Consider the following 72089-nt stretch of genomic DNA (forward strand, 5'->3'; position numbering starts at 1 on the left):
AAAAAAGCAAAAGTGATGCTGTGGTGCACAGTGCTCGTGTGATCCTTAAAAATATAAACAGGAGTGTGTTAAATTGATGATTTTACTAGTGGGTGATGCTATCTGTGAGACAGAATCTTTTTCTCTCTCTCAAGTCTGTCTTCTACATTTTCAGAAGGTTGCTGGAAAAAATTCAGAGGAGGGGGAAGGGCACAAAAAGTGATGACTTTAAGCCTATTAAAATTTCTTAAACAAAAGATTGTCTTATGTATAAATGGAAAGAGATAATGCCAGTAATGTTAAGGGGGGAAAAAAAAAAAGGCAAAAAGCTGTTTGAATGTTTGTAGTGCTTTTGGAGCTGAAATAAAATTCCTAAACTAATGTGTATGTGTTTGTGTATATTTATGGTTTTGATTGTAAGATGATGATTGGCAGGTCATTATGTTTGTCACAGGTATCATAGAATCATAGAATGATTTGGGTTGGAAGGGGCCTTAAAGATCATCTAATTCCAACCCCTCTGCCATGGCCGGGGATGCCTTCCACTAGACCAGGTTGCTTAAAGCCCCGTGTAAAAATGTGTTTATTCAACTAATCATAATTGCATGATTCTCAAATAGCTCATTTTGCATGTTGCAAGTAATTTGCAATTTAAATTTAACTTTTACTGAAGGAGCACAAGTTGCTCTGTGGGAATTTTTAAAAAGGAGGGATGCAAATTGATACTAGTTCAGAGTTGAATTGTTCATCTCAAAGTCGCATTTATGGAGTGTATTATAGATTCTTGGTAAACCAATAAAGTACTGTTTAGGGGTTTTCTTTACCTAATAGAGTTTTGAGAAGAAAATGCTATGACCCAGGAGTCATTCATAATTACTTGTAATGTATATCTATGAAGATTAGTGGAGAAATAAACATGTCAATAAGGTAGCAATCTCTTTTTATATTAAAATTGATTAAACCATTGAAGAGACATGTCTCTTCAACTTGTCCTGTAAAACTCTTAAATGATATTCAGAGATAGTTCCAAGCTGACATTTAATATCTTTTTCATCTTTTGAACATTAGATAGCTGAACCACAGCCACACAGTGTAGTTCTGTAGAATAGAGATTGTCTATGGTATTGGTTTTTTTCATTGACATAGAAGAAGAAATTACAGAAAGCAGGTTGTGAAGTAATTTTTCTTGGATTTCAGTATTAAGTAGCCCAAGACAGTATTAGTTGTTTCTCATAATTGCAAATGGATTACTACTTAGCAATTAATAATTATTTTTAGAAAATGAATTTGGTTCTGCTAACTGGAAAAATAAAGCTGCCTCTCAAAATACCTATTACCATAAAAATTACCCTCAAAATCATGTTTCTGCAAGTATATTAAAGAACTTTTTGGTTTTATTCTGAAAATACACTTTTAGAGGGAACTGGGATAGCAAGCCTGTCATCTCTTATGTATAGTTAATCGTATCAGGCAGTGTGTTCCTGCACACCTCATGGTAAAGGAATTCTTCAGGCTGTTTAGTGAGTTGTCTGCCTCTCTGGTGCGTCGCAGTTGTAACCTTCCCACTCTCTATAGCAAGTTGCCTTTGTTTCATGCAAGACCAATTCAGATTAAAATACTTGCCCCTGTGCACACTTTCTGATAGTTTCCTCTTCAGAAAAAACTGGCGAACATGCACGTAAAGTAATTCTGCAGTTACCTGTATGACTTGGAAAATGCATTAGGGCATGATTTGAATGTTTCAATTTCTTCTTGGCATCGCCTTTACTTTGTGTCAGTGATTTCTAAGATGCATTCACACACCTTTGAAGACCATTATTATGCACATGCATCTTTAAGTTGTAATTGAATTGTATTTTTATTTAAGATTTTTACAAAATCTTAAATACTATGAATTAATCTTTGAGAGAATTTTTCATTAATAATACTTGTTAATTTATATGGGTACAAGTGGTGTTCGAGAACTGTATAAAGGACTCTCGAGCTGGGTGTGCCCTAGGGAGCATGTTTTCCAATCAGTGGGAGAGGTGAAGTGAACAATAAGAATTAATGACACATCCTGGCATAGCTGGGTGTGGCTAAAGTTCATTGCTTAGTATCTCTGATCAGAAGACGGGCGATTTCATGATGCCAAAAATATCATAATCTGTAGGAAACTCCTCCTAAGCTCTCATAATATAAACAGAAGAGTTCTTAATGAAATAAAAATTACTTTTTATCTTGTTATACGACTCTTCCCCTTCCCCTCTTTATTTCAAATAAAGAAAGATATAAATTATCAGTTAAACAACCAAAATCTGATTTGTATTATTGCCTGGATCCAGCACCGTGTATTTACAGTTGCTATTCAGTATTTTTTAACTTAAGGAAGAAGCTATTACCTTCGGAAAAAACATAATTTACTGTTCTTAAGTATAAGTACAAACATGTAATGAAGCAAGATTTGGTTTTGCTGCTTTCAGTGCTGCAAGCCACTGTCTTGAGTTGTTGTCATGTGTTAATAATTCATTAATGTTGATTTAAAGCCTAAAATATAAGGAGACCCTAGATTAGAAAGTAGAAGTGAATAGGTTCATTTCAGACTTTTATCTCAAGTTGTGAATTTATCACTAATTAAAGATACTGTTTAAATGCAGGTATGACCTTTGCTTGTCCATGCTTATAAAGCTATTACACAGCGTTCAGAACACTGTGTGATGGAGTTGTACATATGGCAGAAAAAGATTTTTTTTTAGTCCAGCTAAAATAGTAAGGATGAACATGAAAAGGTTACTTTTGTTGAACAAAACCTTTTATTTGCTTGTTTGTTTATTGTTGTCCCAACCAGGCTATCTATTCTGGCAAAACATTTAAGTGTAGTCTGGGCCTTGAGACTTCCTTGAAGGAAGCTCATGTCTGGAACGGCCTGAGTTGAGTTCCAGTGATGAGATGGAGCTGTGCCAGGAACACTGCAATATTTTTCTCTGATCAGAGTTGTTAGTTTCCATATATATGAGCTAAACACTATAATAAATCTATAAATATGGATTTAAGTTTTATAGACCTTCCTTTTGATCCCTAGAAGTTTAGTGGACCATTGTGCATTTTGTAAAATCTGTGCTGCTAAGTATGTAGTTAGTGGCAATCATGACTATTCATTCTTTTGTGTCAGCACCAGGAAGTATTGGTGGGATTTTTTGGTTTTATCAAATATGGAGTAAACACACATGTGATCAGGTGATGTCAAAATTAGAATAATAACTTGGAGAAGGTGAGAAATCTGATTCTATTCAATATTGCTATCCTTGCAACACACTGTTCCTGATACATGATGTACAAAGTACGTGTTCAGCTGTAATGGTTAAAATAAGGACAAAAAACCTTAGAGGTGATATGTTGTGTTAAACTGTCTTATCTATGAATCTACAGCTGCTAATTCCCTCAAAGCTTTTAGGACTACCACTGTCCTTATGTTTTAAATTGTGCTTTTGAAACATCAATATTTAATTGTTCAGCCTGAAAATGATCAAGAATCCTGCTACTTTCCTCCTTGTTCTGTAGTGATTTTTGGCAGGCACCTAATAACATGTGTATGTGACTTTCTTTCTTTCTTTTTCTCTCTCTTTCCAAAGGTGCCATTCTTTCTATTCATAATCTTCACAGTTTATACCATGCTGCCTTTTGGGATGAGAGGTGCTGTCATAATTAGTGTTCTTTCTGCTCTCTCCCATATTATTGTTCTAAGCATTGTGGTAAGCCTGACTTCTCAGCAAAATAAGGTATCCATTCTGTTACAGGTAAGGAAATACTACTTGGTTAAGTAATTAAATATTCTAGTTGTATTACGATTTGATAGTGGCATAACTGTCCTGTTTAAGTTCCCAACGTCCACACAGATGTTCCAAATTCATGGATTTGGAGCTTGGGCCCAATGCGTTCTGCATGCTTTTCATAAAGTTGCAATTCTTTTTGTCTATAATGCATTTTGGTTTTCTGACCTAAGTGGAAGAAGCAGAATTATTATTTTAATTTTTTCATTAAATTACTCAAAATATGACAAACTTTGTCACAATCATTCTTCCAATCTATGCTGGGTCTAACTTCATCTGGCGCTGCCTACAGGGTGGATCAAAAGGGCCATCACTGCCCCGAGGAGTCAGCAGGGCCTGGGAGTGCTACTGGGTGCTTTCAGGGTTCCCAGCACTTACTAATAGGGTGTGTTCAAAGGAGCACCCCAGCTCTTTTGATGCACATGTGTGTCAGACTTCACACAGCATGCTGATGTATGAGTTTGTAGACTGGTTTCTCCCTAAATCAAACACTGGTGCCTGCAAATAAATGTTAAATGGTACAGCAGAATCTTCTGCTTCATTATACTACTGTGTGTTCACACAGGAATGCCCATGACTTGGAAAGTTAGCTTCTGTTTCCCACGTATATCCTGGCTAATTGAAACACTATGATTTGGTGTGTGACAGGGTAAGGGAAAAAGTTGAACGTGGCCCGGGATTGATTGTTTTTAAGGGACTAGTATGTGTATTGGTGAAGTATCAATGACTGTTCTGCAGCACGTAAATATTTTTCTTCTTGTGCAGCTGCTTGCCAATGCTGTCATTTTTCTTTGTGGTAACCTGATGGGTGCATTTCACAAACGCCAAATGCAGGTTGCTTCGTGGGATTTGTATAGATACACGTTAAAGTGCATTCAGGTCCGAATGAAATTGAAGATCGAAAAGAGGCAACAAGTGAGTGAACTAATTCATGTTACGAATTGCTTGTTTTCATTTCTAAAGTCTGTATCATTTTATAAGGTTGGTGACTAATGCATGTTGAAAGGCTTGGTTCAATCTTTCTGATACCCACCTAGGGTAAAAAATAAAAGCCGTGCAACTTGTAACAAAAGAAGGAAGTTAAAGGGAGGAAGCTGTTCTCTATGGCTTGTCTATATGAAAATCACAGTATTTGTAACAGGAATGTAATTGCCAGTTATTTTAGTTACTTTTTTCCTAGTATAAAATGTTACTGGGACTGGCCCCAGGTAACTTAAAAGAACATGCCCTTAATGCCCTGAAAAATACTTGTAAGGTAATTTCGACAGTTAGTTTCTTGCTTCCCTTCATTGCATTTTTTTTGTTTTGAATTCTGAAGTATTATTTGTTCTTGTGTTTTCTTGTGTCTCAAACTATTTTTCTTTTGCTAGAAGGAGAAAATTGGAGCCTGAGGGAGAAAAAAAAATCATAATAGATTACAGTATTTGAGTATGACATCATTTACTTCTGTTAACTTCAGTGGTATTTAAAGAATAAGCAAGGAACATGTATTTATTACTGAGGAAGGATTGTAAAGAAGTATCAAAGCCGAAACTAGGGCACCTTTCCTCTTTTATCCTGGTATAAGTAGGATTAACACCAGCAGCTCCACAAGGCTGATGTGTACTGAGTTCTCTGCCCACAAGTTACTAGATAAAAAGAAGGGGCTGAAAAGTGACTGACTTGATCAAATCGAAAAGAAGCAAATGCCACACTGCTAGTGCAATGTATTCTCTGATACTAATCTTGTGAGATGAGATGACAAATCTGCCTGAAAGTCCTGGCAGAATTTCCCCACACAGCAGCTGGGGAAGCATAGGCAGTGTGCTCCCATTCTTTGGGCGATGTAGTAACTTGCATGGTGGTTTAGGGTTTTTTTCCTTCTTTTTTTTTTCAGTGGTTGCTTGTTTGAAGTGTAGATATGCTTAAGTCTATAGACAGTTTCCTTTTCATCTGTGGTGTAATTTGTCACACAATTTTGAGTCTCTCTTTTGCCATCCATTTTTACCCGTGAAAATGAGAAATGCATTTCAGGGCTCATCATCACTTCCTTGAAAACTGTGTAATATGTCAGCCTCAGATGGCCCTGTTACATTCACTGGGGCTCTGCGGTCAGTTTAAATTGTTCCCCAAGGTTGGCTTTCCTACTATGAAAATGCTAGAGGAGAGGAAGGAGGTATTTCTGTTTCTGGTGACAGTCTCAAACTAAACTGCTGTCTAGGCCTGCTGTAGTCCAGTACTTGATGCTCAAGGATTCTCTCTTCCCACTTGCATCCCAAGGCATTTCTTTTTGATGGCAGGCACTGGTTAAGTAACCCTGGCAGCTTACTGCCATCTGTATACTGCTGCATCAGGAAAAAGGGACAAAGATTTGGTCAAAAGGGACAGCATTTTACTCAGTTACACAATGTGTTGACCTTGTCGGCTATGTCATCTGAAAAAGTTCCAGATACAAGCTGCTCGACACAACATTTCCTCTTCTGTGGTGACTCTGTCTCTGGGGTGGTAGAACCCTTCCTGGTTTAAAAGTGCTCTTTTTTTGTCTTCCTCTTCTGCCCTGTGACTTAGCAGGGTCTTCTTTGAAGAACGTGCTTTTAAGTCAAAGCCAGTGTAAAACAGTGCAGTGAATAGTCAAACAACATAAGTGGTTTTTGAAGAGTCTGTATTCTCACTCAGTTCAAAAGACTTTATTTCAGTGGCATTAGCCTGGTTCATTTCAGCTAAAGCAGCATGTTGTCAACACTGTTGTATCTGTTGCTGCTTTTCCAGCGTTTGAGAATTCACAAGGGTTCTTAATACTGCATAGATTGATTGTTATAGAATGTAAGCTTTTACCAGGAGATCTATCAGATGATGCTAACATAACACTGAGATTGGTGGACAAAATAAGTTTTAATTTATCCAGAAGTTGCAGTACTGAATACTGAATTTTTGTGTGTTTCTTGGTTACAGAGAAATGTCACATCTGGGTCACAAGGAACAAAAGGAAAAATATGCAACACCCTGTCTTAACTGTAAAATTGGTGATTTTGAGAACAGAAACGTAAAAGTCTTTTCTGGAAAGCCTGATGTGCATTACTCAAAAGCTATTCGAATAAAGACTTTTTTTTTTAAATTCCTTCTTGCAGTCACTAAAATCCTGCAGTTTCAAATTTACTGTGTTAAGAATTTTGCATCATTAATTCTTTTTTTTTTTTTCCCCACTCTCCTTTTAGGAAAATTTGCTTTTATCCATACTGCCAGCTCATATCTCTATGGAAATGAAGCTAGCAATCATAGAGCGACTAAAGGAAACTAATGATAACAGGCAAATGCATGACAACAACTTCCACAGTCTATATGTAAAAAGGCACCAGAATGTTAGGTAAGTGGAAATTGTAGAAGTAATTGTATTAATTTAAGCTGCTGATTCTTAACAGTGTATATGGTCCAGTGAAATTAAAATTTGGAGGTAGACTTTCAGGCTGAAGCGAGCTTCTTTTCTGTCGTGGGAAGGTAATGTGTTGTGAACTGATATGCTGCCTTCTAAATCAATTGAGATACTTGAACCCTTTTTTTCTGGAGTTGTTTTCCAAAGAGAGAGATACTTTAGATTAAATGCATTTTAATATTTAAGCTGAATAGACATATCTTCATATTTCAGTTATGTTGGTTTTTCCTTTTGTTCTCTAGCATTCTTTATGCAGACATTGTAGGATTTACTCGCCTTGCCAGCGACTGCTCTCCTAAGGAACTAGTAGTGATGCTGAATGAACTCTTTGGAAAGTTTGATCAAATTGCAAAGGTAAGTCTTGGAGTTTGTTGTGCAGTAGGGATAAAGGCCACCACTGGAAAAACAAGAAGTCTTCTCTGCAAGACAGAAGGCAGTTGGTGTTAGCGCTTCTGAAGTCAGGAAGGGAATACTGCTTTGGCTTGAAAGCTAACGAGCAAAATCACATTAAAACAAAATTTAAAACAAAAATGGGAAATTTAGCAAGTTGTTACTGTAATTCCAATTCTTGAGTCTGGAGGTTTATCTGTATTGTTCAGGGAATTGTCTGATGGCAATAAGTGATTGTAAAAGGGCTGTAAGGAAGTACTGTATATGAGCTCTATTGAGGAGCTTTGCTGTGTTCAGTTAGAAGGATTGTTGGCTTTACAAATGGAGAAATCTCAGGCACACATTTAAATTCATAAATTCAGTCATATTGCATCAGACCAAGGAGTTCTTTAGCTCAGGAGTAATAATTAGTAATGGACAGTTACACAAAAGTGTAAGACTGGGAAGTAGATAAAAATGGTCCCTATTAAGACGCACCCTCACTACTGACCCTTTAGGTTGGTAGTAGTTTTTACCACTTCCAAGTGCTGCTTGAAGTTAATTTCTTTGTAACTGTAATCACAAACTCGGTTTTTGAGTTCTCAGATTACAGGGACTGTATCATATGCATATTTGCAGGATTGATTCTGTGTGATGATTTCTGTTATCCTCTAAAATCGACTCTAATCTTGGATATATGTTCTGTCATATCCACTGATTTTTCTCTTAATATTAAGAAGCAAATATGGCTTTAGGAAAATAAATGCTGCATCTTGTTGAATCTTATGTGACATCAAAAAACCCCAAATACCAACCCAAATTCTGGTTCTAGAAATTTATCGTTTTGGTAAAGCCTAAGTCAAGATTAGTGGCTACCTATCAAAACTTCCCATGGTTTAAAGATGTTGATTTGATTTCATAATTGACTATATTTGGATATACTGAATGCAAATTAGGATATTAATGGACGTGGAAAAATCTTGATTTTGTGAAATTTTAAAAATTCTTCAGAAAAAGTGGGAAAACTAAAATTATTAATAATAGCAGAGGAGTGAAATTGCTTTAATTAAACCTTTGTGGATGTCATTGAAGAAATTCATAAATATATCACTGATTAAAATCTGGCTAAAATCCTAGCTAACCTTTTTGACTAAATGACATTGCTAATCTTTGTATTTATATGAATTCAGTTGCTGTTAAGACTTCAAGTACTGGCAAGTAAGAGAGTCGTCGTATTGTTGCAAAGCAGCTATTAAGAACACACAGAACAAATTATGTCGTCTTAATTCACCCAAGCTTTTTATGCCACAGTAGAAGCTGAGGTTGAAGACATTTGGTCATTTTTTTGCAACTGTTCCTCAGATACAAAAATAGAAAAGATTCCAGATTTTCAGTGATATGCTTTAATTTATCACTCCTGTCTGCAAATTGCACTGTTTAAAAAATGTCTGGATTTAGAGAGTCAAGGTCTTTTGCAACTTTGAACCATAAGAAGAGATTCCTGCTTTTTGTGCTATTTTTGTTCTGCTGGACAGTATACTCGGTGATCTTTTCCATAATGTAGAAAGGTTGTAGGCTCCAATTTACCCAATAAACGTCAATGTCTAACCTGGACGCTGAGCTGGATACTGAAGTCTAACAGCTCTAATTTAGGGCTAGGTTCCCCTGCTGATCTCCTGAAACTGAAGGACAGGGTTATCTAAACTTGCCGCTTGCTACAATGCTCAGAACCTACTGCATGGCTTAAGATGGAGAATGATGGGTGTTCTCTTAAGGCGCTTTGACTGATGAGGGAGAACAGCTTAGTTTGGTAAATTGCCACTAGTTTGGGCTGATTTTGGAGCTGATTGAAGAATTGCTGGGCTGTTCCCACAGAAAGGAAGGTTGGGCAGCAGCAGGTGTCAGCTGGCCCAAATTCGGCCATTTCTGCTCATCAGTCAGACACTTTACAGCCTCGCAGAATTAGCCCTGGCTTGCTTGCTTTGTAGTTAAAATTCTTCAGTAATGTTCTAACAAAAGACAGTATGAGGAGCTCTTTGCTCTTTCCCTTTCCTCTCTCCAGCCAGTAATGGGCAGCAGTTTCCTCTGTCGCACAGTTAGGAAAAAGTTTGCTGCTGCCAGATAGTACTGCATGTTTGTTTTTATTAGCAATAGCAAACTGGAGTGTGTCCCGGCTTCCTTTTCAGTCATATTTGAAACAAACAAAAATTTGCTTCTGCAAAGCTATCAGATTGGGCATCTTAATTCCTAACTTCTCCCAAAATTCCATGCAGGTTTTATGACGCTGCACAATGTTATTCATGAGGCTGCTGTGCAAAAATTGAGGAAAAGGTGAACAAACTGCCTATAATTCAGGTGTTAATAAAGACGAAGATTAAAAGATAGATAAGTAGATTTCATCCTTTAGATGGTAAATTCTGTGACAGTTTTACTTTTATTTATAGTTTCTCAATTACAAACAGTTCCAAGAATAAAGTCAGGAACTAGTAAGATCATTTTATTTCAGAAATGCTCGAAGTGGTCATTTCTGTTACCCTCCAGTGTGCAATGTCCAGACATTTGGATGTGGGAAGAGAAAAGTAAGCTTCGCTTCTACAAGGACTGAATGAAGCCTGATTTTTCTCAAAATGATGTAGACAAGTCCTAGTTTTAGTGTCATTAGCCTACTTGCAGTTCATTTTTTCCTGTTAAATACTTTTGTTGTAATTTCACAGGAGAATGAGTGCATGAGAATAAAAATCCTGGGTGACTGTTACTACTGTGTCTCGGGCTTACCTGTGTCCTTACCAGTTCATGCCAGGAACTGTGTTAAAATGGGACTCGACATGTGTGAAGCAATAAAGTAAGTATAGCACAGAAGACTTTTTAATGTGTTGAGGCTGTGAAGATATTGAATAAAGTCATTCTTAGTTCTCTTGTCAACATTCAAAGTGTATTTATTAGCTGTAGCTGGATAGCTACGCATGTGGTCATGAGTCTCTGTTTTTGCACTAAGTGTATAATGAGACTAAACCTTAACAGATCTCCAGGAGGAGAGAAAATCAGAAGTGTAACTTATGGTCTAATACCCTCCTCCCTCCATAGGCAGGTGAGAGAAGCTACAGGAGTGGATATCAACATGAGGGTTGGTATTCATTCTGGGAATGTGCTGTGCGGTGTGATCGGCCTCCGCAAGTGGCAGTACGACGTCTGGTCGCATGACGTGTCCTTAGCGAACCGCATGGAGTCTGCAGGTGTACCTGGGTGAGGATCTTCCCTGTTGGTGCTGATTTGCTGTGGTATCATGGTTTTAGTAATCCTGGTTTATGAGCCTGGAATTTGTAACTGCGCTGTGACACAAATCCTCATAATGGGATGATGAAAACAGGACAATTGTGTACTTACCAGAGCTGTAAAATGTTAATATTTTCTGATTCTGTTTTCAGTGAAATATAAACTTCTGTTCTTAGGCAAGTGACTGCTGCTTGACCTTCCCTTCGTTGGAGAAACTTGTGTGTCTTCAGCAGTGCATTATGTTGACTTAGTTAATTCATGTTGTGCATGGGGGTAATACTATATTTGTAAGTTTAGCTAAAAAATAGATACGCTACTTAGGTCAACAAGGCAAAGCTGCGTATTTACCTAGTGTTTCTGTTAATGTGTCGATCAGCCCTACTTGATGTATACTAGCTCTATATTCACCACCACCATCCCTCAAGCAAACACACCTCAGAAATTAAAATGCAGCAAGTAAAGTTCGGAGCTGTTGGTTGCTGCATATTCTGTCTGTGTAGTATTTTCACGGGCAGAATGGGAGGGGAAAGTGAGTAGTCCTGTGTGGAAGAGCTGAGGCAAAGCAATAATGTAACTTGCCATGTGCTTGCTCAGCAGTGCAGAGGGTTGGGTCTGAGGTTGATATTCGTGCTGCCTTTTCGAAGATACTCATTGAAAAGGACAAATGTTTTTTAAAAGCACTAGCATTTTGTATTGTCCTCATTTAGGAAAGTATACCTTTTTTCTAAGTTGCACTTGGACATTAGAATTCAGCTAAGAAATTTTTTTTTTGGTATTCTGCACCATATTAAAAGTTTTCCTTTTTCCATCCTCAAATGAGACCATGATTTTGTAATCCGTGCAAATTAGTACTTACTAATTTAATGACATTCATGTGGGTATATGTTTAAGCATTAAAGTATTGGTTTCTCTTGGAAAGTGATTCTAACCAGTGACATTATAGGGTTTCTTACTGTTTCTATGCCTCAGACAGCTTTCAGGTATAGGCTTGTAACTTAAAAATTAATTTCTGCAAAGTGATAAGGGAATATGAATATCAAATTATTTCCTTGCATTGGTGATTGAAACAGCAAGAAAACTAACTGGACCTTGGTTAACAGTTGCAATCCCATCCAGGTTGAGTGTATTAATGTGTTGACTCAGCATGATTAAACAAGCATACAGAGTTATAAAGTTTCTTTTGTTGGTAAAGCAAACAATGTGATTCTGAATATGGCATGAAAACATACTTTTCTTAGTCATGTTTAGGACCATTGCCTAATCTTGAAAACTTTGATTATTCCATTATATTCTTTTGTGCTTGTGTTTGATAATTTGTTAAAGAATAAAGCTGGTTTAGGTTGGCATGCTGATTCTGAAGCATTACACTTAATACTTCCTATATCTATACATGACCAGCACTCGCTCCTCACAGGGAGGGAGGATTTCTATTTGCTATGCAAATACTATGTTAGTTTCCTGCTCTGAGGAAAATGATGTGTCTGGGATTCTCCATTCCAATGTTAGCTTCCTTTGGAAGCAGAAGTTTTGTCATTAGGAGCAGGTTGAAGTTTTTATTTCAAATAGGAAGTATGTATATTTTGGGTTTCGGTAAATGAAGAAATTCTAAAGACTTCTGAAAGGATGCAGGAAAACTTCTAGCTTTATAAATATTTTATTTCCATTGACAGAGTATCCTTGTTCATCTTCTTTCTGATTTTAAAAAAATATTTGCCTTCATAACAATGTAATACACTAGTAAAGCAGAAAGGACTAGCATAAAACCAAAATTAAAAACGCATTTATGACCAATTGTGTCTAATAGGTATATGCCAGAAAGATGTGAATATGTTATTCTCAGGCCTGTTAGCATAGGAAATTGAGTGCAGTACGTTAGGTATTCTGTACTAGCATGGTAAGTGCAATAGTGCGTGTTACAGCTTGCCTTGGAGAGGCAGCTTTAGCGGTAGCAGCTTTTGGTTATGTGCTGATCCTGGAATCCAGTGAGCATTAGCAACTGCTGAGAAATCATCCGCATAGTAATTTAAACGGAAAGAAGTTTGTAGTGAGATCTGAAATGTACTTATGGCAGTGTGTGATTTGGGAAAGAGGGGTGGAAGCATGGTAAAATGGAAAATGGTGGATAGTGAACAAATGTGCTGTCTTTTGAGATAAGTGGAAAACCACAGAAAACTTGCTGCAGTCCATGACTGTTTTTAAGGCTCAGTTAATGCAGACGTCACCCAGTATGCCTCAGTCCCTATGGAAGAAAATTATGCTTTAGAGCAAGCTTTAAAATTTCAGATCTGAAGGTTTGCCTCGATTGCAAAACTGCATAATCAAGGTAGCAATTGGAAAAAAACCAGTCTTTTGAGACAATTACCAGTAAACAAATAAAAACATGCACCCTCTATGTTCCAAAACTCTTACCTTGTGGCTCCAAAAAGATTGAGGAATTTTTTGTTCTTCCTTGTGGGAAAGCAGTGGTCTCCAGGTGTTGGCTTAAGTTATCTTTGGGCAAACCTACATGCAGCATAAGGAAGCAGAGGTGGATGGGACAGTGATCTCCTTACTCCCTGTAGTTAGGCAGGAGTGCTGCACACTGTCAGCTTCCATTTGGAAATGTTCTATTCCAGCTTTGCTGACGGGTTGTAGGACAGCGCAGTGTTTAACCCCTCCGTGCCAAAGGAAAGTGAGAAAAGCTGTGGGAAGATGAACAGTGAGAAAACAGAATACAAGGAGGGGGGAATGCTATATTGTGAACACACTCAAGTCGCTTGTTGAGAAATTCTATAGAAAGATATTACTTGTAATTTATATGGAAATATGTGATTTGGGATATTGAACTAAATGTTCACAGGAAAGGGTGAATGGGTACAGAAAAATACTAGCTGCTCCCCTTAGAAATGTGTTGCTGTGTTATGCTCTGCTCTGATTGTTTCAGTCAGAAAAAAGACTTTCGGAATTGTCCTCCTACTTGGCAAAAACCTTTTCCAGCTTTTTTTTCTAGACATTGTAACTATCTCCTCCCCTCCTCATGCCTTTCTAGCATGAGACAGTCCTCGCTTGTGTTTTGTATGTGAGCTTTCCCTGCTGCTCCTGCCATCTGAAACAACCTGCCTGTGAGTCTGTCTTGTCAGTCATCAGATCTCCTTTGATCACATTGCTTCTTGTTTCTTATATGTATCTGCTTATTTCAATTTAATTTTATGCCGATATTATCTCATTCTGGGAAGTGTTTTTTAGCATACTTGCTATGAAGGATGAAGAACTGCAGTGAAGGATTACAAATATGGTTTTAAGTACTGGAGGATTTGCAGTTGGCTGCCAAAGCACAAGATGGCTGAATAGCAGAAATGTCAGCAGTGGCCATTGAAATGTAAATGAAATGCTTAATGTGACCTTTCTGTAAGTGTTTGGGTTTCTTGTTCTTTCTCCCCTTCTCAGCCGTGTACACATCACTGAAGCAACATTAAATCACCTAGGCAAAGCGTATGAAGTAGAAGAAGGGAATGGACACTTGAGGGATCCTTACCTTGAATCTATGAATATCAAAACCTACTTGGTGGTTGATCCAAGGGTATGTGTATGTTTTTAAAGGTATATTTATTCAAATATATACATACGTTTTACGTACAGAGGTGTCTGTGGTCCATACACCTTTTAATTCAGGAACAGAATTAAAGCATGGTATGAATCATCTGAGTAGCTTGGATTTGGGACTTAAGATCTGAAAGCACATCCTACTGTTTTATGACGTGTCTGTTAGCTTGAAGGTAAGAAGTGTTATGCTGAAACCTCTTACGTGGTCCATATAGAGTAAAAATACATATTTGACTATCTAATTGTGTCTCTCAAATCCAAGTCAAAAGGCGGGATGAAGTCATGAAAGAATAGCTGTACTGTGTAGCCACTTTCAGATAAAATATTCCCTGTAAAATAGCTTCTGACATCTCCCTCACTACCTTGGATGTGAGATTTGCCTTGTTTTCAAGGTGTAAAGTTAGCAACTGTCGGTTGCCCCTTTAGACCCTGGTAACTGCAAGCACCTGGAGTATTGTTTTTTTGAATCAGCTTGTGGTTGATGAGTAAAATACTTCAAAAGAAAAAAGAATGAAAATGACAAACTTCTTTCAAGATCTTTACAGGAAGGAAGGAACAGTATAGAGCCGCTTCTAATTAGCAAGAACTGAACTTTATCTTTGTTGCATGTTTCATGTACACAGCACTGCAACCCCCCTCCATGTACGCAGCACACGTTCTCAGAATGAGGATCTAAGTCATAGAATCATAGAATGGTTTGGGTGGGAAGGGACCTTTAAAGATCATCTAGTTCCAACTCCCCTGCTGTGGGCAGGGACACCCTCCACTAGACCATGTTGCCTAAAGCCCCATCCAACCTGGCCTTAAACACTTCCAGAGATGGGGCATCCACAGCCTCTCTGGGCAACCTGTTCCAGTGCCTCACCACTCTCACAGTAAAGAATTTCTTTCTAACATCTCATCTAAATCGACCCTCCTTCAGCTTAAACCCGTTACCCCTTGTCCTGTCACTACACTCCCTGATAAACAGTCCCTCTATTCTATTAAAATGGTCCCTGCTCACTTCAAGATACCTGTGAAACATTAAAGAATAACCAGTCATTCATGTATTGATTCATTCTGTAGTTTTAGCTTCCTTTTAGACCCACATGGGTATTGCTGTATACCCCATACGTACTGCCTAACTCTTCACCTGTGACGTAGGGATATAACCAAATGTCGAGTCTGTAATTTGTGGGATCTTCTCCTAACCACTGTTGTGATACACCCTAGCTCAGGAGTTAGGAATCTTTCTCCCCTGCCGTTGTGCTGACTGCAAGGAAATTGTATCTGTTCATAAGGACCTGTGATCTCTCCCATCATTGTAAATAAACCAGGAAGTTTGAACCTTGTAGTGTTACAAGCGAAGGCTTGTAAAGGCAGCTGAAGCAAAATCATTATGTCATGATTTGCTTTAGCTCACGTTAATTAAATCAGATAAAGGAATCAAGGTTAGCTGACGCATTGCTGATATGTGTTTAAAGTCTTACTGAATGACTAGATTGTGTAGTCCTAAACTACTCAAGTACGCAGAGCTTCATTTCTTTGTAATTTATATCATTTTCTGTTTTCTAAATGAGCGTTGTTTTTTTTCTGTTAGTCCAAACAATGCGTATCAAATAATCATCTCCCTAAAACAAGAGTTAATGACGGGCTGAAGATGCGAGCATCTGTTCGGATGACACGTTATTTAGAGTCCTGGGGAGCAGCCAGGCCCTTTGCCCACCTCAACCACAGGGAAAGTGTGAGCAGTGACTCTTCAAGTTCACAAGGAAGGCGAAGAAAGGTGAGGTTTGAAGTAATGATTGTCATCCTACATTGCAAACTGCTCCTCATCTCTGTGGTGTGAAACTTGAAATCTGACATGTTTTTTGTGGCTGAATTTCTGCTGTTACTCTTGGTGTTAAATGTGTACACAGAACTAAGAAGGTATCTGTGCAACAACTGTTTCTGTCAGAACTTAACAGTATTCATACTTTGCCAGTCTCTAGTGTGCTATACTCATAGTAAACCTTCAAAGTCAAACTTTGAAACTATCTTTTTTTTTTTCTTTTTCCCGGACATTTTTCCATTTTGGGGTCCTGTTTGCTATGTGTGGTTTTGGAAAAAAGATAATTTATTCCAGCCTCCAGATGCACTCAACATTTACTTAAAATGTATAGAAAATAAACAGTCCCTCCACATGCTTTGCCTGCAACAGGATTTTATCAGTAAAGAATTTTTAATATTAAGAATTCTTGAGAATTCTAGGATTTTGAAATTTAAGAAAATTTGTTTTTCCTTCCATATGCCCTTCCCGACAGCTGAAAGGAGGAGATGTGCGTGCTTTTAGGTGTGCTCCTGGAGGTGCAGCAAGGCTGTACTACTCTCCGTGGACAGATAGTTGTAGTACATTTTAAATTAAGTATCCATCCATTCAGGTTTGTGGAAGTGGTTTCTGGTGTGCTTGCCTCTGCTGATGTTAGTTATTTCAGTGTGTGGAGAAAAATAAGAGGGAAGATCTATTCAATTATTTTCTAACTTTTTTTTTGTCAGAAAATGCTTACTTGTAAAAGCAAAAAACATTGCTGAAAAGGGTTGATTTTGATAAGCTTTTCTATTTGAGAATGGTTCTTGTTTTTTGTTTGTGAATCAAAATGTTTTTGGCAGCTTCCTGAAGTTTATTATCAATAGTAGTTTGCCATTTACTGAGTGTGTAACTTATTCTTAATTCCTTATTTGATTTAGGAAATACCTTTGTGTTCCACTGGGCGCCAGAGAACTTCTGATAGGTTTGTCAAGTACTTTCTTTTTTAAAAATACATGATCCTGTGGTCCTCTTGCCGTTCAGTGTACTGTAAGCATGTGATCTTTTGGTTGATTAATCACTGTGTATATGGTATTTCTGCATTAGAAAGGTTAAGCTAAACTTTTGGCCTTTAAAAGGCTTCTCGGTTCACATTTGTTATTGCTAGCAGACTCTAAAAGGACATTTCCCCCCTTCATCTTCCTGGCCCCTCAGTCATTCAGGTTGCATTTGGCTTTATGGGCTGTAGCAGGATGGAAGGGAGTAGGGAAGTTAGAGACCTAAAGAGCAGTGTAAAACAAATCAAAGCACCTCATATCTTGCATGCATGTATATATTGGAACCGATTATGCTCCCTCAGCTTTTAGTTTTCCTACTTACAGATGCTAGATTTGTTTGTAAATATTATAGTACAAAATAAATACACTTTAACATAATGTTATAAGTAAATCTATATTATATTTTACAAGATATGTCTTTGGTTAGTAGTATTAATGTATGCCATTGTAGTGTAATAAAAAAATTGGCACTATATGTAGAAATACTTACAGTGGTACCTGTACCACTGAGTTAACTAAGTAGATGATTTTCACTTGTGAAACATTCTCTTAGTTTATCAAAACATTGTCTTGAAAAATGTGTGATTTGACTAACTAGAGAAATGTTTAGTAAAGTGTGCTTATGGATGTATATGTTTAGCAGTTTGGAGCATTCTTGTTTAACTTTTCCCTGGTAGCTTACCCCATTTGTGCACTGAGAAAGTATGGTCCTCTGTAGCCATTGTTTCTGAATAGCATTTGTGACATGGACTTCATTTCGTTCTCAGAAATTCATCTCAGAAAGGAAGGATAGAGGAAGATATTTATGATGAAATGATGTCAACCATTGAGGGCCTCAATTCAACTAAGTATGCAGTATATTTTTTTTTCATTGTTTCTTTGAGAATAATCTGCATTCTCAATTTTAAATTATAAAATTTACTTCTCAAAAATGAAAAGTTACCAGGATTTTTGTCTGGCCTTTTTTGGTGTGTGTGGGTTTTTTTTTAATTTATGTTAGTTCCTTTTTGGTTTTAATTTGAATATAATGCAAGTATTACTCTATTATTGTAGCAAGAAGCCAATGGTTAGTCTAGCTGTTCAATGTGGTATACTACTATGAAATAGCAAAATTATTGCTTTGTTTCTCATGACTGTCCAAAGGAATGAGCCGAACAGCAGTGTAGGATGCGATGGGAAGTTAATGTTTGTGTTCTGCTTATTAAAATAAGAAGTGTCAGGAAATGGAGTGCAGTCCTGAACAAAACCTACGTATAAAGTCAAAATGCAGTTTTGGGGGTAATAATAAAATTGCTTTTGTGTCTGGTTTACTGAAGGTAAATGGTCTATCAGTAGCAGGGGGTGCATTTAGCACTATATTTCCATTTAAAAGCAGAGGAACACAGGCACTGTTGTTGGTTGGTATTTTTTTTTAATTTAAAAGACAGTATTTAAATTCCTATCAAATGTAAAACAGTGAATTCTAGAAGAAAACCTCTTTGTTTCATATAAATTATAGCAAGGCTGTTACCACTGTACCTCAGCTATTCCTAATAGGTGTCTGATATTATTTAGGGGAAGTTTTTGGAGGCTGTGAGCCATCTCTAACATCTGCTATTATAGTTTCCTTTTTGTAAACCTTAGGGCAGGTCTGGGGTTACATTTTGCATGTAACTAGCAGACGCTGCTGCTTATGAGAGTGGTCTGGATCTGCCTGTCAGCTACATAAAATGTAACTGCTCAGATGTTACTATGCTATGAAACATAAAGACCTTGCAAAACTGTCAAATGTGTGTAAAACAGTGGCACTCTTACCCTGTATACTATGGAGTCTCAACCACAACGATGCTTTTGTATACTCTCCTTTGCCAGTTGCATACATTTTGTAACGTCTGTTTCTTTGAATGCAGTCCGTGGTGTGGCAAATCAGATGACTTCTTTGGATTTTCACTGATTTTTGCAGAACCTGGTCTTGAAAAAGAGGTTGGTAAGAGCAAAATAATCCTTTTTGGTCTTTGATTTGCGCTTCAGAGCAGCATAAAAATATGTCTGCAACTGACTGTTTTCATTCTGAAACTGGATTCTGGAGGTGACTGCACGTCCAAAGAGGTTTTTGGTAACTAATGGGAAGCAGATCTCGTGAGTTGGTCATTCTTCCTTGAGAATGCTCATTCTGTAGATTAAAGGACTTTGTCTCTAATGCGTGGTTAAACTCTTTAGCAGGAGTTTGGCAACTTTACTATATGAAGAGCTTCTATAAAAACTAATGATAAAAAAAAAAAAGTATTTCTGCATCCATAATGAAAATACTTTGCTTTCTGTGGTTGATTCATTGCAAGTATAATACTGGTATTTGTTAGGTACAGTGTACTTTTTCCTGTTTGAATAAATCATCTTTAATTTACTGTGCTGTGGGGTACTGTATATAGTTACTAGTGGATGTGTATATATATACTTTAGGTTTACTTCTGTGTATATCCTTTTTTTATAAGGATTTTGACTACGTGCATCTGTGAAGTGCTGATTTACATACTTGGCGAATTTCCCTCTAGGTTTGAAATTACCCTTTGGACTGGGCTGTTTTTCTTGACAGATGTCCAAGTGAATTTTATTTGGTGGTTTCTTTTGTTCTCTTCTTGTTTTATGTATATTTTTAATAGTACAGTATAAATTTGCATATATGTGTTATCATAAAAATCTAATAGAATTTTAAAAAACCCTGGAATTATCCTTAAGATTTATTATAATCTGTATTTCAGTATCGCACCATTCCTATTCTAAAAATGAAGAGTTACTTCGCGTGTGCCGGTTTTGTGTTCCTCTGTATATTTCTGATACAGATGTTTATAATGCCAAAGTAAGTGTCAGTATTTTAATAATTTATAATTCAAATTAACCAACAGCTAAAGTGAAACTCACTTGCATGAAACTTTTTAAAGTCTTTTGGAGTTCCTGAGGGTTTACGTTTAAGAAACATACACCTCTTAGGACTAATTTACCCCTTAATACAGGAGTGCATTCATATTGTTGGCATAAGAGCCTAGATATCAGTATGAAAATAAACCAGAACTATTTCTTTAATATTGCGTTAACTGATCATCTTCCTGTGTGTACTAAGCAAAGTGAGAAATGCTATTTTGTAAGAATAGTTGGCTGTAAGTACATGAACGAGCAACAGAAAAATGGGATTAGCTGGTTAAAATGTGCTCAGTGATCATTTTGTCTGTAGAGATACAAGGAGGGAACTTGGAGCTGCTTCTCATACCTCTGAGAAAGCAGATGTTTGGTAATGCTGAAGGTTATGGCATATTTGTTTCTCATGGCTGTTGCAGTGCAATTTCCATGTGGTTTATGCATGGGGTAGTAGTTCAGGCTGCCGGTGAGGAGTTGGAACAGAGCAACAACAACCTCTGCAATGTTATGGTCATCCAGTTCTATTGGAAGAAAAATTCTGTTTAAACGTAGAGAAATGCTGTTAGCAAACATTTAGTCTGAATTGCAGTTTGAAAATTTTTTTTTTCCTCATTTGACACTGGTTTGTTTAATGCTTTCTCTTCTGTTTAGAACTGCAAAATTAGGAATTTCCTTTGGCATTGTTGCAGTCATCATTGTACTTATTTTGTTTGTGTGCTTTGCTGAGAAATGTATGGTAAGTTTATTTAAAAAAAAAAAGTTTCCTGTTTTCAAAAGTGGATGGATGTAATTTGGCACCTTGGTCTATCTTTTAGGATGATGAATTAAGCTGTTAATTACAGTTAGTTACAGGAGCCTCTTGAATCTCAGGTTACTAGAAGATTTCATTGCCTGAACCAGATTTTCATGTCTGAAAATTCTCACTGTAATTCAGAATTATTTGGGTGCCAGAATAGATGTGTAGGAGGGAGGAGGAAGACATTAACACTTGCTGAGGGGGGTTGGGTTTTTAAATTTATTTTTATGCTTGTCCTTAATAGTAATTTTGGTTGTAAATCCTGGTATTTTCTATACTGGAAACAATACTAAAATCAAAATAAGTTTGAATGCAAGATTAGTTCTCATAATAATTTATAAAGCCCCATGAAAATTATAAACATATAAATAATTTATTGGCAACAGTTTCATAGTTGTTAGAATTCCAAATTAACCATTACATCTATTAGGACAATTTGCATTTTTAGTTCCTTTTTCTTTGCATTATTAAATGTATGCAATTACTGTTTAAAAATGTAAAGTGACATAGTGTTCAGCGATAAACCAAACAAAATCGTTCTCCAGTCCAAGAACTGCCTGGAGGCAGGGGTGGGAGAGGGAAGGGATTTTAGAGAGTTCCTTACGCTCATCAAACCTATGTTGTGCTAGCCCAAGGGTGAGAGGGAATTCTGAAGTTCTGTTGAGAACATCCACCATCATCTTACTGCAGAGTGGTGATGGTGGTCTCCCAGGAAAACTGCCACGGAAAGAAAGTCTCTTACAGGGCCAGGTTCAATTTTCAAGATCGCAGTTGCATCAGATGAGTTTTATGCTGGGAGCGTTTTGGTATAGCATCCTTGAATAATGCTTGCAATCATTAAAAGTATATGCTTCACTAGATGTTTTTCACTATAGCAACAAATGGAGCATATTAGGATGGCAAGAAAGGCGACTGTCTATGATTGGTTGCGATTTAGTCATCTGAAAATGTAGTTCCAAATATAACATTATAGCTCTATAACTAAAAAATACAACATAGGTTGTCACTATATTTTTAGCACTATTTCTCTAGAACTTTCAATCAGATCATAGCTTTGTATTTTTAAAGCAGAAATTCAGTAAATTTTAGCACCCAGCCTCTTTGAAATAAGGAAGCATTATCTCCATTGTCAGTTGTGGAAAGGCTTTAAGTATTTAATCTGAATGACTAGATCCAGAGTTCTAAATTAGGATTGCAATGAAGACTCTTGACGCTCTCCTGCAGAGAAAAAGGATTTTATATTTAGAAATATTTCTTCACATGTATTAAAGTGTTATCCATGTTACTGAAACAAACTAATTTTGGTTACAGAAGTGCTGCTCAGAACAGTGGCCCTTCCTGCGCCATCTTTGTGCTATCTCAGAAAAGGTGGAAAGAATGCCTTTACTTAGGCTTCCTTTAGCACTCATCACTATAGGTGCCTTGCTGGTTATAGCCATTTTTAATTTGGTAAGTAATCACATTACCTTTATTCTATGAATTTACTGTAACATCCACAATTTCAGTAACTTCCTGTATTCTTTTCATCAAGTACCTTGCTTTTTGCTGCTTTTGCTAATGTCCGATTCGCAGCATGAGTTGCTTTACGCAAGGATAATGCACGATGCCATGTAAAAAGCATTAAAAGTAAAAATTTTCCAGTTTTTAGAACTAAACGTTCGTGTGGTGGACTTGTTCTATTTTACATCACCTTTTCTTGCTTTCAAGATGGCATTTATAATTGCTATTGATTATAACCATCATCACTAAGATTGTCTTCCATTTTTTTAATGTGGGTTTAAGTGTTTGGCTGCAGTAAGTAGAAGTTTTAAGTTCACTGTGCTATTTGCCCTAGCTAGTAATAATGTAGATGGGAGAGGGAAGAATATAGCTTGACTCTCTTCTAAAACCAAAGACATTATGGGTCTAGACTAAGGTGCAAATGGAGTGCGTCTTTTAACTTTAGTTTGAATATTGTATTGTACCTGGGCTACATACATTTGAAAAACAGCCCTTTGGAGTAACCTCATGCTCAAGACCACTCTGTTGTGGTTTTTTTTTTGAACAAGCTTTATGTGACATCCTATGTTAACAGTGAAACCTATCTGATGGCTAGCTACTAAACATAATGTCCTTCTGATCCCATGTCCTCAGTCTGCCATTCTTTTGATTCCATGGGGAGTTTATTCTGAAAGCTATACTGCAGAAAATGCTTAATTTTCTTTTCTAGGGTTGTTTTTCTGCTGGCTTAGGTCCGTAAATTGACTCAGAGTGGTGTCATGTGAACACCACCAGAGAGCACCTAAAAGAAAACAGGAACAGCAGCTGTGAGACTGTGGGGTGAGACAGCAGAACCATGTTTGTGCCAGTTAGCTGTTAGATTAGCATAGCCATAATGTGAAACTTTACCCAGAATTAAAAAATAAGTAAGTAAATATTTGGCAATTTTAACCTCCTTGCACCTTGTGTGTGCATACATGTTTAATCAAACTATATGGGATATTATATTTCAACATTTATATTGCAGTAGCGCTGAATGGGCAACCAGATCAGGACTCGTATAATATATGGAGAAAAAACCTTAAAATTAGTAACTACCTGCTAACAAGTTTGGTGGTTTTGTTGATATTTTTTTCCTTTTTTTTCACCTTAATAAATGAAGGGAGATGCTGCAAACAAAGCTGCAAACGTTACTGGATCAAATGACCTGTGTGCTACAACCTATGTGAGTAGAGTACCATCTTCATTTCTAAGATTAAAATTAAATGAGTATTGGATGGTGTGCATAATATAGATGGGTGGCAGCATTTTTATACCTTTTAATCTTTTTATAAAGATAGAATTTTTAAATCATTGAACAGAAAGATTTACTCCTGCCACAGGGCAGTTCTAGGGATATTTTCTATCATTAGCAATGGCTTTACTGTGCATCTTTTAGGCATTTTCAAAAGTCTGGAGTACTCATAGATAAAGTTGCAGTCTTGGCTTATTTTGGTTACTCAGCACCTTTGAAAGTTGGTTTCTAGCATTTCTATAAGGATAGATTCAGCACTTAGAGATAATCCTTTTGTGTCATTTTGAGGGTTTAATTTTTTATCTCTTTAATTGCAAAGAACATTCTATTTTGAGATCATCCAAATGTTTGGGATGCTCCTTTGTTACCTGGCTGCCCCTTTAGATGACGGATGTGTTTTTGAATGATGTGTAGCAGGTTGTGTGAGGACCCTTTCATTCAAGTCCATATGACAAATAATAAATTACATACATATAATACACATTGTACTCATCTGATAACTTTCTGTTCTTCTATGTCTGTAAATTAGCCTTTCGGAAACACAACTCAGTCCTACGTTGAGGAAACTGTAAGTAGTGAATACATGTTACTTTAAACCAAGATCCTTGAATATTGTATGTCTTACTGACAACTGCCAGTTTCTGTTGCTGTATAAAACACAGCTTTTTTAGGTATCTGACAGCAGAAAAGTTCTTCATGAAATCAAGATATTTCAGCTTCTGTAGCTGTGCTGAATAAAGTATAGCTTTGCACTTTTTTGAAATTCCAGACTTAAAAGTAGATCTGAAACTTGAGGAAAAAGCAGTAGAACAGGATAATGATTACGTTTGAGTGTGAGAGATGAGAGCTGTACTTGTAAGTGTCCCAGTAAAGTATCTTGATAGAGTGAAATGGCTTAAATGGGCAACAGTCCTGTGTCAGTGCTCTCTGTGTAGTGCTTTCTTTTTCAGAGGTCTGGCTTCAGGGATATAACCGTAAGTGTTCATTTTGGAGGTTAGACTCAATGCCTTTAGGATGACAGATGGTATAATACATTACTGTATGGGCTCTGATCCTGAGTTGTCCCATAAATTGTTCTGGTTTCATTAACTTCAGCAGAAACATTAACTGTTTAGCTAAGAATCTCCCAGATCTGTGGTAGGTCTGTGCTGTTATTGGTGAAAACCTATGCTTTGTACATAAAGAGAAATAAACTCTTGAGGAGCAGAAGCTGAGGTAATTTTGGAGTAGTTTGTAGACTAAAGTATGCTAGCTCAGCATCTTACACCTGTGCCTGCAGGGAGCAATCCTGTCTGCACAACACACTGTGTGCCACCTGACAGTTTTCATGCTCCCAGCTGTGTGCTGACCTTGGACACCACGCCTGAACTGTGATTCCTCTGGGAGGTTTTTCAGTAATTCTGTTGGATAATGACCCTAGCTCTATAATGCTTATAAGCATCAAAGTTCTTATGAAGGAGCTGCATCTAAGGTTGGAGAACAGGTCACAGTCTTCACGTGTTACAGGTGGGGGAGATGGGAATGTGGTATCTGCTTACGGTTACAAAGGGGGAGTACTGTCAAAAATAGGATCAGAATGCTGGAGTTCCTGGTTCAGAGCCTGTTCACTGGACTATGAATCTACTTTAGGTTAGTCTTGAAATTTTAAATAAATAATTGCCTAAATTAATAGACTTCAGAAGATAAATTCTCAACACTCCTCAGTTGTTACCTGACACTGCTTATGTTGGTGTGATGCTTTTTATTTAAATCTTTTTGTTTGTCTTGAACAAATTAAAAAAAGTATTTAGCCTTTTAGTGCAATTAAAAATAAAGCTTTAAGTGTATTTTGCAAGTGATTGTAATTTCTTCTATTTAGATGACAATGATCGTGAACTTGGAGCACTTGCTATGGTTTGAAAGTCTCTTATGCATAAAGCCTGAATAATGCAACTGCTCTTCAAATTCTTCTTTTACAGTATTATGCTTACTGCTGCATATTGGGGTTCATTGCTTGCTCGGTATTTCTTCAGATGAGCTTTGAACTCAAAGTTCTCCTCCTGTCCATTGCTGTGACTGTATATCTCATCATTTTTAATACCCTTCAGCATGGGAACTCGAGCTTCTATGGCAACAGTACCAGGTGCAGTGTAAAGTTTCTTATAACTGACAATAATGTTTCATTAAAGGAGGTGTTAGATTTTTGTACGCTTACTGGAATACTGAAATATCGGAAAGATGTAAGTCAGATGTTAAACCTTTCTGTAAAGTTAATGACATGGAAATCGTATTTTTTTTAAGAAAGTGTGTGTGTGTTCTGAAAAATTCTGTAATATGGCTTCTGGATGATTAGCTTACATTAAAGACTAGGGGGAGAATATAAATCTCATAATAAGGTTGATCTTCTCTTAAACTGTGAAGAAAAGCCTTGCTAAAAGTCTGATGCTCATGCTGTGCTTGTGAGACCTTGCTAGTCAATAGGATGGCGAACTCTTACTTACCTCACTAACTGCACATATCTTGAAAAATAACAGCAACTTATCTGATCTAATTGAAGAAACTATAGAAATACTTCAGAGAAATCATATGTGAAAGGGTTTTACTGTTCACTTGTCTGTTTCTCAGATTCTCAGCATAATCTCATAGCTGAAGATTAGGATAAATTTATTTTGTCGAGGCTGTGAACTGTCAGCACAGCTTAAAAAAGCCTAAATGAGCTCTTATTTTAGCCTCTTAATCCCAGGCTATTCATATAACGAGAATTTAGTTTGCATTTGTGAAAATTAATAGAAGTTGCAAGGCAGACTGATATCACTATGAAATATGAGTGGCATCTCAGATTTGTATGGAACTATATACAGGTGTGATTTAATGGCTTTGTTTTAGCAATTCAGGTTTTTATTTGTTGTCATCTTTCCTTCCACAAACAAGAAAGTTTCTTTTCCTACTTCAAGGTTTTGTAGGCTGTGGTTTTGTGGGGTGGTGTGGGGAGGAAAGCTGCAACTCAGTGTAAGGGGAATTAAGATGGCTCCATTAAGACAAAGCCATGTTTACTTGAACATCTCAATACAATAGCTACTTCACAAGGTTTCAGCACCCGTTTTGTCATTACATTAAACACAATTAATGTACTGAACTGAATGATAGTCCTTTCTTGCTATTAGGGTAGCACCTATAACCAGACAGCCACTGGCACAAATGAACAGTGGCATTGGGGGTAGATGTCTGGACAGAGACACCATTTTCTGCTATGCTCTTCTTCCCTTCCTCTTCCCCCCAACCCTTAATCATGTGGATTTTCTTCAAGGATACAAATGACTTTGCATTGCTTTCTTGTTTTCAGGCTTTTCGTCAAAGAGCCAAGGACAATGACTAATTTATATCTGGTTCTGTTTTACATAACCCTTATTTTACTTGCAAAACAGGTATGTATTTAAAAAGCAATAGGGAAGTGCTTTCACTTGCAGCAAATTGATTTAAATAAAATGCAAAAGTATTGTTCATTGAAATTTTGCACTAAATTAGTATATAGTTTGATCTTTTTTTATATTCTTGTACTTAGTTGTAGATAATATACTTACTTGTACTTAGTTATAGATAATACAAAAATTTTATTGTGAAAGGATGGAAAGTGTTTATATTTTTTCAATGGTGTTTACATTACAGAAGTCAGAACTTCCAAATTTTTCCAATTTGGATCTATCTGTATTTATATGTTAATATTCATCCTAAATCAAGGCAGTAATTAAAGATAAAAATAATCACCATATTATTAAAATGTGATTTTGGTAACTACACCTGATGGTACCCAAATGACATTCATTTGTACTGACTGCTTCATATTTTTCTGACCTTCATTCTCAAAGCACATTTTTCATAACTATGTAGACTCAAAAGGCCTTGAGGAAACTTTATTGCTACTACACTTTTTGAATAAATTGACTAATTTTTCAGCGAGATATTATATGGATTTAATTTATCCTATTTGGTCCCTTTGCAGATTGACTACTACTGTCGACTGGATTGTCTGTGGAAGAATAAGTTTAAAAAAGAACATGAACAGTTTGAAACAATGGAGAATGTTAACAGGCTTTTGCTAGAAAATGTACTTCCAGCACACGTTGCTGCCTATTTCATTGGTGAAAAACGAAATGAGGTATGTTTAATCTCTGCTATATGAAGGACAGTAAATTGGGCTTGCGTAATGTAGAATGTCATGCTAACACGGACACAGATGACTGTAAGGTTCTGTGCTCTTTGCCTCATGTTTGCATCCCAAGACCTTTGTAAACCCAAGAATCTGCTATCCAGATGGCCTCAAAAGAATGTAAACTTTTAGTGTCAGTCTCTGAAATCTGTTTTCAGAACTGGTAGTTTGGCTTCAGGACATGGTTTGAGTTTGGTAAATATTTAAAAAGGATTGACTGCTTTCCAAAGACTGTATTTTACCAGAGAATGTAGGCCTTCTTTTTAAAGAAGTGAGTTGAGGAGCAGATAGTATCTCCTTGGTAACAACCCCAGTGAGAAGTTCATCGATAAAGATTTTTTTTAAGACATCCATCTTATTCTGCCAGCATGTCATCAGAATTCACAGCCATGGTAAGCGTCATAAGACTGGCACTGTCGAGAATAGATGAGAATCTTTAAGATACATAGATATCAGCTTTTCCTCAGGCAAATCAACTTCCTTAATGTTTCTGATAAAATAAGAGATGCCTACTGTAAAGTACTGTAGTTGTTTTCATAGGAAAACTGTCATTTCATTACTGGTTACAAACAAGAATTATAGTTTTGAATACCTGTGGTGGAAGGTAACTGTTGACGATGTGTGAATGTATTGTTTTCCTGTAGGACTGGTACCATCAATCTTATGACTGTGTCTGTGTCATGTTTGCATCGGTACCAGATTTTAAGGTGTTTTATACTGAATGTGATGTCAATAAAGAAGGCCTGGAATGCTTGCGGCTGTTAAATGAAATCATTGCTGATTTTGATGAGGTAATTAACCTTCTGGCAAAAATGGACTGGATTACATATTTACTGCAAAATACAATGTTTCACTAGATCTGTGAGCATTAGAGAGGGAAAAATGGCTGTTGGGATTAACTAATATTCTGAGTTCAGCCTTGCAATCTTGAAAGATAGATTCCTATCTGATGGGGGTTTTCAATTGCATCATCTAATGCATTAGTAGTATGGTTTGAAAGTCCTGAATTTCAGGACTTTTAGTGCTTCAGTGCTTTTATTTCTCATATGAGCAGGTAGAGCAAAACTGTGAAACTAATCCTTAGTACTTCCTTATCTGACCTTCATGTGATTGATAGTATTCCTAGAGAACTTTAATGCTTACTTGTAGACAGTATAAGACTTTTGGTTAAATCCTACACTGAAATATGATACTAAAGTCTCAAGTCTCTATTTTCCTTCAAACAGCTCTTGTTAAAACCCAAATTTAGTGGTGTTGAAAAAATAAAAACCATTGGAAGCACTTACATGGCAGCAGCTGGTCTCAGTGTTACACCAGGCCAAGAGAACAACCAGGTACGTTATCTCTGAAATCTGCCTTCGATATTCTGTGTGTACATAGGCACATTTCAGAGTAACAAAATATAATGTCATATAAAAGAGAAGGTCAATCACCAAGAGTGACTTTCTGAAATGTGGTAAAAGGTAATAAAAGTGTATTGTCTCTTGTTGAATTCACTGTCTTCTAGTTCCATTTTTTTCCTAAGCAGGTATCAAGTCTGTAACCCCAGCACACTTTTTACATCTTTAATCTTTGATTCCAGTAGCTTTACACTTGTAGATGCATAACAGAATCGCTCTAATAGTAGGGAAGTCAAAGAATGGCTGCCAAAGAACAGGCTGTCTCAGAATTGGACAGTAAGCTTCTTGTGATACCTGAGAACTGGCACAAAGAGAATCCTCAAGTGCCACATTAGATCTGAATCTGAATCTGAATCTATTTGTCACCCAGAAGAATTAAAACCAATTTCTGTACACAGGTTCATTTTCACTATAGCAAGTTCGTGTACGACATTAGGATGCACATATGTAATATATACAAAACATGTAAAATTAAATCTGGAATCCTAAAGAACAGACATAAATTCATTATAAAATTTAATCATATCACCTCCTAGCCGTTCCAGTTGAATTTAATGTGGTTTTTTAAATCCATGTGGAATGTTTGTTGAATTGTGCAATTCTGCACAGTTACAAGGATGAGTGGTCTCATCCTTCTAAATATATACTTTATTCATTACTAGTCATGGTTTGGAATAGTAGCCTGGCACAACCTTCTGTGTGGTAATTTGATCATTAATATCTGTTATGCATTGTGTAGGATAAGGAAAGACAGCACGCTCACATTGGGATTATGGTGGAATATGGAATTGCCTTGATGAGTAAACTGGATGGCATCAACCGACATTCCTTTAACAATTTCCGCTTACGTATTGGTAAGTTCAGCTTGTGAAGAGCGTGGGCTCTGCAGCTCCGTAAAAATTAAAATGAGGTGGGATGACTTAAGTAAATTGCTGAGTGCTGTGGAGCCTGTCTTAACCCTCAACACAGTATTTGGATGATTATAAAATGCTGACTAGCTGAGGCAGTGATGGCTAGTCTAGCTTTTACATGTGCCGAACTCCTTCACGGGTGGGCTTCTCTAATTGCTGGAGGGAGCAATACAAAGACTGCAGCTGGATGACTGTGGAGAAGATTATAGGTGTGGATGAAGAGGGAGGTACCCCCTTATTAGGTGTTGACTGAAGACAGTATTGTCATTATACAAAAGTTTGTTTCTATATACTAAAAGGAGAAAAGGAAGAATTTTGCTTTGGCGTGAACTTTGCCCTAGCTCTTTCTGGGACTTCCTGTGTTACAATGGATGAGTCATTTCACATCTCCTCAGCCTCAGTACTAAGATTTATAGAACAGGGGTAATACTGATTGCTAGAAACCTGTTGCAAGGTGAAGTTTGGGGGGTTTTTTCCCCTGAAGCACATGACTTATGGCTAATAATGAAGCTAGATAGCACATAACTTTCTACTTCAGTAATGACACCTGCGTTTGTTTACACAGGGATAAATCATGGCCCTGTGATTGCTGGTGTGATTGGTGCCCGGAAACCTCAGTATGATATTTGGGGCAACACTGTTAACGTTGCTAGCCGAATGGAGAGTACGGGGGAGCTTGGGAAAATCCAGGTAAACAATCAGCCATGGAATGTCTAAGAAATTATTTCTAATTGGTTATGGATTTTTTTTTTTAATGTGAATAATCAGAAGAATTTCACAAGAGTTTCTAATTCTTTTCACACAAAGGTCACGGAAGAAACAAGTAAAATACTACAGGAGTTGGGATATTCTTGTGAATGTAGGGGACTCATTAATGTCAAAGGCAAGGGAGAACTGAGGACTTACTTTGTTTGCACCGAGACTGCCAAATTCCAAGGAATGGGACTGAACTGAGGCTACGATGAAGTTAATCGAAATAGACTTAGAACTGCCTCCCTTCTGTGAAGACTTAGAATTTCCCTCCTTATGTGAAGGACTTTAAAAACATATATACTATTCCTATTTCTTCTACATCTCAAGATAAGAGAATGATTTTTTTTTTTATTATTATTTTGAAAGAAGAGAAGTTCTGAAAAGTCCCTAGAAGACACATAACCACCAGTCTGAAAGAGACTACCTTTTCCTGGAATAATTTGAGGATTTACCTGGAATTGCCACGAAGCATTTTCAGTTAGTTCCTTTCCTTACCTGCACTGTGGGAGTCTTAACAGCTCCAGTAACAATATATGTGGATGCACTGTAGAACTCGTTACACTCGTTAAAAGATTCCACTGCTTCATTCTTTGACACACCTGCTTACAGTATTGTGTTTGTCATAAACATGTGAGATGATACTTTGGCACTGCATATCCCGCTTTTAATGCTAAACAGACTTCACAGCAGAAGACGGCTGAATAATGGAAAGAGGAACACAAGTAAACTCAAATATATCATATGATAATTGCGCCGAGCTCCTTTGGAAAAACAAAATTAATTGCATGATATCGGATCACTTTTTATTGTCTTCGCCTCCTCCACAGTACTACCTTGTGTTACGCAAATGTTTTCGTGACCAACAGCTGTTCGGAAGTAACTTTCATCTAGTTCAGAGTGTTTACATTATATTACATGTTCTCCTTTGTGTTTCTGTGCCTCTGTATTGAGTATCTGCATGCACATTTTATACAGTCACATAAAAGAATGTCTTTAAAATTCTGGCTTTAAATTACCAACAATATACCTGATCTCGAGGAGCACTGAGCACCCGCAGTTTACCCGGCATGCTCGGTTAGACAGTCTCTGGTAACAGCGTGTATCGCTGACACTCGGCAGGAATTGTGTGTGCTGACTGCGTTCTTGAGGGCACTTACAGAAGGAAAAAAAATCTGTTTTGAATTGTTTGGAAACTGAGGAACAGAACTGATAAGGGATAGTATGAGAAACAGTAGCAGATACTGTATAAACAGAACCGTATCGGAGGTGGGTTTGGGGTTTTTTTTTCTACTCTTGTCTCTTCAATCTGAGCAGCCACTGGCTGGTTCCTACACCTTTTAAAGGCAATGCAGTTGATGAAACAAATTGGGTTTGAAGGTTACAAAAGGATGTATGGAAAAACATATTCATAATGGAAATGTTTCAGCAGAGCCTCAATACTGACAGTATGTGTAGAGCATTAGTAAGATCATGGAAATCGACTTGCTGTAAGTTAGTTTAGTTTGTAAAGGTTTTAAGCTCTTAATGGCTTTCACTAATTTCTAAATTAGCATTTTTCTACTTATTGCAATCACTGTTTTCTGTTGGTGGAGATGATGGTATTTTCTAAGACTAACATCTTGTGCCCAACTACATGTATTAACTAAGGATGGGTTCCCCCTCCCCGTGACAGACCACATGCAGTATGACTAAACAGCACCGTGATTACCGAGTTCAACCTCTGTTTTGTTAAGCCTTACTCTTCTACAAACAAAGCAGCATTTACTAGTATTTCTGGGTTTAGTACTAAACCATACTGGAAAAGTGTTTAACAAGCAGTCCTATGCATCACTGCCGCTTTCTAATTACTGTGTAATTTCTTTAGAAGATGAAGTGACTATGTTTCAAGACAGGAACAAATCTAAATATTGTCCAGCTGTGGATTAAAAATTTGTGCTTGTAGCCTTTGTCAATTTGGTAGGTCAAAACTGTGTATGTAGTTAAGTCTCTAACAGAAAATAGCACATTAGAAAAACTTCGTTTGAGGTTGTCTGGTTCACGTATGGACTCTGCTGAAGGAAGTTTCATACTTGGTGTCTTGTCAGTATAAGGTCAGTGTTGTAGTTGAATAAACTTTTAAACAGCTTTTGCTACTCTTGAATGTTCTATATTTGTAGTTACAGATGCTCAGCAAGCATTTGTCAGATATTTATTTATTGTTTTTGAGGACCATGCATGTGTCAAAGGCTCCTTTCAGCAGTCTTTGATGTCATATGTTAGGTAAAGTGACTGTTTGCCAGATGAATATATTTTGGAAAGTGCAGTATGCCTACAGATAGAGTGGGCTCTGAAGTGTTTCTGGTCACAGAACTAGTAGACTGTAGACATAAGTTATCTGTGAAAGAAAACTTGCTGTAACAAAACAGCATTTTGAAATGCTTTTGTTTATGTTGTGTTGCCTGTCAGGCTAGTAACTTGCTTGGGCATAACTTCAACTTAACCTCCTTTACAGAAGCAACATACTGAGCTGGAAGCAGCAGGTTTTGTTGCAGTTTTGAAAGGATGTTGTGCACTCGGAGCACTCACTCGCTGTTAGTGTACTGGCCAAGGCATACTTGGAGGAGTTGGAAACCATGTGTAATGAAAAAAGGGTTGGATCTGAGGATGCCTTTCTAATTTCTCATCAGAACTGGAACTGTGTAATAGAGAGCTGTATTCAGTCACAGAAAAAGTTCAACTTAAGAAGCAACTGTATTTAAACAATTGTTTTCACCAGTCCTTTTGAGAGTGAACTGTGACATTTAAGACCGAGGAAATAACCTTGTTAGAAAAATCTTCCTTACAGCATTATTGGTTTCTTCAACCTCGAAAATGGCACTGTATCTAATTTGAAGAGCTAATAACATCTTGAATTAGCAATCTATTTTAAAGAACAAACTTTTGTTTTTACCATTAAATAAAAAACTTCCTGAAACTTGTTTGGTTTTGGAATTATTTTGATGAAGATTCCCAAGATAAGGAGGCATATTTGTTATACCCCTATAATGAGATTGGTTTTGCTCATAAACTTGGTATTTTTTTTTAAAAAAATGTGTAACTGGAAAATACGTAGAGTGACATACTTGTGTTCAACAATGAAAGAATAATTTCAGTACTGTTTCCTGTCATCTGTTGCCTTCTACTGCACTGTATGAAAGGTAAGTGATGGGAACTGGAATGCTACAAAGTGAGCCAGTAATGATTTGGCTGGCATGGTTGTTGTGCATCTTGTCTTCTCTTGTAGCATGAAAATGACTTAAATGTTAATGGCAAAATTAATTCCCTGGAGCAGTATTTCAGCTGCAGTTACCTAGAACTGTGAAAAAATTCTAGTGGTGACTTCATTAACAACTATTCTGGGACTACTGGAGAAAAATCCAGGTTGATGGTTCAACATTTTTGGAATGAATTTTAAGAACTGTGGAAGTTTAGAACCAATTAAACCTTTCTGCAGCTGTTTTTGGAGAGGAGGAAGGAAGGGAACGTAAGGATGATGTTGGCTGTAAGACTGGAGGTACAGGGTAGAATTCACAATTATGCTTTGCCTTTAAGTTACCTCTTGGTGCAAGTCCGTGCCGCTGCACACGTGAGCAATTGCTAATTGGGTGGAACTGCAGCACTGCATGTTGTTCCTGTTGGAGTCCAAGGTTGTACAGGGACCATGGGGTAACACTTACAAAGTTAAGGATCTGTGGTAGAAGCTCTGTATAGCACTGCCTGATTGTGCGACAGTGACTGACGAGCACAGGGAAGAGCCTGCTACTTGTGCAAGTCGCTGGCTCTGGACAGAATACTTGCATAGGTGCTACACTTCTCCAAGTCTGAAGGCTGTAGCGTCAGTCTGCTTTGGCTGCAGTTTTGGTGAACGAGGGACTGGCTGTTAATGCTGGGAGTTCTCTAAACGTGCTCTCCTTTCTGATAAGCAAGCTGAAAATCATTATGCAGGTAGTGTGTAGCAATACCTCCAAGTAATGAGAAGAACTGTCTATGTCAGTGTCTGAGTTGACTGTACGATATCCATGCGGCATCTTTACTTACCAGCAGGAAGTGTGTTTGTGAGCTTCACCTGATCGTCAGGACACGTTTCTAAGCTTGCCCTCCAGTTTCAGAATATGACAAGCAGATGATGTTGTTTCTCCAAGAGGAGATTCATCCACATTCAAAGTCTCACACAGCTGATCTTTTGTTAATTCATCAGGCTACATCGGTTTTATTTAAAAAGTTTTATTTCTCTTCCTCATGATCATAAGAGTCACACAGTAATTTTAAAAAGGGAAACTTGCATGTTCAGATACTAATGATTTTTTGCCCCAGTCAGATTCTGATACAATCTCCAATACATTGCTTTTGGAAACTTTTGGTTGAGTCCCTGCACCGCATATAGGCACATTTTCACTTACTCAGACTTTTCCAGACACTTAATAATACAGGAAAACTTAAATGCTGTAGTGGTGCTTTAAAATAATGATTTTAAAAAAAAATAATTTAGTGCACTTATGTAGCAGAGGTAACTAAAACCATTCAATTTCAAATGCCATCAGTTCCAAAATTTAATAAACAAAAGGAATTTAACACACAATATACACACACGCTCAGCGAATGCACCTGAAGGGAGTTTATCTGGTTCTTAAATAGAATCAAACAAACAGCTGTAAACTTCACCCAAGCTTCAGACTGTAACTGGACCACATTCATTTTCAGGGATGGTGACAGTCTTTTTAGGTTCTTGAAAGTCTGAAAGTTTCCCACAGATACCAGGTCAATTAGCATGTGTAACTTCTAGCTGACAGAAATACATATACAATAGAGTATTCCTAAAGTCATTTGCTATTTGTGCAGATAGCCCTGAGTTAGCTCTGTGTTCTCTAACACTCTAAGAAAATACTGTGTTTCAGCTGGCTCTGTTACATAGCCTCTCTTGTACAATCCTATGAAAAAGAAATTGCTCAATAATTTTGAAACTGGAATTTCTTGAGCAGTTTCCTTGAAAAGATAAGTTAGTTCCTGAAGTAATCCTGCTCTTTTCATTGAATAACATCTTAACTGAAGCTTTTTATAAACCATAGCCTGAGTAAATTTGTTGTGTGAATTATGTTTCTTGAAAGGAAATTCTTGCCTGCCTCAAAAATTGGGGAGGAACACGCACTCTGGGTGTGCTTTTACACTGAGGTGCCACCAGGGGGAGATCTGGTTCTGGCACTTGGATGTCCCACTGACCTCATGCCTTGACCCAGCAACAACAGTAATTACTTTTGGCTGGAGGAGCTGGTGATGCTGTCAACTGACAAAGCACTACAGCTGGCCAAATTAAGCAAAAGGAGTGCACAGCCAAAAGCCTGGCAGAGGAGGAAGCATGCTGTCCTCAGTTTAGCAAGTGAGGAATTTTAACTCTTCTCTTGTAACTTCACACAAAATAGAAAAACTAAACTTGCATGGATTGCCAAGCTTTAAAATTTGGCAGTGCTCTAAGTTGAATGGTAAAATAGCTACTTTATGTAGTTGAACCACACTTCCCTACATCCAAAAGATTAATTTTGGACTGAGCAACTTACTTTCCATTAGAAACAGTTTTAAAAAGGTGAGAAGAACTGAAAGTTGGAACTAAGTTACTGCAAGTTCTACCACAAGCCAGTCTAATGATTTGCAGATGTGGTTTTTAGTTGAACAGATGCAACAATAAATTTTCGTGTACTCACCCTCTGTCAGATCTACCCAGCTGTCTTCTGTATCAGGTAAAGGAACTGAAATTCCCATCGCTTTCCGGATTCCATATGTACTAACAATATCACCTGGAGTCACTTGTTGTGCAAGTTCTTTCAGGTTATTGGTTACTCTCTCCGCTAGAGAAGATAAGTGGATGTGTTTATATGCTATATATACACACAAAATGAGCCCTTCACCCTGTAACCAGTTTAATTCCAGTACAAATGGAACTATGTTAAATGATGTTTCTGCAACAGGAGAGTTTTGTTGCAGTGTGTGCAGTCATGCAAGACATACTGGGAACTATAAAAGAGATGGCAAAGACGACCAGGAGGAATGAAATAGCTGCTGACCAGGGCTTGCTGCCATCGGGAAACACTGCGAGTTAAAGAGTAAGCTAATGATGCTTGGGTTACACTAGAACAGCAGCTGGCAGGGACCTGGTGGCACCCACGTGGCAGTTGTGTCAGTAACACCTGGCTTTCAGGATGCGGCGTTTAGTTTTGTACGTGAACTAGAGACGTGATTCTTGTTGCTACAAAAGTGGTCTTCCTTCAAGAAAGAAGCTGTAAGTACTTAATGTTTCTAAGAAAGGTAATATGTGATCAGGTTTAGACTTGGTACAATACCAACTTGGCAATATTTCTCCAATAATGGGGAATTTATGTAATCACAGCAAGGTGCTGTAGTTGATGTTGCACAAGTTAGTTTTACTGGCAAAACAGACACCCTCTGCTCACAGTCCTGTCTTGGAAGGCTGCCATTAACCCAGGCCGTGTAACTGACCTATGAGACAAGCACCTTTGCTCAAAATAGTTAAAGAACGAATGACTGGTATTAATTGGTATAATAAAAAAAGACTGATAACTAGACCAAACCTGGAACAAAGCTACCCTTACAATAACAAGTTGGTAACACTTAAGCTACCCCTGTTCAAAGACATTGTAAAAATGACAGAGTTAGAGGCATTTGGCTATTATCTGCCCCACAGCACGGAGAAAGCTCCCAGTCAGTTCTAGGGAATTTTATTAATAAAGAGGAAATACATGTAATTACTGTTCAAAACTTTCATCTGGCTTTTCATACAAAGAAAATTAATCTTCTAGGCCTAATGGGGCATGTATTCTGCACTGTAACTGTTAAATCTTTGCTGTTCCTGGAGTTGATATAACTTGAGACTTGATTAATTCTGCAAGAATGATCAGAAAGAGTGTATTTACCCAAATGCATCTCTCTGTAAGATGGACCCAGAAGACAAATCATATTAGGGGGTGGTTTTGTACTTAGTCGTTCATTTTGAGCATCCTGGAGTTCTCTCAGAAGCTTTGTTGTTTCATCAAGTTTCCTCTGGAAGATTTCAGCCTCTGTTTAATGAAGAAAAGTAAGTCTTAACTAATAAGAGAGAGTATTTACTTACATTATAATATAAAATAGGTTAAGGCTGACTACACAAAGGGATTGAGAAATTTAGACAGTTACAGACGTATCAGAAGTGCAAGTACCAGGGAAACTCACCCTCGGAATCAAACTCTTCTATCGGCATGCCGAAGCTGGTAACTGCTTTTAGTGCTGTAAGTCTGTCGTTACTAGCAGAGTCCAACCTGGCAGCAATATCAATTTCCATAATCTTAAGGAAAAAAAAAAAAGCAGCAAGTAATAATTTATGTAATATTTAGATCAGCCTTGAAACAACAAAATTGGGGGAAATCAGAACACAAAGTTAGTTAAAATTAGTCTGCTCTACAAAAAAGTGAACATACAGAGGGGAAGCTGAAAAGACACACTCAGATAGAAAATTACATCTGCCAAAAACAATGGGGGCATACAAATGATGCAATAACTTAAGACCAGCATCCCTACTAAAAAAAAGTTAAAATATTCCTTGATCTCATGTAAATCAGAGTTTAGCTAAGATCCGAGGCCAAAATTCAAAACCAGCCTGGGACCTGGCTGCAGATGAAGCCTTCAGGAGGGCAGTCCTTTCCCTAGAACTACCACTATGCTTTTTCTAGTTGAGCAAAGTTTGGGTGGAATGATTTTAGAGATATATTGTATGCCTGCAGGGGCATAAGGTAGTTGAGAAAACATCTCAAAGATAGCTATGTAGCGTGTGATATTTTACGCTTATATTACAAGTTCATGTTAAACTAAATCACATTAAGGTATGAATAAAACAACTGTAGCTGCCAACCAGATCTAACACATAAATAATCACAAATGAAAATACATAAGGATTTTCTTCCAGTTCACTTGACATACTGTCTTGTTTAAGACTTTTTTGGAAAGACTTACTCCCCCGATACCTACATGCCGTTGTCACACATCACACAGCGTAGATTTACGCCTTGGCAAAGTCTCAGTGTAGCTGCATAGGCCTTACAGTTGTAGGCAGTTTTGTAACTGTGCCGTTAGAGAGGTTGGTTACAGCACTTAATCAATACAGAAAAAAATTACCTTTACATCTTTTATTGCATCACTTCTTTCCTGTGGGCCTTCAGCTTCCTCCAGTGGCTGAACAGAGAAAAGATTTTTAAAGGTGGCATTCAAATGAATCTTTTAAGTTCAAAGTAAAGCCTTACAAAAGGCAGTAATTTTAAAGTGAGGTAAATATACAATAGCATGATGAGCTTTCTCTGTAACCCAAAGTTACTTTGTAACTTTTTGTGGGCTTTCTTCAGATACTAACATTTACTAAAATACATTTTTACAGCATGCATTTTATTGCTCTTTGCAAGTCCACAGCCTTTTCCCTAGTGATGTCACATCAGAGATTTTTTTTTTTTACTGGGGGGCAGGAAGAAAAGGAAGGCTGATTACTAGATGCTGGAATATATTCAGTTTCTGTACGTAACTATTGCTCTTAATACTTGCAACAGTAGCAGCTGAACCCTGTAAGTCAGTGTCCCCGTTGGGTACTGGAAAGAGCTGACCTAGCAATGCTAAGCAAAGGTCTGAGCTGGGGCTAAAGGTCAATCTTTGATGCGTGAACTATTTCTAGTATTAATGTAGCTAATATTTGACCCATTAGTAAATGGCTATGATGTGATTTTCATTAGTTTACATTGATGTGAAACTCAAATCAAGATTTTCAGTTCTTTTAGTTAACAGGAACTGTCTTGTGGAGATTCTCAACTAATTCTTGGATTGTCAATTAAGATCGTCAAATCAGCCCCTTTGATTCCAGTCATGGCTGGCACATACAGGTACAAGAATTTGAAGAGTAGCTGTTCAGTACTTTTCCATAGCACATATTTGAGTTTGAAAACACTGCACCAAGCAAATGGAAAAACTAGTTACTAATTCTCCTGAACTTAACAGGGGCTGCTAGGAACATGATAAACTTTTCATGGAAACAAGAAAGGCTGTCCATGATCAACTCATTTCTTATTGCTTATTGATATTTTCTTACTAAATGGAACAGAGGTAGTGCTAACAGGGAGAGCAGGCAGAGAAAGTGATAGAGTGTGACAGTGTGACTCTGTCTCTATCTACAATATTTTGTTAATTTTCACATTTCATTAATAACAAGTTAGAATAATCCCTTTCCAAAAAACCCATTCACTGGAGACTAAGATCAGTCTTTGCTTTCAAATTTTACCAATTAAAAGGGAGCCCATCAATAGGATCAGCATCATCTTTCTCTAACGTTATAGCTTGTGTGCTAAAACCAAAGACCAGGCAGTTCACAAATCCATTCTTACCGTTTCCAGTTCTCTGAGAGCTCTAGAATGTCCTCCTTTAGTTAGAACATCAAGCAAACTGTCAGCCATTAAGAAAGGATAATCTTGTGACTTCATCAAAAAATCATGAATACTAAAAGATCAAAAGATAGTTAAGGTTTCATACTAAACATTCAGTGGCAAAAAGTTACGTAAAGTCAAACCAATATGTACAGCTTAGAGAAAACACAAAGTAGCGCAGATTTTGATCTCAATGATCTCTTGCTTTAGTTTAATTATCCCTGCCTTTTGTAGCTGAGGAACCCACTTCCATTCCTAAAAACCTAAAAACTAGGAAGAATGTACTGCCCCAGGCAGCTGTATCAAACTGAAAGCGAACTTCTACAGGCACTTGGCACTTGCACTGTACTTAAGTATTCCCACATTTCATATGAGTTTCTACCACTGTATATTATGAGATTCTCATAAAACAAAAAGACTTTAACTCTGAAGTTTTTATAATCAAGAATAATAAAAACAGAATTATTATTACTGTAGTAAATAATATCAAAATCAAGCAGTATATTCACTATTTAAGAATGAAATTGGGAATCTCTATCTCTGGGACTCAGCTTCCCCACTATGACCACAGTAGTATGGTCAGTATTTGACATTAACAAATATGTGTCTCACTCAAGGCAGTAATTAAGTTCATTAATGTTAAAAAATCCAGTTTGTATAAACATTTGTACCACTCAATACCTTCCTGGCTTTAAACACGAGTCCTTCAGAGTTAGTCATAAATATACTTAAATTTTAGACTGTACTTAAATTTTAGACTGTGTGTTCCTATCTATCAGCATCAAAATCCTTCACTCTTGGCTAATTTCACTTTACAGGCAAATTCCTTTATTAAAGTATTTGTTTCTTCAAACAAACAAAACCCAGTAGGCTATAAAGACAGTAGTGACATCATTCAATGGGAAAGACATAGCCCATACAGCAGAGGTGTACATAACTGCTTCTATACATGAAAGTCGTAACAAGCATCCTCGTTTGATTACCTGAAAGATCCTGGATTAGAGTCTTCCCCATATGTTGAATAGATTAAATCAGAATCTTCTTTGCTTATGTTGGCAAATGTAGAATCATATGTTGGAGCATAGGAACTATAAGGTCCGTAATTTAAGTATGTCACTAATGAATAAGAACAGTGCTAATTATTACCTCTGATATGTGGGTATGAGACAAAAATGAGAAGAAACTTTTAGGAACGTATTTCTTACGGTGAAAACAAACTTTCACAGAATACCACCTGTTCACACTGCAACATCTTTTAGTAACATCTACATCAAATGCATTTTTATTTACAAATGCTTTATTAACAATGCTGTATGCCTTAATACAATATGAAAATTCAGTCTGATGCCAGTAATAGGCTCTCAGGCTCCCCACTATGCTCTTTCAAAGCCAGCAGAAACCTTTTTCTATCTGGTATAGCCCCTCTTCTCAATATAGATGAACATTTTATTAAATACGCCTCCCCTTTTGTATGTGTAAATTAAGCTAGACTTTGTGATGTGCTGTTTAGTTGTGTGACAGACACATGCAATAATGTGCTTTATCATTAAAAAAACCTTAGTTCCAAACTATTTGTGTGCTAGTAATGAGATAAACAAAATATGTTAATATAAGGAGGAGGATTTCTGGTTAAAAAAAAAAAAAAAATCAGTGCTTGCCTGGAGTAACCTTGTTTCTTTTATCTTCTTTGAACCCTTGTAAAGTATTAACTCCTGACTGAAGTCTTCCTGCTGTCATACCAAGCTTCACAGGGCAGTAACCTGGTTCTGCAATAGGGTGTTTCAAAATACAGAAATAATGAAGGCATAGTTAAGTGACATAGGAAGATGTCCAAACCCATTTAATACTCATAACCAGAAACTTCAGAATAAACTGGAAACAACTCTCAAAGTGTGTTTCCTCTCCAAATGCTTCATACTAAAGACTGTGTGTAGTCTTAAACATGAATCCAGACCAAGTAAGCGGTAATACTAGTTAAGTATAGAAGATTTAACCTACATGTTAAGTTTTCACTATCAGTCTTCCTCCTTCCTGTCCTCCCCTAACAGAGGCTGCATCATTGAAGAGAATATGATTCTTAACATGAAAAACCACACTTTATTTATTCTTGCTGGCATTTCTTACTGCACAAACATGGGGGAGGAAGAAGTCAAGTTTGCAGCTTGGTTTCTGCCTATTCTAGACCCAGTCAGTTCAGCTCTGTAATGAGCTGGGAGTTAAATAGTCCAGCACCTGCACTCTTTTAGCTAGTGCCACTGCACAGATGGCACTGACATGACAGAATGATCTGGGGCCCAGACAGTTCCCAGTGGCCAAATCTGGAACATCTGTGACCTTTTGGGTCAGCAGATACTATGCTCTGTCCATGGACCAGACCTCAGGGGAGTCCAGGAATTAGATGTGCCCAAGCATAGGGCAGGTCATCTCTTCTCCAAGGGCAAAAGCTTTCTCTGGCAGCTCTCACAGACAGCTGATGCAAAAAGGAGAAGCCACAGCCACTGAGCTCCCTCCAGCTGCTCCTAACAACAGCAACAATTGGCTCCCATCGACGAGCTTCCTCAGCTGCAGCTTTTTAAATCCAGATCTCTACCCCACTGTAAAGAAGCATTTGGTTCTTGGCCAGCATTTTATGATCTGCCCCAGCAAAAAAGCAGCACAGCAGGTAGGTGAAAGTGTCGTTACCTGAACCATGCCAACTTACCTCCTGCAGTAAGGTCAACCGGATTAAGAAGGCCCAGAGTTGTTGTACCATCTGGTTTTCTTCTTTCAAATTCACACTGAAATAAGATCAGACTATTTTAATTTACATATTAGTTGAAACTCATGGTCCTTCAACTAATAAAAACATCTAATGAAACTGTCCTAGTTGTAGGAATCAGAAATGGATTTGGAAAGATCACTCACACTCAGATGTGAGTGCTGCTCTAACTTTTTTATTTTCACTAGATACCTTTATTATTGGTATATGCACAAGGAATTAAGAAATTATGATAAATATTGATATTTCTGCAGAGGACAAGAGAGAAAAACATGTAATTCATGTAGAAAATTGAATGGGCCCAGTATTACCACACTGGGTTCCTTCTCCTGTAACATTAATAACCTTTGATCAGATATGTGGCTGTTTCCTAACTACAGGGTTTTTTGCAGGTCAGATTTGAGATATTTTCTAGAGGTTCCTACTATTCATACTTTTCTACCCCTTTATCTAAAATTTCTAAAACTTTAAGCTGAACTTGCTCTGTTGATGAAATTCAGCATGCATTCAACTGATATGCCTTTTTTTTTAACCTTACGATGTTAAACAGATGAGTAGTGATGTTTAAAATGGGGCAAACTGTAGTAAAAGCATACCTTGAGTTTCAACTGACATGCTAAGCAAGCCTGGTTTATGAAAAAGTGAAAGGAGTTACCAAACACACAAAGATTTACCTGGCTGTTTGCAACTCGTCTTGTTAACTTTCCTCCAGATTCTCTAACAATACGATCAATCTGTTCTTGTTCCCTTTCCAAGCTATTGTTTCGTAATTTGTCCTCAAGTACATCTTTGTCCCTCCTGTGAGTAAAACCCACACAACTTAGTTAACGAGCTTTAACAGATAGATTTAACAGACACCAACTGGCCAAGTATCACAAAAAGATAGAGTGAAGAAATTGTTTCTGCCAACTATGCAAACTGGTTTTGTAGACAAAACAACTAACAAAACAAACAGCACCATTTAATGACTGTATTTAAAATAGCTGGGGAAAATGTGACAAAGATTTATATCAGCAAATGCTTTTTTATGTCAGTAACTGTAAAGGTCTCTGTGTTTAGCTTACTTCTGCCATATTAATATCCTAGTTTAGCATGTTGACAGATTTTATGTCATCGCGCTCAGAAAACTAACAAGGATATTTTTGGTAAAACACAATATTAGATACTCTGAATTTTAGTATCTGTATTTTCAAATCTGTGAAAATAAAGTCACTAATATTTCAAAACACTGAAAAGGGTATTTCTAGATATTGAAAGATATTTCAGGAAGTAAACATTCTGTAGCTATGCATTTACATGTTTCAAATACAACTACTATGCAAAAAAAAAAAAAAGGAACTTGAAATTGACTATATAGTTATTTGTATCAAAATGTTTTAAAAGGTCATGTTTGCAAACTCTCTCCAAAACAATACTACTTATGTGAAATAGACACTAAAACAGAAAATAAGGAATGGAGTTGATGAGCAGTACAGGGTTACCTACGTTAAAATACAATGCTATCATAAAAGATTCTACACCTATTTATTTTTGGTATATGAAGATGCTTTCTATAAAAGTCGCTCCCCTGAGATGAAGAAGTCTTAGTGTATATGCAGTACCAGAAAGCCAGAAACTCACACCCACTAGTCCCTAAAAGTCACCTTGTTTCAGTAGCATTTAATGGGTGTACCCTATAATTGCTATTGAGATAATACTTCACTTTTTGTGTTCTTTGCTGGGTGTTTTGAATGCTTTGGTGTCCCCATCCACAGGTTCTCCTTTGTCTTTCCCAGGACTATTTTCATCTTCCCCAGTCTGCTGCAGTTCCATCTTGTCCTTCTGCTTCCTTGTCTTCTGCAGGTCAGCCATGAATTCTATACTTTGCTTCAGGCTCTGAATTCTCTCCTAAAAACCACCAGAATCCTTTTATTTGCTACTGCAACAAATCTTTGCCTAACCTACCCACAGAGGATAATTTTATTTCAGATCTTTCTTTCTTATACTAGCAAGTGTAAAGACAGTTTAGAAAATGAAATATTAAATGCAAATATCTCTTCAATAACTGATCTGATAGCAGTACTAAAACATGAGTCTTAAAACAATGCACTATTTAAACACTAATATGCAAGCATTTGACAAATACTAAGCAAGTTTTGTTAATTCTCATGAGATCCCTGTAGAAGTGGAATGAAAGAGGGGTCAAAAAGGAAGAAGCGTTATTTTCTTTTGTATTTTCTGTTACCTGGCTAAGTATCTTCATCCCTGAGTGCAGTAGTTTTTTTGCAGCTTTGTAGTAAATGGTGTCTGGTTTGTTGTAAATCATTGCATTAGTACACATCAGTTTGAAGTTATCCTGTATAGACATTAATAATTTTGGAATGAAAGTTAAAATTTTATAGTATACTGTATTAAAATCCTTGTTGTAAATGCAATGTCTTGAGCTTAAGGGAAAAAGAACTTCAAAGAGCATTTTTAATTAGATTAAAGTCTCAAAATTAGCCCTCCAATAAATATTCTGAAAGTATTCTTAAGTGTTCAGTATTGTTTGTAGTTTTTAAAGTTTTAATGGAAGTCCTCCTAGCTAAAATTACCCATGTCCCTGACCAATCAGCAGTCACTAAAAGAACAAAGTGAAGCAACATAAAAAAAGACAATAAAGCTAGCTTTAAAAACAGAAAAGCTGCAATCCACAGCTAAATCATTATAAGGAATATGCCAAAGTTTCAGTCACAATGAAGAAAAGAATCATATGCTTGTTTGAAGTTCATTTCTGGAATGACTGAGCTAGAAACTTCACTTCTATACTCAATGCAGAGCCTCTACAGGTAGGTATGGTTTATCACATTCTCAGCTATTCACAAAGACAAAAAAGTTAAAATGAAAAGTGAACCAGAAACAGCAGGGAATATTCTTAAGTTTTGGACCTCTAAAGAAGAGTGTGCAAGAAAATACAGCCAATACTATTAACTAACGTCTGCCGAAGTTCAACTGTTAATTACACACAAATTACAGTTCTTGGGTCCTCATCTAGTCCAGTAAAGAACTAGAGAATATTTCTGCTGAAGAAAACAAAAGTAACTCCCACACCTTTTAAAAACTTTAGGGACCTTCAAAACAGGCCCTTGAATCCACTAGACACACTACAGCACAGAGTTAAGCGGTTGTTGCCAACGGGACTGAGCTCATCTTGCCTTCACTAGCTGTGGACCTACATGACTAGATAAGCCTGGCTAGCACTCAGGGGACAGGAGGCAAATGAGAGCAGTCTGACAAAAATGCTGTAACTTTCATTCTTAAGATTAAAATGACCTGCTGAAGGACAAAATGACGGATTCTATTTAATCCTGCATAAAACATGAAACCATCCACATCTTTCTGAGACACATATTTATAAACCCCAAGTGTTTTCTCTTTCACTTCCAGAACTTATTTGCTCACAAAAATTTAACAAGAAACATTTCTTCCAGCAGAAGTGCTAGTTATTTTAGCATCTTCATATTCTTATAAAATACTAGAGTTGAAGTCAATTGAGCATAATACATCTTTGTAGTCAAAGTAAAATTTACAGAATTACCTTTAATTCTTCTATGGACTGGTACCCATTGTTCTTGATCTTCTCTTTCATGGTACTAAAATCCATTGGGTTTTTAATGATCATGGAATAGCCAGGGGCAATAAAGTCAGTCACAGGAAATGAAAAGAAAGAACTTGGATCTTTTCTGTTAAGAAATGAAAAGACATTTTTTTATGTTTCAACTTATAACAAAGAACATATTGAGCTTGAAATTAAATAGAAAGGAAAGGACTAAGCTGAAAAGGAATCAAAAACATAAAGCTAGAAATGGCTTGTATCAGCATAATCTTTCACTTTTGAAGGTTGAAAAGATCCTATACAGAAACCCATATACCAAAAAAAGTGCTACAAAAATATTTTAGAAGTTAGTTCTACATTTTGATAACTACCTGTGTTCTCAAGAAGATTTAAAAAAAATTTTTTTTTTTTTTAGGTTTTGCCTTTTCAAAAAAAGTTAAGTCACTGAAAAATAAAGGGAAGCAATGTCATTAGAATGTATACTTGTCATTCATTGCTTACTCTGAAATTAACAGAAGGGAAAGCTTGTTGCTAGAAGTTGTGATAAAACTTGTGTGTTTATGATTATGTTAATTTTCAGGTTACATAATATTAATAGGTTTTTACATTAAAATTTCCCAAGACTTTCAGTGATCTCTGACATACACTGATGTTCCTGGGTGCTTCTAATAGCATTAAAATCAAATACAGTTGGTTGGTATTTTCTCCTTAGGATTAGGCTTAGGTGAAAAGCCAGCAAGAATCTCTCCTCCAGAACCACTGTTTTTTTGCTTTTCACTGAACTCTGTAGCTTGAGATTGGCCTGATCATTGATAATGTTCCTTGCTGTTACTACACACACCAGTGAAACCCTTGGCATTTCAGGCCTTTTTCCTGAGGTTTACTTATGATTTATGGATTTCTCCACCAAGTTGTGAAGTTGCCACAGAACAGTGAAAAGCACTTAGCTATACATACTGCAGAAGCACACAGTGCAGATATTCTGCAGCACTTGTGGAACACTTGCACAATAGCTTCCAACTGAAAGACAGGATTCAAAAGCAGAAGTGGCTGCTTCTTTCTGGACGCATTGAAAGGTAGCCAAAACAAACACACACACTTTCTGACAGTCAGTAGTTTCTTGAAACTGACACCAAGGTCTTGAAAATTTAAGGTTAACAGAAAACTCATGAACAAAGTTGCAAGCTTAATCTGGCAAAACAGAAAAAGGGAAAGATCTTTCAACCACTCTTGTACAAAAGACATACAGATTTTGTTAATGCTTAAAGTCAAGAAAGAATATCTCAAACCACTGACCACTTGAAAGAACTGCAAATTCTGCAAATCTGATTGTTCTAATCAAAAGACATCTGGTTAACAAGACAGTAAACAAATATGGTTTAAGTTTTCAAGTGTGTACTTCCTTTTTACCGTAAATAATGCAAAAGATAGGAGAACTCAAGGTAAAAGTTTTGACAAGTTCATTCCAAAGTCTTGTGCCTCTCTGAAAAAAATTTCTTAGAAAGCATCACATTACTGGAAAATTGTCCTATTTTTGAAAGTTTTTTAGAAGTACTTGAAACTGGAGGTGTTTACAAGAAGCCTAAGCTTAGGAGAAGTTATAAGTATGCATTCTTAAACTACTACTAAAATTCCTAAAATAGTCATGTTAGCAATAATATTTTCACTCAGCTTTTTATATGCCTCTTCCCTTAATGCATGTTATTTTCATTTTATAGCTCTGAAAGCCTGTAGCACAGACATTTACCTCTGCAGCTGTCTCATGAGTTGATTCAGAGCTTCCTGAAGTGGTGTCTGCTCCACCTCTAGACCAAAAACAAGTGGGGGAAGAAAGGGTGTGAAACAGAACTGACTGCAAGAGGTACTCAACTTCCAAGGTATTAGAAATCAACTAAACAAAACTGATGCAACTTGAGAATTCATCATAAATGAAAAGAATACAGTGGCAAACCCCACAGCATATATAGGGTATCTACTTTTCTCATTGGCCTTACTTGACATTCTGCTCACTCTGACATAGATACCGGGTACCATTCTGCAGAAGTAGTAACAGTAACGTAATTTCAAATATTTGTATGAGATGGGGAAAAACACTGAGATGGCAAAAAATGTCAAGTCACTGCAGAAACAAAGAACAATAAAATGTGAGTCGATTAAAGAAAACTGGAATTAACAAAAGACTTTTTTTTTTTCCCTACCTTCTGGTTTTGATAAAGTACTTGTCAATGGTTTCTCTGGTGGCAATTCCAATCTGATGGGGGTCTGACACTTCATTTCCTGTTCTCCCTCACTGTCTGCATGGTCTCGATCTCGTTTCTTTTTATCCTCCTAGGAAGAGAAAAATTATTATAGAAACTTAGAGAACCTGTAAAACCAGCATTATTACTGTACATAATGCTCTCTAGATTTTTCAAAACAATCTCACAGAGTTTAAAAAAATAATAATAGTTTGTAAAGCCTTAAAAGCCTTGTATTCTTTAGGTACCGTCTCCATCTACTGGACAATAAAGTAATTCAGCTATACAATGCAATATAGCACAGATTTTTTTTTTTTAAAAATGTAAGAGACAGCCACTTATAGCATGACAGGAACGACTCTGCACAGAGAATTGTCTCCAGTGAAGCCCCTAGGATGATTTTTGAAGGTTTTGGGAAAAACTAGTAAGAAATAGTCAGGAAACTTAAAATTAGAGGTACCCATAATGCTTCAAATAAATGTGTTATAATTGCTCATCATGTTAAGAATCCTGAGAAGGAAATACATTTTTTTCTGTTTAATTAAGAACTTGTAAAGTCTTCATTCTGTTTTAAATAAATGGATTTATTTAGACTCAGATTTTTCTCCCCTTTTTAATTTTCTGTGCTCTTATACTCACCAATATTTTTCTGAAAGATGAGAAATTCCAAATGACTTCACTCACCTTTTTCTAATAAAAGTACCCAGAGACAAGGAATCGGCAAAACAAATGTACTGAGTTTGAATGTATTCCAATTTAAGGATACAAGTTACAGTCACATCTGCTCACCTTCTGATGTGAAGACTAGAGAAAGTTGAAGGGTTTGGTGGTTGGTTTTTTTTTTTTTGCTAAAATGCACTAGCATCAACACATACCTTAACTTTTCTCTTTCTTTTCTCCTTTTCTTCTCCAGGAACTTGTTTTTCTCCTTTCTTTCTCTTTTTCCTTTTTCTGTCTTTGTGTTTTTCATGTTCAGATTTGTCATCATATAGGCTGGAATCAAGTCCTGCATTTCCAGTAGAGAGTTCAGCGACTTCACTTCCTCCAACTTTCAGCACCAGCTTCAGTGGCTTTTCTACATATTCTTAAAACAGCAGAGGCATAAGCCGTGTGAGTACCGCAGAAAACATACTCTCTGCCCGAGTAACACAGCCCAAGCTCTGAGCTGCCTCAGAGTCCTTCCACAGGCTGTCACTAAACCACGTCTCATTTGTTTTCCAGACCCTGCAGCTGCTTCTCCCCCAAACAGCAGCAGGGCCGAGCCCCGACGCCAATCCGCAGCCTCCCTGTCCCGGGCTCACCGGCGGCACGAAGGCCGCTCTCCCCGTTCCCCACACCGCCTCAGCTTCACCCCCAAGCTTTCAAACCGCACCGGCGGGTGGGCTCGGCCGGGCCGCGCTGCCCCCACGGCGGGGCGGGCGACAGTGAGGGCCGAGAGCCTGCGCCCGTTTTGGGGCCTTCCCCCCCGCGGCCCTCTGACCACGCACCCTCGTAGGGGTGCTTGTCCGACTTGTGCTTCTTGTGCTTCTTCCCCATGGCGGCGGCGGCGGCGGCCCGGGTAGGCCGCGCTGTTGTCGCGGAGGCCGCCCCGCCGACGAGCGGCGCCGCGCGCACCCGGGAAGAGGAAGAGGTCGGCCGAGCAGCGCCCCCTGGCGGGCTGGAGGTACGGCGAGCGGCGCTGCAGCCGGCGCAGGCGCAGAGGCCGCCCCCGGTGAGCGGGCGGGCGACAGTTGGCTTGGCTGGGGCAGCTGTGTCCCAGCGCTGGGAGTTTCGCTGCGCTCCGTGCTGGTGAGCGGGCGGGTTCTGCGGTTTTCTGTCGTGAGCAGCCCTCTCAGCCGTGCCCGGCCTTGTTCAGCCCGGGGGGAAGGTGCTTGCTGGCCGGTCCAGTCCCGTTCCTCGGGCAGCATTGCCTCTCTAGACCTCTCGCAGCCCCTCGCGCTCTCTCCCCTCACAGCCCCTCGCGCTCTCTCCCCTCACAGCCCCTCGCGCTGTCCCCTCACAGTCCGCCGCAGTCTTTCCCCTCACAGCCCGCCGCGACCCCTCCTCACACAGCCGCCAGCGAGCCCCTTCCTGCTCCCTTGGAGATGCCCCTTGCTCCCTGCTTGAGGTGGGCTTTGCCTGCAGCCTTGTCCCTCTTGTCCCCCACCCTTGGGTCTCTGGGGCAGTGCAGCGTTTCAGTGGCTTTGGCAGGATTCAGCCTAAATACTCTTCTGTTGACACTAGCCTGTGCTGCAGAATCTCCCCTGCCATGGCTGTCGTGGCCCGCTAGTCCCAAAAGTTTGAGAACCTGTGCCCAAATTTGTACTAGTGAGAAGTGCAGAGACTGTGTATGCCTGAGGAAGAGTGGAGAGTTTGCAGGGGTATGCTGAGGTCTGTACTGGTGAAAGGGCAGCAATGACGGTTGTGCCTGTAGTGCAGGCTACGACAGGCTCAGCCTTACAGTGCCTAAACTTGCTTGCCAGTCTTGAAAGCAAATCCTTTATAATGAGGTTATAAAATTAAGGCAAATATATGTGTATTGTTCATTACAGGTTAAAAATAACTTAGAAATTAGGACCTCCTAGAAATGGTGGAAGTTAACACATTTGCTTTGTCTGGGAGGACTTCTCAAAGCAGGCAAATGGTTTTCAAAATTGAGTATAACATGGATTATATAGTCTTTCAAAGTTAATAGTGTATTGGCTGATATCGCTTAAACTGCAGTCATTTCTGTTTCAACAACACTCCCTAGGTATTGTTTTCTGCTAAGACCTATTCTGTAATGCATCTTGAAATTTCACTCCTGTGAAGTCTGGAGTGCAAAAGTAAACGGTGTCTATTTCAAAAGAGAAGCTTTAATTTTATTCCCATGCAATAATCATATATTCCTCAAGTTTGTTGAATCATATGTGATGTTTTATAGCCAAAGAAAATAATAGTTATTAATTAGAAATTTATGATACATGTGGCTGTACATCTACACAAGGTTTATTTTGAAAGCTCGAGAAGTTAGAGAAGTCCATTGTCCATTCAGTCACTGGGAATTTAATCAGATGTGACAGCTTTGTTTTGCATTTTACTGGTTAGATTTACTGTCATTTGGTAACATACTCAGAGAATTGTGTGGGTGGTGCTCTGGAATAAACCACAACTTTCCTGCTTGATCTTACTCCAGTAGTTTGAAATTCAGCTGTAATAGACACAGTTGTTTTTCTAATTCACATCTGGATCCTTTAATACTCTTATTACATATGCAGTGAATGTTCTTAAGCATACTTTAGTGAGAGGTAGAGGGCTTTTGCTTGGGATGTGGCCACATGTAGAAAATACAAGACTAGTAAATATTTAAAGGACATGTTTTATAGAATGAAAAAAAAAGTTGCTATATCCTCTATTCCCACAAGAGGACTGGCAGACTTTCTAAGTTTTTTTTCTTTTAAATGTTATATGGCAAGACCATTTGTTCAGTTGTTATTCTGAAATTTCCTGACTAATCTGAAGTTTCCAGACTATTCTGATATTTCCTAAATTCTTGTCCTGAATTTAATGAATTTTGAGAGAATTATACACAAACAAGTAATGTGAGATATTGCCAACATTGAGAGCTTTCCTTTCTAGGTGTCTCATTGAATAACATCCTCTGGATCAGAGAAAGATAGTTTTTCTTAACTGTTAGCGCAGGCACACATATGTAGAATACACATTGGTTTTGCCATCCTTGTCTCTAGCTCTCCTTTCCAATTAAAAGATCAGTATTTTTTTCCCTCAAAACCACTTTCGCAGCCTTTCAAGGCACAGTTCAGCTTGGGCAAGCTTGGAAAGAGAAGCAGCTGCATTTCTCAGCAATGTTCAAGAGTGTTGCTGTTGGGTCTTGTCATTTCCCTGAGAAACGAGCCTGCGTTCCTTCATACTCAGCTGGCTCTGCTGTTACCTGTAGCACCAGAGGAGGAAATCTTACCCCTGCCTCCTCTTCCAAAACATTGTGTCTTCTCAGCCCTGATTGGGGCAGTCCTTCCAATTTCAGGGGAATTCAGTTGTGGAAAGAGGAAGAATGAAAGTCCTAATGTCCTCTACGCAGAGGCTGGATACAACTTGGAAAAGATGTTATTAAATGTTTGAAAAGTAATTTGTTATATCACCATAAAAAAAAGGCCTTACTATGACCTGTTTCCTAGCAATGGTTTTTCATATTCTCAAATGAGATGTTATTTTTCAACAACAAATCACACTGTTTACAAATTATACTTTTGCCCAGTAAAAGTGAAAACTGGTGGTTTTCAGAGCTGACTCAAGATCGCTAAAGCTTTGCTGGTACGATGCATGCCTGGTGCCATAGCACAAGAGCTGTCAGTGTAGACAGTTCTATAGCAGGACTAAAAGAATGACAGGTCTTCTATTTCTTCTAAAGCTTACAGAAACTTTTGTTCGGTTTGAAGAACTTGGTTTTGGGAGTTGCTGATAAAGAATAATTACAAAGAAAAAGACAACATTACTTTGGACCTCAAAATATTATGTTGTCACCTAGGAAGGTTAGCAGCTTTATTTTAACTTGGCCTACATGTAGCTTTGTAACAAGATCTCCATGTCAGCTGAAGCTATATGATTTTTGCTATAGCAATAAAATGGTAGAATGGTTACTGTGACTGCAAGTTGAAGTGCGTAAAGTGCGCGTGTGTTTTGTGAACGGAGGTATTTTAGATGTCAGCTGAATGTATTCCAGAATTGCATCACAGAGTAAGAAGGAAATTTGTTGCACCTTATGTACACACAAAAATAGAGCTGGGCTAGGCTAAGAACCTCTGTGTCAACAGTTGCTTCTAAATAGTTGCTTTGAAAGCATCTTACCTATGCTCTTTGAAATGCTTTTCATTAGCAATCAAACAGCTGGCAGTAACTGTCAGCATGTAAAAACCTGCTTCAGGTCACGTTGTTTCCGTGTATTATATTCAGAAAAAGTCCATTTGGGCATCATTTCTAAAATGCGATTTGTAAGCCTATGAAGAGTTTTATCACTGTCTGGTATTAGAAATGCAAGGTTTTGTTCTTGTTGGTTGAGTGTGCAGGATTAATAATTTCAGTTTACGGCATATTTTCTGAGGATCATGCTCCTCATCTTAATCGGTGTCAAGTTTCTATAGCAACTAGCATTTAAGAGTGAGAGACAATAATGTGTGTTGCTATCACTGTTAGCCACTAAGAGTAATGGAGAAAATGTTTGAAAATAGATGTCCAAGTTTTTTCACATGTACCTTCTTCCATCTCTTAAAGAACTTGGATTGAGACCTATGGATAGCATAAGATCATGTTATTGTATATTCATTTAATTAGACATCAAATAATGTAATTATTTAAATTGGTCATAGTTTTTTTCCAAAACACTGAGCAAAGAAGGGTGCAATAAGCATTTGTGGGTTTGTCTTTGATCAGTGTGTATGTAGCATAACCAATATAACTTAATGTATTAACAGAGATATAAAAAACTTGGTGAAACCCTGCTGCTTTAATCACTACTGTAGTCCAGGAGGAAGAGGTAGATTCTGGTAACAGCAGAAATATGCAGAGACCACTGCAAAGCACAGGAGGCCAGTGTGCTAAAATCTTTGGAAGAAGGTTTCCATGAATGTGTAAGCATATAGAAGCTTGGGATGCTAAAGTCACTGGGAGTTGTTTATAAGCAGGTTTGGTTTGTAGTCTATGACACACAGAAACACTATGATACACAGTATTTGTGACTGTGTATTTAAACCCAGTATTTTACACTAGCGCACCTTTCTAAAAATATCCAAACACATATGGCTGAAGTAAAGAATGTAGTCAATATATATGACTTTTAAATCAGTTATTTGTTAGCTGAAAGATTCAATATGCCTATTTTCTTGATTCTGTGAATACTAAAGGGACACTGTCATTTTCCATGTGCATATGGCCTGACAAAATTTAGTGTGGCAGATGGAAGTTTTTCCCTTAGTTTGAAGGGACCACCTCATCATTATGATGCATTTTCTCTTTTTTATTTTAGCACTGAAGTGCTGCATATTGTGGGGGTGGTAAGTCCCATCTGGAAACACATTGTAAATTATTAGTGGTGAAAAAAATGGCAATTTACTTTGTCTAAGAAAAATAATCCTAATTCATTTACTCATGGTAATAGGCAAATATCTGTTTCTACCCCAAGATCCTTAAGACTGTAATAAACTTTATAAGAATGTAATTAATTTGTAATTTGGATGATTACCTTATTGTCCATAGAGCAAGTCATATTGATTATGCTGTTAGATATGTGTGTGTATATTTGTATAAGTCTGTGTTTTGTAAATATCTTTCCTGCGACCTTGTCCCAATCCCATGGGCAGCTCTTTTAATAACTTTCTTGTGAAGTGATTTTTTGCACCTGAAGAAATACCTTGTTGCACAGCTCTGAACTAAAATAGCAAAATTTTTGCTAGACATGCATGGAATTGCATAAAATTTAAACATTTATGACCTTAGTTCTTGGCTGCTATTGCTGCACAGGTTGGGAAAATTAAACAGGATTCAGCTGGGTCCACATAGCTTCCCTTACAAGTGGAGATGGTTGGACAAATGGGATTTATCCGTCATCCCTGCTTCTCCCTAGTTAGGTGGAAGAATTGAAGCAAAAGAAGGGAGAAACCTGAATAGCAAACAAGTTGGAACTGAAGCCTGCCTTAGCAGTTGCAGCAGTTAATTTACTTAGAGAGCAGAGATGTCACTGGCAGAGGCCACCGTTCAATGCAGAGTTCTGTCTTCTGTGGCGACTTGTTCCAGCCCTGCCTGGTTTATCTTCATTCCCTCTCCCCCTTCTTTCTATTTAGCTAGTCCTTTTTGAACACAAATCATACTTGTGTATCTGGGTGGGTATAGTTGAAATCTGCATTCCATTGTGTTGTTTACTTTGCTTAATAGTTATATTCCTCTACTTCAAGCTTACTCTAAGCTGTTTAGGGCAGCAGCTATCATTGAGTAGACTTCCTGGAACAAATAAGGAACAGAAGCTTCCTTCTGTGATTGCTGTATGCTTGTATCCATGTAGTAGGGAAGTAGCTCTGCTTCTGTGCATGTCTAGCTCAAATCTATGTGACTGCTGCCTGCAACCTGGCTACTGGCTTTCTGCAGTGCTTAAAACAACAAGGTCCAAAGTTTTGCCTGGCTATTTGCTATAATCGTATTGAAAGAAGTGTCTCCCTCAGGCATGGAGGAGTATTTAACTCTTAATAAGATTCCCTCAGGAAGATAGCTTAAGGAATACATTATTTTAACATAAAAATTCTAGCTCAGCATTGTCTAAATGGTGAGCTAAATGTTGTCTAAGTATGAAGCAGATTTCCAGATAAAGCCCTGCATCTTGTAGCAGCGTAAGGTTGGTCATTGAAAATGAGGATGGAAAACTTGAGCTCTTGTTTTAACTGATGGGTGCAACCTAATACTTTTTGGAGATGTAACCAAATTATATTTAGTATTGATTCTGAGCCTGATCCTCTTGTTCTCACGTGTGTAGTCCTGCTCATTTCAAATATCTGCAAGCTTTACTTGTTCAATGAAGATATTACAAGCCTGTAATAAACGTAATAAATTACACTCAAATAAAAGTGGAGATGAACCTTTTTCTAATAAGTTTTAATTTGCTGTAAGAGGAGAAACAGATAATAAAATTTGCACTTGTATTAAATATGCATTTGTAAGCTATACTAGGAGAAAGTTTAATACAAATATCTAGCTGGATCTTTCAGGTTATACTCCAGTTAATTTTTTATTTCACTTAGCAATTCAGCTTTTTAATTTCATTTTATTTTATTTTGTGTAGTGGTGTATCTCTAGAGGAAACATAGTGAACAGACAAAAATAAGAGCATTAGGCCACTTGGTGGTGTAATATGCAAAGGAAAATGAATCTGTCACGTTCAAGTGAAGGAAATGTACATAATAGACCATTTTTATTTGCTTATTATCTGATTAAACACAGTAGAAGACATTACTATGAACAGTTGCCTTTTAAAGATCTTTAATTCCAAGCAGGTAGGGAAGTTCATTTTGTAGGATAAGCTCTGGTTTTAGCTCAGCTCTTGGTGAAGGTGTTTATGTTCAAGCTATTAATGATCTGTTAGTTGATTCAGAAATCCTGAACCAGTTCACAGTGGAAAAGCTATAATTTAAAAATGAAGAGAGCCACATGGAATCTGCAGCCTGCCATGAGTGACTTTAGTGACAGCTTTGGTTTTCATCTGCCAGAGTCTGGCATCCCTCACATTCACAACAAGTGCAGCAGCTTCTCCTCAACTCTGTATTTCCACATGACTGAGAAGCTTGGGAGAAGCCGTGGCATTGCAGTGCTTTGAGAGATATCTTGAACTGGCAAGTGAGCAGGGGTAATGGGCACCAGCAGTCCAGTACGGTCTCCTGCAAATGCATACACCTGCCAAAGATACATGAGTTTGCATGGTGATACTGAAACACACATACACTTGTGCAGTGAATACCAAAAGGGAGGGTAATGTGTGGAAGATCAGGTTGGTGGGGCCCATTTATTTTTGTCCATGCAATAAGAAGAATGAAAGGTCCAGCCTTCCATCACCTTTTAGTTCAAACTTCTTTTAGGCAGGTACAAAATGTTTGAGCTCAGCAGGATGCCACAGGGTCTGCAGAGCAGTGTGTGCAGAGACAAAAATTTATACTGTATGCACTAGTGTTCATGTCAAGGGAGAAAAGTGAGGATAAAAGAATCAGTATAATGCTGCTCTGCAAATTCTAGCAGAAGTAAACATCTTCCATGCTAAGTGGGGCCTGCTAAGGAATGTCAGTTTTAGTCAAACTATTATTCTGAAATGGTAATCAGAATTTTCTTTTCTGGGGGAAAGAAAAAAACGAAGGGAAAAAGAGGAAGTTTCCATTCCTGTTTGACAGAAACATGAAAATAACAGTTAAGTTTCATTTTCAGATTGAGGAAGGAAAAAATAATGATGTTTTGACTGGTATTTGCCTTGAGTTTGGTTTGGCTTTTTAGCCTACAGCCTAGAAAGGAAGTAAAATTTAAGAACAACTTAAGCTTGGGCTGTTCAGATTAAACTGAAAATATGATTTAGCCTTGTCCTTGATGATTGTGCCAAATCTAGGTACTAAAAGAAGTAGCAGGTACTTGCTAATTTTAAGAACAAGTTACCAGGGTAGTGTCCAAGTGGGTACTAACCTACTGGGACCTTGGCTTAGGTGAATTTATCTGTATCATAATATGATGTTTCTCTGTCAGTTCAGAATGTGTAGTTAAAATGAGAACTGCACATGTTGACTGTAAGCGCTGTGAGGAGACACTTTTTGAATTGTTATGGAGTGTGCTCCTGTGCTTCAGAAGACAGACAACATCAGTGATGGTTGATCTGTTGCTTATCATGTTTGTTAGTATGGGTGACGACATCTTGGATCATATTCTCCCAGAATACCTTCAACAGTCCACATTTTTCTACATAAATTAGAGCTGAAATATTTTTAACTTTTCCATAACAAGCCAGGTGGCAGATAATTGATCTCCTTATGTTGTACATATTATCTCCCAAAACTTCAAAATGGTACTGATGACCAAAGATATAGTGTGGATGGCGAACACACAACTTGTAGCATACTTCTATAGCTCCTGTTACGTCCTCCACAATTTTGTTCTCTAAGTGAAAGCTTGGAGGAGGGCGGCATAAACAGAGTGTACTGTAAGGTCACTTGATCCTTCAGATTGCTGATTATATGTAACCAAAATACTATTTCAGTATCCAAATATTAAGGATCTGTTGCAGGCTGTGAATCTCCTAGAAATTACTACTTAGAAATCACTAAGAACTTTTGGTTTAAGCTTCTGCTTTTTTTTTTTTTTTTTTTCATTCTGAACCCACTCAGTAGAATACAGAGTCTTTGGAAGAGATTGGCTGGGATCATAAAGTTGACAGTTGCAGAAAGGAAATTAAATTAAATGAAAATGATGAGAGATTTGTCTGGCTAGGCTGATTTACTAGAACTCTGCGCAACATTTTAGTTCTTCCAAAGTCTTTGCGAATAAGTAGCTTGATGTGGAATGAGAAGGGAGATGGATGCAATCTGTGGGGAGGAACGTGGCTCCACTGTACTCTTACTATGTTTCTCTTTATTATGCTGCTCTTCTATTTAGAGGGTTTGCTGAAAAAAATGTACTAAATGACAACTATATGATCTTTTTTTTTTTTATCACCTTTAAAGAAAAAATAACTCATTTGCTCAAGGGAGTAGGGGAAGGAGTTTAAAGATTTAAGCATGTAACTGTTTAGATGGAGTCTGTTTGCTTCGACCTAAATTCCTTATGTCATTGCTCATTAATGTTGTTGTACCAAGTGTTTATGCATGAGTGTCCGAGAAGAACTGGATGTGATCAATTCAAAATGGCCTTGTCAGACTGCATGAAGAATTCACTCTGAGATATATATGGAAACGTATGCTTTATGATTTATTCTGACAGGGTATTCACATTGCTGCTTTAAGTATTTCTCCAAATTTTTTTCACAGTAGATGATCAATTAGTGCTTTACTTATTCTTTCAATTAATTTGAAGCATGAAAACAACAATATGGCCACTTTTCATAGGATTTTTTTGTATCTTATGAAATTAAATCAATCAGATCAGAGATCTTTCTGGTTCTGTCACCATCAGGTTCCTAGAGGATCTGCCTCTTGTTGCAGTGATTTCCTTGTTTCCCCTTCTAGTAGAAGGTTAACTGAATTACAGCACTCTGTAGGCCCCAGGGCAAGAATCGGATTCTGATCTGGGAACTGGAATGGACTTTTTGTGTATTTTTTTTGTAAATCTTTCTTTCCCTTCTGCAGTCTATCTTGTCTCCAAAGTAGACTACTGATTCCAAAAATTGCTTATCTTATCAGGTTATGAAAGTTTACATAGAGTTGCATTAGGCAACTTAAATGTGTGGTGGCACGGTTATGTCCTAATGTTATATCTTGATGTCGAATATTTATTTCTCTGAAGAACTTTGTCTTGCATGCTGAGGATGGAATGATCCAAATCTTTTTGAGTTTTAAGCTCATGTTTTGTTTTTCACCCCGTCTTATGGCAGGTGGTTCCACAGGTTGATTGCGCAAGAAGGTGTTTTCCTTTTTGTCAGTGTTTTAAATTTTCTGTCCTTCATTTCATTCACATGCTCTTGTTTTTGCATACAGAAAGGCATGAATTTCAGTCGTAGTCACACCTCATGCCAAATTTTTTTTTGAAAACCAAAACTGGTTGTATTTAACCTTATAGCAAGCTAGACAGTATTTTTGCCCTAAAAGTGTAGTACATTGAGTCATACAACTTCTTGCCTTCAGTGGTTTTTTTTGTTTTTTCTTTTTTTTAAAGGAACAATTTTTCATCTTTGTTGATGCAGAGTAAAAGTTGAAAATGTATATTCCAGAGAGTAAATTAACAGATAATGGAAGTATACAACTTATATTTGTTTTAAGGTAATATGATTATTCTAGCGGAAAGAGCCTAACTTTGACATTTTGAATGCTTGGTGTAGCTATTCTTTTCTCTTAAACCTTGTCTTTATTGAAATATCTGACCATTAGAGATATTTCCAAATGTAGCTCCTGATCTCAAGCTGTTAATTACTGTTGTCAAAGATATACATAGGAAGCGGTTCAGGAAGAAGTTTTATCCATCAGATGGCACTTTCAGAGTCTTTGCTGGACCAGCAATATTGCTGGAAATGTTTGTTTCAGATAATCGATAAGGGGGTGTTGCAAATCTTTTTCTGCTTTTTATGGAACCTATTTCTCATTTTGCAAGTGGATGCTAGATAAAAGGGGCAATGCAACTACAGAAAAATAATTTTACATTTTTGCTTAATTTAATTGAAGGCATAAATATAAAAGTCATACTTACTCAACTGAAACCTTATATTTATTGTTACCTACCAGAATTCTAGCTTTACAGTACAGAGCAACACTTCACAGTTGCCAGGTTTCACTGAAGATGAAGTGATAATCTCTGGCTGTAAGTTGTAAATTGCTTTGGGATAAAAGGTACTGCATAAATGTAAATTGTTACCTTATTAAATGCAAGTGTAGCATAACATGGTTTTCAAATTACTAATGAGTATTTTCTTTGTGAGCCTGATGGCTTTTTTAAGATAAAATAGCACTGGGTTTATTTAATCAGCCTAAAAGGTTCTTATCCAGCACATTGTGATACTTATTTTTATTGCTATAAACAAACATTATTTGGAAGAATTGCAAGATAAGATAAGGTTTACAGTGTTTTTATTAGTCTTAATGTTTTGACTAACAGTCAGGTTGCTTATTTTTCTGTTTAAATTAAAATCAATATTTTATGATAATACTAAAATACATTTTTTGTCTTGTTGCTGTTTTTAACAACACACAGAAGTCAAAATGTCATAGAATCTATCCTGGATGTGCAAAATTATTAAAGCTGTTAACATCAAAAACACTGTGACTGAGAAGATCGTTTGGGGGATATTTAACTGAAGTACTGATGAATACCATTTTAAGATGTTCCTGTATCATTTGTATTACTTCATTTTCTTTCCTCCCATTTATATGCTTGGCTTTTAATAGGGTGAAGGAACAAAAATCAATGAGACTATAATTTAAATGAGTGTTTCTATCAGTAGGCTGCAAGGTCATCAAATTCTTATCAATCTAATTGTGGTGGTTAGGAAGTACTAGGATATCAATTCTACCTGACTAAATTCACCACTCATTTGAGCAACCATAAGAACACAAATACATATTTACATACAGTGACTGAAACTTGACAGGTAATATGCTTAAAATTATTTTGTTTCACAAACTTACTTTATCCAGGGAAGAAATGGAGGAAAATAGAAAGGTTTTAAGTAGAAATTGCTTAGGAAGAAGGACCATAGCTAAGCATGTCCTTGTATGTGGAGGGGAAAAAACTCCCACATAATTGGAAATTCTGAAGTTCTGTTACAGTTGTGAGAAAACCAGTAAGCAAAGCTTGATGAGAAAGGATAAGACAAAGTAGCAAAAAGTCAATTAAGGCTTAAATAATGATACAAGAGGTATTCCCACAGCAAGTAAAAACTAATTTTTGTTGGACACTGAACTTTTATCAGGTTCAACATTGTTTCATTTTGTGCTGAACTACATTTATAAAATATACTTACATAGTTTTAAGAATACTAAATGATGCATATAAATGATGAGAATTTTACGCATGTGCACTATAGCACGTCTAAGTTCACTCTCAGAGCATGTTCACATCAGGTAAATACTGTCATTCTGTGTTTTGATTTGATTCATTATTATTCTGACATAATTCATGATGTAAAACATGGGAAAGGAATAATGCTAGTACATGAATAAGCAATATGGTGAAAACTGACACTACATTTTCCAGAGGTGTATTGCTAACCAACCTCATGGCCAAAAAGGAACAGTAGGAACAGTAGGAATCAGTAACTTTGCACTTGGCATACACATAGATGACAAAAGATGAAGGGATATTAAGTATCTATAAATATCTGTACCAAAATGAAGTTTTGTTTGTGTCCTGTATTAGTACACCTAACTAAGGCAGCAATGAAGACAGAAATTATGTGGGCACTATTAACCTGTAGCCTCTGCAGAACTTTGTGTTTGCAGTCTCATCTCTATTTTGCTGTATCACCATAGTAACAGTAGGAGCCGCCCTACCTAAGATTTACAACAGCTTCTATTTTAACAGCTTCCTACCTCATCCCCTGATGGTCAACTGCAAACTGGCATGCTGCTTTGGGGATAAACAGTGAAGGAGTGCAGACAAAACTAATAATACTTCATTTAGGTCCTCCACCCCCAGCTCAAGATAGCAGTTAAGCATAACTTTAAGTGTCAGGGTTACGAATTCGAAAGTAGAACTGTACATGCAAGGTTGACTGCGATGTTTGCTGTTGTTTTCTTGGGGCAGGAAGGGAAAGGAGAGTGTGTAATTTTGCTGTGCAATTTTGGAGATTTTTTACGTGGAATTCTTAATGGGTTCTGTGTACTGGAATATTTAATGATGCTTCCTACATAAGTAAATACTGTTTAGGTATTTTAATTCCTATTTTTGTATGCTATACAATAAAAATGAAGTCAGTATTTATGCAGTAGTCCATTAAGATGCTCCATATTTAATCAACTTTGTCAAGCAGTGGTGGAATGAGGACTCACTGTCAGAGCTAAGGGACAGAGGCCCAGCATAGCTAGGGAGCCAGGGTGGACTAGAGCATTGCTAATTACAGAGATTGGTTGGCTTAAGCACACGTTATATAGTGAGGCCACAGGTCTGTTGAGAAAAGGCGATTCAAGGAGAGGTGTAGTCTGACCCTAAATCTCTCATAAACCTTCTGTTACACTGATTTTTTTCTCCCTCTAGTCTCATGAACTCTTTATTTTATAACTAGTATTACACCATGTTTCCTCTTCACTATTTTTGTATTCTGTCATCTGTTGCTGAGTATATTAATTTATTTTAGATTGTTGCTCAGTACATGATCTTGAAAGACTTCTAACACTAAATATAAACAAATGTAACAGCCTGTTCTGTGAAATGATAATATCTGCTTAAAACTGAAGGATGTGAAACAGAATAGCTTTATTCCAGTTGGTTTTAAATTATTTTCTGCTTTTACTACCATTTCCCACTTAGGCAAATACTGTGTTCAGGAGAGCTACAGAAAAAAATGCTAGATGCATAAATCACCATTTCTTGGTTTATCCTGTTCTTTGGATATGTAAAGATTATGTATGGCTCTGGTCTTTAAAACTAACATGCAGATATTCTACACCTCCTTGTTGATGCCTGACTCAATGGTGCCTGAACACCTTCCTACCTGCCTGCCTGGAGGTGTCATGGTGTATTCCACTGAAGCGATTAAAATAAGCACTATTTTGTGAAAAAAAAGTGTAACGCATAAAGTGAGTCTGAGCATTTATTAAGGATGAAGATAACATGAAGCAAACAGCTTTCTCAAAAGGGAGACAATATTTATTTACCTTAGGCTCTTGCGGTCCTGTCAATATCTCTGTAGTGTTAAAGCATTTCACAAAAATACAGCACTTTTTTAGCACAGTGACATATTTAGCAGTCTCCCCAGGCTATTTCAGACTTTCATTAGAACTATATAGTTCTATCAAGGATGCTTATTTATACACCTTCACAAACAGGTTTAAAAAGAACAGAGTGGTTGTTTTTCTAGGGTAAATTTGGAATTGAAATCCAGATGAGAGTGCCAATATTTTCACCTGGTTTACACAGGTGAATAGTTGACTTGAATGTCCTTCAAGTACATTTCATTTTATAGTGAAGGATGGGCTATTCTTGACTACAAATATTTTTTTGCTTTAATTCTTTGGTAGCTATTCACTGACAAAGTTCTGCATGTTTTACTGTATAAATCAGCTAGATATCTGGAGCCTTTACATTTATAACCAAAGAAAAAAAAAGCATATAGCTTCACTGGGCTAGGGTGTGCTCCCATCTAATTTCTAATTCAGCTAAATTGGGGAGTAAGGATGTCAACATGATGACTTCTCTTAGCTAACAGACAGCTAATTAAATAATAAACTTTTCAGTTAAATGCATGATTCTTCACATCTTGAAATAAGGTCAGACTTCTGATAGGTTCTGTTAATAGATTTCAAGCCATTTTGTGTTAGAAACAGATTGTAACATGCATTGACCATAGCCTTTATGTCATTTTCCTTAAGCCAAGAAAGCTCATTCTGTGAATTGCAGCCAGGATGAACTTCTGGTTTTGTAATACCACCATCTTGACTACCATGTAAGAGAACAGAGAGCAAGTTTTACAAAGGCTAAAAATACTTGAATTCTCATGTCAGTCTTGGTAGGTGGGGATTTCACAGTCCACACTGACATGTTCTAGAGATCTGAAGTTGATAATAATATTTCCTGACCAGCAAGAGAGAAGAGCAAAATAGACAGGACCACTGTTTCTTCTCAGGAATGCTGTAGTTCATAAACAGTTAAATGCTGCCTCCTTGGAAGAGTTTAGCTTAGCCCACAAGGGGAAAACCACTATTTTACAGTTATTTGTTAACACAACTCCTGGAGTATTTTAGCCACAATTCATTAAAATCTCAATTTTATTCTAGAAATCAAGTTACTTTAAGATTACTTCAGTGCAAACAACGGAAGAATTTGAGTTCTCCGTTGGCTTTCATTATAAATAATTCCATACTCTTCATTTGCCCCAACTGATGCAGAACTTCATCTGAAAGTTCACAAGAAATAGGATGAACATGTATTTTGTATCAGCTGTGAAAATATGCCATTGAGTGACACCTATGCAATCAGTAAGTCAATAGAACAGAATCAAGCTTATTGTTTACTTCATAAGGAAGGCCAAAACTGAAGTACTGTAGCCACACTTCTGAATGATTTGTACTGTTCACTACCACATCCATCTGCATAAATATGCTTCCTTGCAGAATTTAGAGGAATAGAAATGCCTCCTCTTTGGCTTTATTAATGTCATTTATTTTTAATAGAGGGGAAAATTGAAATAAGTTCTTTATGTGAAGTCTTTTGAGGAAAGGAATCTGGGGGAAAAAACTTAAAAGTTAATTTTTTTTTTTATCTTGAAATCTTGTGCTTAGTAAGTGTTTAAAAATTTCTGGCAGTCCTGTTAGTAAAAATAATTATTCACAGCCTTCTGGGTGTTGTGGATCTTTTCATTTTATATGTTCAAAAGAAAGGGGGATTCTTCCAAATCCTCAAATGTACAAAAGTACATTAATTTAATTTTCATCACATTTCTTCGTTGCATTAGATTTGCATGGATTTTTAACCCAGACATTTAGCAGTAGTGTGGGAAGGCAAGCTTTCCCCCCCCCCCCCTTTTTTTTTCTTCCAGGAGGGCATTTTGGGTCATTTTAGATGCAAGAAATTTCAGTTCATGCTATTATGTCGGTTTCCTGGTTACAGTTCAGTTTTGATTCCTCCTCTAGAGGACACACAAAAGGGAAAAATGTTGGCAACTATATTGGACCTCTGGGTTGTTGTGTTCCGTTTTAATTTTAACACAGATTCTAGTTAATACTTTTGAATAACATCAACCTTCCTTCTCAGGTTAGTCCCACTGATTATCTTTTTAGTGGAAGGATATTTATTAATGGGGACTGCTTATGTGGAGCCCTGCTGGTCAGTGTAACTAGAAGTGCTGGATCTTGTTAATTTGACCAAGGGAATATGGTTCCCTAAAAATACAGGAGACTTGCATAATTTAAACTAAATACAAGATAACACTGCAGTTTACAAGAACAATTCCAGACACTCCAAGCACTGCATGATGCAGAGGCTATAAGGATGTCCACCAAAGAAGGATTTTTCTGATGAGGCTGTTGTTTAGGACTTAATGTAATGTAAAGGCACAGGAGGGAAGGTTGTGTGGTCTTTGCATGGAAGGGGGAGTTCTGAATAGTTCCAGTGCTAATGAGTAGTCCCTAAAATTTCTGAATTATTGGAGTGAGCATATTGTATCTTTTGGATAAAAGAATTTTCCTGAAGGAGAATGCTAAAGTGACCTCTCAGTGTGAATTCTGTGTTGCATCTACTGCAGGTGCAATGATGAATCATATTACTCTTTTTTAATAAATTATCCAAATATATTAGAACACGTAGATTTTTGGCCATTCACATGGGTACTTAGGAAGAACATCTTTCAAAATAGAGATGTAGGAATTTCTGGTGTCCATAGCAAATTTGGTTGTATTATTTCTTCTCTGTTTTTAGCCAAATGTAGATTTATGTTTCACTATCCTTTACTAATCATGCAACCACTTGCTGAATGTTTTACAATGGGTCTGTTTCTCTGGGAGTGGCTGGTATACTGACTATTCTTGATGACAACTGGTACTTCATAAATGCAGGATATTAATAGCATAAGAGCTCTATTACTTGCTGTTTAGAGTTTTACAGGTTATTTCTGTTAAGAGATATTTTTTTATGTGGAAAGACACATAAAAGCAGTTCCTTATTCACAGACAATACATATAGTACTGCTTATTTAAACATGGTTGGGATCAAAAGGCAGCAGATAACTTCTCGGCTTATATTTCCTAGTCCTTTGTTTTAGAAAGTGTGCTTGCTCTCTTGCTTTCTCTTTCAGCTTTCTCTCAGGGATGTATTACCACGCCTTTCTTTCTGTGTCCTTGACTCTCCTGCCGTCTACTTTTTTTTTTTTTTTTTTGCCTCTGGCTGCCTCAAGTTGCCTTTAAATAGTTGCAAGTGACTCTGCCAAAAATCTTCAGGCTGATTTTAACATTCAAACATGAAGGAAAACCTCACTCCACCTGGCCCAACTTCTAGAACTTTAGGGTTGCAGAAACTGTTGGGAATGGTGGCTGCCTTGCTCCACTGCTGCCATGAAAAAATGGCTGTTAAGCTGCTCTCATAATGCCACATGGTTATGATACCTGCTAGCCTGAATTACCTGCTAGTACCTGCTAGCAATTTAGAAGACTTCCAGCAGGTCAAAACCCCATTCCTCAGGAACTGCCTGATCTTCAGTATAACATTTTAGCCATTAAGCCATTGAAGAGCTTGAATGCGTGCCTATTACATGCACTTAAAGACCTTGGGAAGACAACTAGAAGGCTTTTGTGTACAGCTTACAACACTTGGAATGTCAGTGTTGTGCTACTTCCTTTTTGACTCATTTTATTTGAGTATATTATTCAGCACTTAGGTCAGCATTGGTTTTCCAGCAATACTGCATAGAGTTGAGATTTGGTATAAGTGCAAGGATATCTGACATGATTTCAAATTTGATAATATAGGAACTACTTCTTCTATGTGGAGTTGAAGTTTCATATTTCATCTCACAGTTTCATTTGTTCATAGATTTGTACTTGTGTGATCTATCATGTGCCTGGATTAAAAATGAATGAAACACACAGAGTAGGTGGAACCTGTAGCGCTGCACAGGGTTGCTGTTGAGTTTATGTGCAGTAAGACAGGTGCTTTTGGGGACCACCGATTCACTGTTGCTGTCACTGTGCTCAACAGATCTTTTATTTCTGAGAAGCATTGAATATGTTCATTTTGTGTTTATACAACTTAAAGAGTTCAGGGTAATGGGACAGAATATTGTTGAAGTAGATGGTATCTCAGGATACAGAAAAAAAGAGATTGCTAGGATTGAGCTGTAGTTCTGATGTTGTTACAGTATTTACCACCCAATGACTAGGTGTCTCCTTTCTTAGATTATTATGCGAGGGAGGAAATTGTGTCAGTGTGTTATTTACATTGTTTAGATTCTTTTAGAATGACATATGTCAACCTTTCTTAAAATGTGATTCTTTTGATGTAACTTGAACTTTTATTTTAATTATTTAATTATCTTGGGCTTTTTGTTGGTTTCTTCTCTCTCCCCAGTGCTAAATAATTATGCTTTTATACTAGATATTATACTGTGTGCGTACTGAAGGAAAGGTGAAGGTCTGATGAGATATGAATATATAATGATAGGACAGTGTTGCAATTCAGATAAACATAATGGGTGATTTAACTTATATGAGAGGTAAATATTGTGCTATAGAAAGTTCTCATATCTTTGCTATCATATAATCTAGTATCATATAATCTTTTTTAAAAGAGTGAGTAATTTTGACTAACAGTGGAAACTATGTGCATAGTCAGTAGTTGCTATTATCATAGCAGCAAAGTAAAAATACGTAGTATTACTTTGGAGATGCTATTTTGGATGAAAGAATGCTGTGTTTCAAGGCTAGTGGAGAGTATGATTAATGCTTTAGAAATGAAGTATTTTGGATGTTTTTATGTGTGGAGTTACTGCCATACCACTATAAAGATGGGTTGTAAATGAGCTTGAGCCCTACAGTTCCTTGTATGTTTAAAGGTCATGTCCCTTTTAGGAGTTTTATTTCTAAGAGTAATGGAGTAGAAAGCTTCCTATTTGAAATCTTTCTAGCAGAGGCAAATATTTAATACAAATTCAGTGGGGTTCATTAGCAGTTCTGCTTTTACTGACACAGTTTGTTCTGGGGTACTTGCCTATTTTCTTCACAGTGTCTGTCCTATATAGTTGCTTGTTTACAACTGCTACTCCAGCTACTTACAAGCAGGTGGCTGTTTACAGCTGGTGTGAAGAAATAACAAATGAAGTTGCAGTTTGAAACAGTGGTCTTTTATCAAGTGATCTTCTAAGTTTCTGGGTTTCTTCTCTTTGGTCCTGTGATAGTGAAAAATAGTTTGAACTACATTGATTATATAGATTGTATTTCTGGGACACTGATGATGGGATCATTGAATGACATGAACCTTCTGTCTTAAAGGAAGAGTCACTCTTTGAGCTAGTTTGTACTGGAAGACTTACAGTTCAGCAAGGATCTGATGAAGTCAGAATGAGGCAATGCAGAGATACAAGATTTGCAACCCAAAAGCACAAGATAGAAAAAGAAAAATCATGATACTGTCATTATCAGAAATGGAAAGAAAGAAGTGGTTAAATTGGAGGGGTTTATGAGAGGAAGCAAGAACAGGAATGAGGTCAGGAATGGAAGACCAGCAGAGCATGACTTTGAAATGGAAGCAGAACCATACTTCTTAACTACTTGGGATGAAGTGGTGCAGGAAGTAGACTTGTTCATTCCCTGTTCTAATTCATATTTTTCTCTGAAAAGTTGTGAATAACGTATAAATTTGTCAACTACACAATTTGTTTGGAGAGATTGCAGTGATATTTCACACTGATATCTTCCCATTTTATCACATTTTAAAAAATCATGTTTAATTCACACAGTGAAAATGGTGTGGGTAGCAATTGGAAATAAATATTTCTTGAAAGATGCAAGGCATTCAGGATACTAGATGAGAAGAGTGGCATATAAAAATCGTTCTTTTTTTTCCTGTGAAATATGTTGGAAATCTTCATCACAGTGAAGTAATTTGAAGTCGCAGTTTATAAAGCTATTGTTTGCAATGCAAATATGGAAACCAACCTTGTCATTTTTTCACTCACGTTCTGCTCCACAGCCTAGAATCCAGGAGAGCTTTGGAAACCCATAGCTGACATTGTAATGGTGTATGGCTTTACCACAGTGTGAATTCCTTTTAGTGTCAGTTTCTCTATGAGGGATTAGCCACCACAGATGTCATAGATCCTGGGAATATCTTCCATGATAAAAAAAGGAAAGCTGGCATCTCAACTGTCATTTAATAATCTACAGACTTGTTAATTTATGTGTTTTATGATATTTGATACCTACAGATACAACAAACTTATTCTTCAAGTACTTGCTGGTTTGATTGCAAAATGTATATTAATTTATGTTCTTGTAGAAGAGTTAGATTATAAAATGCCATGTTGTCTTTGGTTTTAATCTTTTAACATACCAGTGGATAAATCAGGAGTGCTGATCTTCCCCTTATATACATCTTAATGCAAGCTTCTTTGACTAATAACTTCTCCCCTCCTTTTCTCTCTCTCTCCTTCCTGTGTAATGTTAGTCTAAAATGCCGATTAAGGTCAAAACAAGTTTATGCCAGTTAAAAACAGACATATGGAAAGTTCCAGCACTGAGCCCCATAAGCTATGAGGGAGGAATTTATAGCCTTGCAATGCTCCCAGTGCTTCTCTTTAATTAACTACTCTAAGCATCCTAAAATTCTCAACAGCAATCTGCCTGACAACAGGGAACCCTCTAGATCTGTATATAGTAGTAATCACCCTGCCCAACAGTATTCTATATAAATGAGTATATCAGGTGTTCTGTGACCTCCCAGAAGACTGTTACACTTCTTGGTCTGCATTGAAGATGTGAGAAATAAGTTGGTTCACTTGGTTTGCTCTTATTTAAAGTAAGCATATCCTAACTTCGGCTTTACTAATTTTACTCGTAAAAGCATGTTTGTTTCTTTGTTTTTAAGAAATAGCCAAAAAGACAGAATTCGACAATGCTTTTAAGCATGTAATCACATCTATTTCTCTTGTAAGTACTGTTGTTCTTTTATACAGAGTTTTCATTTGCTTGCTTCAAAATAAGGACACTTAGCTGTCCTCTGGAGGAGAAAAAAGACACAAATGTGTCAGTATTTAATCCTTTTGAAAAGGAGATCCTCAAGATCTGTATTCCAGTAGTGATCTAAAAAATAAATGAGCCTACACCATTATTCTTTGCTTATGCACCAGAAGGGCTATCTCAGCAGCTCTTGTACCCACAACATGACACAGGGAGCCCATGCTTATTGGGTTATCTGGTACCCATTATGACCCTAAGGTTCTTTTCAGAGTTACTGCTTTCCAGAATACTTCATCCTATAAATATGAGCACCTATATTTGTTCAGATATATGATCTCACATTTGGCTTTCTTTATATCTGTTCTTTAATTGGATATAAATGACCTATTTTTGCTATGATTCAGCTCTCCGTTAGTTGTTACCTGCAAACTTTATCAATATTTATATATTTTCTTCTTTGTCACTGTTGAAAACATGAAACACCACTGACCACATTCATCTTGCCTTAATAATGATTCAATTTTTAATTTATGTTTGCCTGTTTTTTTCTTACTAATTGTTAATTGAAATTAAGAGCAGTTATTCATCAAAGATTTTACAGCAATGGAAGTGCACTATGTCTTTACTTCCACCTTCATCAACCAAATTTGTTATTTCATAAAAGAAAGACATTAAGTAAATCTGATGTAACCTTTATGATTTCTTCCAAGCTGCCTTGTGATTAGGAGATATGTATGCCCCATAAACATCTAGAAATTTTCCTCCTCTGGTTTTTAGAATTCTGCTAAAAGCTCTCTTGTAATAACTACAAAAATATGATAAGGCATAAAGTAATATTGTACAGTTGTCATTGATTATTATAATGACTAATAGGTAGAGACTTTGGTGTAGTGTGGATATGTCCAATTAAAGATGTGCCTGTAGGATGTAAGGCTTTAGGGACAGGTTATAAAAAGGTATAGAAAATTGAAGCTCCTTGATTATTGAAATCCTAATGTGTGGTTGCTGCAGTGGTACTAAAAATAAATAATGACATATTTAGTTCCATGAAATAATGTTACTGTCTTTGGTTCCAAGTTTCAATTTCT

General features: G+C 37.2%; 2 protein-coding genes across 2 annotated transcripts; one reads left to right on the forward strand and one right to left on the reverse strand.

Annotated features, from left to right (window-relative positions):
- The first annotated feature begins 3616 nt into the window (after nucleotides 1-3616).
- Nucleotides 3617-34092, forward strand: ADCY7 (adenylate cyclase 7). The gene is made up of 23 exons (XM_054840371.1): nucleotides 3617-4703; nucleotides 6983-7131; nucleotides 7440-7551; nucleotides 10281-10408; nucleotides 10651-10809; nucleotides 14266-14398; nucleotides 16001-16186; nucleotides 17128-17171; nucleotides 18012-18092; nucleotides 19134-19206; nucleotides 19983-20080; nucleotides 20788-20872; nucleotides 22244-22381; nucleotides 23574-23636; nucleotides 24235-24273; nucleotides 25664-25827; nucleotides 27028-27109; nucleotides 27685-27840; nucleotides 28536-28682; nucleotides 29118-29225; nucleotides 30031-30145; nucleotides 30768-30892; nucleotides 31010-34092. Exons 1-23 carry the CDS (start codon nucleotides 4491-4493, stop codon nucleotides 31154-31156), a joined length of 2745 nt encoding a protein of 914 aa, XP_054696346.1. The 5' UTR covers nucleotides 3617-4490; the 3' UTR covers nucleotides 31157-34092.
- A 1089-nt stretch (nucleotides 34093-35181) lies between these two features.
- BRD7 (bromodomain containing 7) lies at nucleotides 35182-50606 on the reverse strand. The gene is made up of 17 exons (XM_054840372.1): nucleotides 50473-50606; nucleotides 49861-50069; nucleotides 48947-49076; nucleotides 48496-48553; nucleotides 46731-46875; nucleotides 45399-45509; nucleotides 44877-45061; nucleotides 43849-43972; nucleotides 43118-43193; nucleotides 42075-42182; nucleotides 41400-41532; nucleotides 40378-40489; nucleotides 39131-39187; nucleotides 38192-38303; nucleotides 37897-38040; nucleotides 36670-36813; nucleotides 35182-35707 (listed from the first exon to the last, which is right to left on the reverse strand). Exons 1-17 carry the CDS (start codon nucleotides 50519-50521, stop codon nucleotides 35643-35645), a joined length of 1962 nt encoding a protein of 653 aa, XP_054696347.1. The 5' UTR covers nucleotides 50522-50606; the 3' UTR covers nucleotides 35182-35642.
- Between the last annotated feature and the right edge of the window lie 21483 nt (nucleotides 50607-72089).

This window comes from Grus americana, chromosome 13 (genome assembly GCF_028858705.1).
Source record: "Grus americana isolate bGruAme1 chromosome 13, bGruAme1.mat, whole genome shotgun sequence".
Classification (NCBI taxonomy): Eukaryota; Metazoa; Chordata; class Aves; order Gruiformes; family Gruidae; genus Grus; species Grus americana.

Coding starts and splice junctions, on each gene's coding strand:
- BRD7 (XM_054840372.1), bottom strand. CDS start 50,521: ATGGGGAAGAAGCACAAGAAGCACAAGTCGGACAAGCACCCCTACGAG. Junction 50,070..50,472: donor GGACAAGCACCCCTACGAGG/GTGCGTGGTCAG, acceptor TGCTGTTTTAAG/AATATGTAGAAAAGCCACTG. Junction 43,194..43,848: donor GACGAGTTGCAAACAGCCAG/GTAAATCTTTGT, acceptor ATCTTATTTCAG/TGTGAATTTGAAAGAAGAAA.
- ADCY7 (XM_054840371.1), top strand. CDS start 4,491: ATGTGTATTGGTGAAGTATCAATGACTGTTCTGCAGCACGTAAATATT. Junction 20,873..22,243: donor GCTTTGCTGAGAAATGTATG/GTAAGTTTATTT, acceptor TTTTGGTTACAG/AAGTGCTGCTCAGAACAGTG. Junction 28,683..29,117: donor TCATTGCTGATTTTGATGAG/GTAATTAACCTT, acceptor TCCTTCAAACAG/CTCTTGTTAAAACCCAAATT.